This window comes from Colias eurytheme, chromosome 12 (genome assembly GCF_061535395.1).
Source record: "Colias eurytheme isolate Ceu_HAF_F1 chromosome 12, ilColEury1 Martin Lab GWU primary, whole genome shotgun sequence".
In the NCBI taxonomy this organism is placed as follows: domain Eukaryota; kingdom Metazoa; phylum Arthropoda; class Insecta; order Lepidoptera; family Pieridae; genus Colias; species Colias eurytheme.
Genome location: NC_142991.1, coordinates 1,552,891 through 1,624,979, shown reverse-complemented (window position 1 = coordinate 1,624,979; position 72,089 = coordinate 1,552,891). Strand labels below are relative to the sequence as shown.

Sequence of the window (72,089 nt, the reverse complement as noted above, 5' to 3'; positions counted from 1 at the left end):
GACATAAACCCTATTGAATTTTTTCCGTGGGGATACTACAAAGACGAGAGACTGCCACAATTGGGACGAAATAACCCGGAAATTCATAGTAGCAGAAGAAACCATTAAAAATGATAAAAGAGCATTCAGACATTAAAAAGACAACTTTTTACGGTGATGTCGCACTTGCATTGAGCAACAGCGGGGCTATTTTAAAAAAATTCATTTTTAAACACCTATTTATTGGTTTTAATAATCATCATGTTAATAAAAATTTTGCACTTACCACATTTAGATTTCAATTTTTCGATTGAAGCCTTCAGAATAATAAAATGAAATTTTTAGGGTAGCTACCTGATCGATAGAGCAAGTTTTTAAAAGCCAAATGGAAAACCTTTTTTATGTGATTTTATTTTTTTATGGGCCCTTGAAGTTATGAACATACTGGGTAATTTTATCTTTCTTGGCATTTAATTCTTTTTTTTATTCCATTCGAAGATCTAACGATAGTAAATGTTACCATACTGAATTGGCCTATCTTTCAGCTTAGCACACAAAAAAAATCAAGCATCTAGCGCAATAATTCACGTCACCATAAATAAAAATCTCATCGTACTCGGCGATAGATGAAAAATTGAAAAAAATGTAATAACTCCGAAAATACGAAAAATCGCATAACACACATGGGGGTGATTCGGATAGCCCTCTAAGTCCTCTACCTCCCAGCTTCAGTATATCACTACTTTTTGGGACACCCTGTATAAAGACTCCTAAACCACTTAACCGATTATAATAAAATTCGCACACCATATGCAGTTCGATCCAACTTGAGAGATAGGATAGTTTAAACATGTAGGTACCACGGGCGAAGCCGGGGCGGACCGCTAGTTGCTTTATAAAAATGGGTAGGTATTTCCTTGAAAATTTAATAATCATCTACATAAATATGCAGAAATGAGAATCAGAACCGAATAATGAGCAGAGCTTAGCATAAAGATTCGGATACTCGATTGATCAAAGCTTTGCACTTGAAATAATCTCTTAATCCTGAGTACCGTCTGCAAAAAAAACATTTCAAAATTACATTTATTTATATTCTTTGCTGCATAAATTACATAGCATTGATATTAAATCGAATGTATACTATATAAAGTGTATTTAAATTTTTGTTTTGCTGTCGGTACTTCAGTCTGGATAGATCAAGGGTCAACGCATAGAATCAAAGTGAAGCCAGCTCTATGATTAAATTCCGCTGGCATAGACCACCAAAGGTCATTTCAACTGTAAAATTGAGGTATGGTATGAGTTACAACTTACAAGCACCTAACTTTAGTTAAGTTTTTAATTTTTATTGTTTTTCTGACATGCCTCTGTCACCCGCGCTCTAATGCACTTATCGCAATGGCCTGTAGCCCACAAAACGTTGAAATTCAAAATTAACGATATAATTACTTATCACTGACCATAATATAGCCTCATGACAATTCGTATAACGAAAATTGTAGAAAATGTACGAGAAAACTTCACATAGAAACGAAGGTTGTTTTTCTTGAACGACGTGGATGAGAACTTACCAATTATTATTAGTTTTTTTTTTTGACGTGACAACGTCTTATAATTCGATAAAGCCGGCTGCACGCACGAAAAAACATGACTCATGCGGCGTTACCTCGCTCTGACTCATCTGAGGCGTTCCATGTAAGGCTTGAAGTGCGAGCGAGAGCGCGGAACGAGCGACAAAGAAGCACGTTGTCACGTTCAGCTATCGTCAGTAAACCGACATTATAGACAACCAATTTTTTCATAACTTTTCTATTAGCGAAAACACTGCATATAGGTTCAAGATAATATCAAAAAGTCCATAACTTGTACCAACAAAAGGTTAAAAGACAGAGAATAACCACTCCAAGCTCTTCCTTTGCTCTACGATTTATTATTGTCTCTGTTGCACGAAACAAACTTATTGCTTTGCACACTACTTTACCTACATTATTTAACTAGATATTCAATTTAAACTTTATTAATTTATACATTTATATATTTCAATTTAATGTAGGTATTTTATATTTCACTTCATCGTTTCATTTATTTATTTGGTGCCAAAACAAAAATACAATAACGAATAAAAATTAAAGGGGGATCAAATAAAAATTAAAGGGGGGAGGCTCGTCAGGCGTCCGCCCCGGATTGGTGTGAAAGAAGGTTTGAATCCCGCCTCATGATCGAATTTTGTCTATTCTTTTTAAATATATATTTATAAAGCTTTCCAATGCCATAAAACCAAAAATATCAAATTCCAAATTAAACAGTTAAAAATAATGATGCCATAAAGGTGAAAGTATTGACGTATGAAACTAGCAAGGCAAAATGTAATAGAAAAGCTTGCCTTTCACCCCTTTCACCTGAAATATCCTCCTTCAGAAGTGTCCAGTATTTGCTGTCATTTCAACAACAGCGCTGATTTTCAGCAGTCAAATGGCGTGTGTGCCACAAACTTTGCTTATACATATATATTGAAAGCATATCTTAATATATTATACAGGGTGAAAGGTAAGACGTTTGACGAATTTAGACAGGAGCTTCTACTCATGAAACTGAACAACTTTTGTTCTACAACTTTGCTGAATTCGTAAAAAAATTGGACATTGTAAGGAAACTTCGCTAATCAGCTGACCGCTTTCCATACAAAGTCCAATTTTTTTTCTACGAATTCAGCAAAGTTGTAAAACAAAAGTTGTTCAGTTTCATGAGTAGAAGCTCCTGTCTAAATTCGTCTGACGTCTTACCTTTCACCTGGTATAAATCTCGTGTCACAATGTTTGACCTCAATGGACTCCTAAACCACTTAACCGATTATAATAAAATTCGCACACAATGTGCAGTTCGATCCAACTTGAGAGATAGGATAGTTTAAACATGTAGGTACCACGGGCAAAGCCGGGGCGGACCGCCTAGTAATTTATAAATATAAAGAACAATATTTTTACATCGTTAGACACTTGTTCAAACAATGTCTTAAATAAATTGAATAAAATAACTATATTTCGTCAACTGAAATATCGGTTCCATGGTGTAATGGTTAGCACTCTGGACTTTGAATCCAGCGATCCGAGTTCAAATCTCAGTGGAACCTGATTTTTGAGTCGGTTTTTACTAAAAAAATATAAAAAAGATATTAATTTTCAGCTTTATGCGATTTTTATTCCAGCATTAAATTAATATTGACCATTTGTTAAGAGTTAAATATAATATATTATATTATAGGTATATCTACAGCCTATTTAATATTTTGTAGAACTAAAAAGTACCTATATTAATTCACGCGCCAATTGTAGGTAGACGTCAGTTGCATAATATCTAAGGGAATAGAGATAGCGAGATAATTAAAAAAATCTGAATATTTAAACCAATAAATTAAACCAATATTATAACCACTCATTAAGCGCATGATGGGTTGACACACAGACATACATTTTGACAATACTTGATGGGTAGATAATATTGATAATCCCGCCAAATATAAATGTAGCTCAAAGACACCCCTACAACCCGTTCATATACAAAACGCCATACCTTTTAATTATCGACAAGGATCGACCGAAAACATCGTAAATAAACTCACATTTTAATTGGTCCTCGAACCAACGAATCGCTTGAGTAACTCGCATCGAGTTAATCCTTTTTTGATTTAAAACTGATACGTGTACCAGTTTAATTAAAGCCGTGGTAAAAAATTGTTGACTTCCGTTTGTATTTTCAATTTGTGCGGATTATACCCTTTTGTTTTCGTTCAAGTTTAATGAAATATGTTTATTTTTTGTAAAATTTAACTGAAACGAAGATACGACGAAAGCTTGATTATTAAATTAATTATTGCGAAAACGAACGGCTGAGTTTTATAACCCTTAACTACAGATCATCAAGTTAAATTTTCCTACGCAAAATAACCAATTTGCGAGTTAGAATAATTATTAATCCCAAGTGACACGTATTAAATCACGCGAAGTAGTCGTTAGCGTTCAAGTGATTTATTCGATAAAGTGTGTACTTACGTCCTACATGATTAGTTTTACATGAATATATAAGCAGTGTTGTAGCTCTACCCAGGGCCTTCGAACCTGGGGGGGGGGACTTGTGACCTAGCAGAAAGTCTCAATCGAACTGAACTTTCATAAATGTCCACCATTTTCAAAATAAATATGACAAATTGCGAATTTAGCTAGTTTTTTGTTCGTTGATTCCCGGTACTTCTAAAGCTTGTAACTCTGTTCAAATTAAGTTAATAATATGTATGTAGGTAATCATGTCGCAGGTAGTAGGTAAGTGAAGAAGAAGGTTTGGTCCATGACTGCGATAAAAATAAAAAGACGCCACCTCCCATACTGAATCTGTAATAATTGTCCTTTTGATTTTGTTTAAAATATGCAAATATGAACAAATCATTCCCAAGGAAAAAATATATTTCATTTTAATGAGGGTTGTTCTGAAAGTTTAATATTTCAGTTTAGAATTGCAAGTTTGGATTAGCAAAAAGAAAATGAAGACGGTCAAAGCAATCTCAGCAATATCAGAAAGCAAAGGTTAGCTTCCCTACTGAGGAAAGAGGAATATTTATTTTAAGAAATACAGAGCATAAAGCTTTTTATTTTCTGAAAAGCATAGAAGAGATTTGAATTCAAACATATAATGAACTAGCTCTTCGCCCGCGGCTTCGCCCACGTAGTCAAAGCAAAACCCGCATAGTTCCTAAAACCTATCCTATGTCCTTTCAAGCAGTCTCAAATAGATTTTATCTAAATCAGTTTAGTTGTATAGGCGTAAAGAAGAAAATAATATGAAAATTTTGTTGTTTAGATTTAAATTTCAAACATTTTCTTCACGGAAATATTTGGTAGGGGAAAGGGGCCTAAAGTGGGCATAGAGCCTAAAGCGGGCACTCAGTATAGAATTTTAAATAATGGCGCGCGCGCGACTTGTGAGTACGATCCCCGCACCCCTCCCACCTCGCGGCAGTCGTTGGATTCGCTTGCGAGCACGCATTTACAAGCTGCAACAAATAAATGTTTTTCGACGATTTTTGAAAAATATTGCAAGGTATGTAATATGTGTTCTTTTTATTATGGTGTTTACAATCCTTTAACCAAAATTTTTTAGTTATTAAGTGGCTATCTGGCCATATTTTGGTTCCATAAAAATCCACGTGTCTAAAAATTTTGAGGTAGAATTTCGTCTGAACCTTTCAAATGTCGAAAAAGGCAAAGCGGGCAGGGTAAAGCGGGCACGCGCCCGCTTTGCCCCGTCCGCTAAAATGTTACATTCTTTTGTTAATTTGCTTTTTCCTTTCAGATGACCGCTTATAACCGGCGTCAATATAAGCGTAATAAAACTTCACAAGCCTCATGGCAACGCTCAACTATGCAGCAAGCAAAACGAGAAGTGCAAGAGTTAGGAAAACCTGTCAAAAAAGTAACAACTAAATATGGGATTCCAAGAACGACATTGCAGACATCTTAAATCGGGTTCGTGTAATGTAAAGCTTGGTAGGTTTACTACTGTCTTTTCTAGGGAACAAGAAATGGAGCTTTTGGAATACGTATTCCACATGGACTCTTTATTTTACGGGCTGTCTAAACAAGAATTTTTGGAACTTGTATATCGGTAGGTATACAAGTTCCAAAATTTTTGGAATAATTTCCAGAATTACACTATTTTAGGATTTATAAATATATAAAATAATTGTATCGCTTATTAGAGACTAAATAATGATAGACTGTAAACAGGGCGTTATTTTTTTAAATATTATTTCAGATATATCTGGAAATATTGTACCTAAAAGTTTAAAGCTCCTAAGAAGTTCCTTTGTTTCATATATTCATTTAAAAATAATTGTATGACTGTTTGAAATACATAACTTATAAAATATTTTTGTTCTTTTACTCTATTTATTATTGTATATATCGGCGGCGGCTGGATTTTAAAACTATGTGGGCTGGTTATATCCTCTACATTGGGCATCTTGGGTAACTTCGAGCATCAAAAGACATAAACGGAATCTAACACTCACAATCACTAATGAACTGAAATGAATACTTTGTATAGCGAACCTAAACTCAAACTAATATAGAGACTGATATAGACTCGAACAGACAAGTCCGCTCGGTACGAGCTCCAACACTAGAATGCCCGTCCGCTACCACGGCCATGTCCAAGTGCACTTCGTGAGTCATGCGCTTGCGTTCGATAATATCAGGGGGGGGGATCTCCGACACGGCCATCTCTGACGATCACACGTCCTCGTGTGAAGTCTCTGCAAAGATTACATACTCACAGTATCCTGCTCGGCCATACTGATTCTTGTCAACCATTTTAGGTTTTCACATTAATCATTATTGATCAATCAGCGCCGCACCAACAGCTCTCCTCGATTTCGCACCTACGAAACGAACACAACACTGAATAATGTTAATACAATGACTCGCCGCAATTTCGCACCAACGAAATAAATAAAGCACGGAACATCGTCGCTACAACGACACACCACAATTTCGCACCAACGAAATGAGGCTTAACATCGAATAACGTCGCTACAACGACTCATCTCGCGTTCGCAACAACGAAAACAAGGATATCTCAAGAAGGTCGTCGCTTCAACGACTCATCTTGTCAACGCACCAACGTAAACAAGGACAACTCAAAATGTCGTCGCTACAACGACTCATGTTGCTTATGCACCAGCGAAAGCAAGGATAGCCCGTCGCTACAACGACATTACTCGTTAACGCACCAACGTAACGAAGAATCTACTACCACTCAACAAACGGCACTACAATGCATTACAAAATCCAGATAAAACATTTTACATCTCCCCTTTTTTACACATTACACAAAGTTCTTACGTCATTTTATTTACTACCACTACTAGCTACTACTAATAACCTCATGGTCGGATATTTTCCTGACTCTGTTGTGAGGATTTTGGAATTGAATGATTTGAAATGGTAACTATCATTATACCTCAACAATTTTAAGCGTACCCTTGAACTTCAATTCAAGCTTGCTTTGATTTATTTCCTCAATTTCGAAAAGAAGATCATCACCAATATTAAATTTCCATTAAGAGAAGCTTTACTTTTATCATAACTTGATCGACTTCATTATCAATTACAGACATTAACCCCAAAGTCTCCTTTAACAAATAATAGCTCCTTCAGCTATCTAGCTTTTGTAACACGGTTTATAGTGAAGTTCATTGCCAGTCATACGTCACCTAACGTATCTTGACAATATCGATGTTTGCTAGACTCTACTGCTGTGTCTAGCAGTGAACAACCAAAGGCTCATGATGTTGATGATGATGACGATGACGACTTCCATGTTCAGCAGTGACTACGAAAGGCAGATGATGTTGACGATGACGATGATGATGACTTCCATGTCCAGCAGTGTACTGCAAAAGGCTGATTATGTTGACGATGACGATGACTTCCATGTCCATTAGTGGACTATATCGATGACGATGATGAATGATGACTGCCATGAGCACACCTTTTCAGCGTACTCGTCACTATCTACCTGATCATTAACACCACTACCCTCGGTGGAGACTACATCTTAATGTAACTTTATTATTTTTTTACAAAATAACTAAGAAGACATTTACTTTCTAAGCACCTGCCCGATCATCAATAATGCTGGCTAGTTATCCAAACAAATTAACACTGGCCTCTAGTGCCGTTATACTACTTCTAGTACTACTAAACCACTCTACACATTTTTAAAGTAATAGAGCAAAACATATCGGGTGAAAGAATCAATTAGAATTAAACATACTCCTTAACATCATTCTTCCCACTAAGTTTCCCCTGTAGCATCAATGTGCACGGAATACTAACTTAAGAGTTTTGCTTGAATTCTGCCCGAGCTAGGCTTAGAGATTTAGCAAGTGATAAAGTTCACAACGAACTTACGCACGAACTTAGACATGTAACCCAGATGCATGACTAAATCGTGGATATTATGTACCACTGATCTTTTACCATTTTATCTGCACCTTGACATATAATTTGCAACCTTACTGCATATGTCTTCCAGGCAACAGTAATAACTCAACATGTAACAACTCATTCTGCATGTCCAAAAGCCTCTCATGGTCCTGGCAGCCAGTCAACGGAAAGCTCAGCTATGTTGACACGTTCTACCCCACATAATTTGCAATAATCGAAATACATACTGCGATAGCGATTGTGCATTGCGCGAAACTCGAAAGGCAACTAACATCCTATAGACTAGCTCCCTTTATCTCTGTCATGAATGATATTAGAGTCGATAGACTGGAGACAGACCCTCTCTACCTGTGAACACGTGAAGACACTACTCTGCTTTTTACTAAACGGCTCCCACCGAATTGCAATCAGTCACCACTGCAAACTTGCATTCCTGCAAAATAATACCTGAATTGCATAACTGCATTAACCACTGCTATGCTGCTGCAACTTAAACTGCGGTCTCGTGTGCATGGGAGGAAAACCTGGTCTCTAAGGCAGTAGTTCTACGTCTGTAGCAAGCAACTGGATGTTATTAACCGTCATGTTTGTGTATCAGTTCAGTACTACATCCATCCGCGCTTGGATCTGTGTGAACCGGGATCATACACCATAAGAATAGGCTTTGATGTTAAAAGACTAATAAAAGTTCAACTGATTTGCTCATGTGATGATGAGTAATCGCTGATTAATTTTACTTCCAATTGTAACTTGTAAGCATAAACAATAGTGCTATAATTTAAGGAGACTGTTAATAAACTAACAGAAATAAGAAGCTGTATAAGCTATGTGACTGTACTTTACCATCCTTAATAACAAAGCCTAAGTATTCAACACTACGCTTTCAAAACTTACATTTGGATAGGTTTAAAGAAGATACTACCTTCCATAAAGCACTTACTCCACTCCTTACTACAATCTGGATACGCACTGTACCTTGTTCCACGTCAGAAGCTAACCAGATAGCTACTTGGTTTCACTAATCCAGCTGTTAAAAACTCATTGACACTTTGTTACGCAATCTGCTGCTCGTTCAACGCACAAAACTCCTTAGAACAGACACATTTCAACAGCTGTAATTCAGATGGTAAATAAGTGCTAATAATACACTAAAACACAACACATTGAAATTCTCTAATTGAAATTCACGTCTCTGCATGTTGGACTTATGTCCCTACATAAGCCTACCAAACCGCTAGGTATCTTCCTTCTATCGGTACCAGTGTATAATAGAGAGAAACGTAATTAACCAAGCAACACGCTTAAATAAGATGGAATTATTGTATTGTCACTATTCCTTAGCAAGTGTACACAGTTTTGAACCTAATCTGCTCATTTAAAGTAGGTCAAATCGGGTTCGTTACATACGGTTCGTTACATAAAGGTAGCCAAATGTAAGAGTGTTAAAAATCAAAACAATTTCTCGTATCAGACTTGCTACAAACAAGAACATTATTACGCAATAATGTAACACATTAGAATATCACACATGTAAACTTTGTGTTTAATTTCTCAACCTAATAAGCTAGCATCGCTATCATAATAATCATTAGGCACAATACAAATTAAAATTACTAAAAAGTAATCGCCTATTGTAACTTGCCATAAACATTGTTATGAACTGTCTACAATATGTTAACAGATTATTTTGAAATTAATTTTATTATTAAAAACGCTTACTAGTCAATTTGCTACTAGCAATTATATCTCTGATAAGGATACACTCAGTACCTACCAAGAAACAAAACTAAACATGACTCACAGTTGTCCATAAGTTTGCCACACGGCACGTGTTGACTTAATGATTGCGCCCATGCAACGTGGATGTACCTGACCTGCTGGTTTTCGGTGATTCTATGCCTAGTGCAATCATTAGCACCTTATCCACTCGTTCACTCCGATGCAAAGTGGCCAGACACGCCACACATGAAACAAATGACTCGCGATGGTTAAACCCTGCACTAAGAGGACTGCTGATCCATCGCGCGCCCTCCATCTGCTGTCTGCGAATGGCATTCACACGCAGGTCTCCTACAAACTTATTGATAGCACACAGTCAGCGAAGCAGCCCTTTTACGCCTCGCACTTGTCCTGTAAATGTCACTAATTTGCGAAGCCCTTCACCGCATAAAGACGGCTGCCCTGAGCTCTCGCTGCAGCAATCCCCGGCAACAATCTCAGTAGTAGCAAGGGCCACACGCGCAAACGCTTGTCAAACCGTGAAACACGCGACAACACGGTTGAAGTGGAAACTTCCTTCACGCTCACATATCGCCAAGAAGCCACTGACGCACACAACCCGACGACACACACCTACAGGCACTCACGTCGCTTGGCTCGCCACCCTGCAAGTTAACACAAGTAGCCGCAGCGGGCTCAACATAGTCAAATTACGCTACACAATACGGTAACAATTCTCCTTACTGTGTCCCCTGCTACCAGAAAATAAATTAAGAGACATGAACTGCAAAGCACTCTAACGCATCATAAATAGCAAATAGTAACAAATAATAACTTTAACGGCTTTTTTCAAAACACAGATCAACGGACAATGGCATTACATCACGCACGTTATTTTTCCACTTGTTGTATGTTGTAAGCACTCACCGGTTTTCTTATGGCTACGATTAAACGTCGCATGATACTATTTGCACCTCCAAAATAATTTTATAACACGTCTACATTACCACATGACGATTGCAAAAATCACGTTTATTCTTTGTGCTCAAAGCAATCCCGCTTCTGATATCGGCGGCGGCTGGATTTTAAAACTATGTGGGCTGGTTATATCCTCTACATTGGGCATCTTGGGTAACTTCGAGCATCAAAAGACATAAACGGAATCTAACACTCACAATCACTAATGAACTGAAATGAATACTTTGTATAGCGAACCTAAACTCAAACTAATATAGAGACTGATATAGACTCGAACAGACAAGTCCGCTCGGTACGAGCTCCAACACTAGAATGCCCGTCCGCTACCACGGCCATGTCCAAGTGCACTTCGTGAGTCATGCGCTTGCGTTCGATAATATCAGGGGGGGGGATCTCCGACATATATATTATTTGTGGCTGTATATTTTGAAATCTACTGTTTAAATCCAGGCCTGCCCGCTTTACCCAACTACTGCCCGTTTTGCCCTAAACGAAAGCCCGCTTTAGGCCTCCCCTTCGGGCAAAGCGGGCAATCGTAGGCTTTTAGTAATCTGTTAATAATTATTTTAAACTTTAACTTTTGACAAATTTAACCACTTAGCATTCAAAAGTATTAATGGAACTTTTGGCAAAAAAATAAATGGATTAACTTCTTTTCAAACTTCATTTTTTTTAATTTTCCCGTAAGGCCCTTTGGGCCCATCTCCCCTACCTATATAATATATATAATATGTATGTTGAGAATAAAATTACTTACAAACAGAGTATAAAAAACCTCATTATACCTTAATCAATACGATAACCATTACTTTTGGTCCATGCCATTTCAAACTTCATCGCGTAGGAATCATTTCCAATATCCAATCCACGCACACACTAAAAAGTGACCCTTTGACATCGTTAAAAGGTTAAAAAGATGAACCACTTGTAAACGTGACCAGTTCAAAGGGTATTAGTTCTTGACATGTGGGTCGGTTGAAGGCCTCTACACGACTGAAGAGTTCTTAAACATTCTTGTATGACAATTGCATATTGCAATTTGCGACTTCGATTAGCAAGTCTAAAATTGATGTGATGAATAAGCTCAGAGTATATATTACAGTAGGTAGTATATTATATACTCTAAGGGAATAAGGATATGTTTTGAAGCGTTTATGAAAAATCATCGTAAGAAAATGGCCTGGAAAGGACGTATAGTCTGTGCGTATATAATTAATGTACCTACTTAACGTGTAATTTTTTAAATTTGCTTGAAGTTGTGTCGTTAGACTAAAGTAAAGTAAAATTTAAAAATGAACGAAGTAGCAATAATAAGTCCAGATAGATAACAATTATGTACTTAAAACTCAAAAAGCTTTACAGTACCTTCCATACAAAGATAAAATTATATCTACAAAATAAATACTATTAAGCATAAGCATAAAGACAGATACTTCAGGATAATAGATAATAGATATTAATAATTTTATAAAGATAGTAACTAGTAACTACCTACCTGTGTACGTTGAAATTAAATATTAAAATTTTGCATATCGTTATTTTCAACTAAAAATTTCAAACGAATATGAAACAAAATTGAACCAGAAGCGAACTTGTTAAGGATAAAATTAAATTAATTAGAAGCGAGAAACTGCGCAAAGTTGGCTTGCAAAAGGAATGTCGCGGCGGAAAATTGCATTCTGAAATTGTTGTAAAGTTCACTGCAAATAAGTTCCATACGTTCCGTATGCAGTTGAACATAGAGTTCAAAATATCTATCGTTATTAAAAATTACGAGTGTGGAATGTTATTTTGAAGTTACCCTTTTGAAAGTTTTCGTTAAACATTTCTAGGCTTGCCTGTATACGAAATTCAACCATCTCTGCTAATGATTACTGCGTTCCACTGCACGTATTACGATGAAGTAATTATTAAGCTATTGCATAGCTTCTATCGCGGGCCTTGAGCGCGGGGACCGAATCCAGAAATTCCGTAACGAAAAACCTCACGCTCCCCACTCCGACGGGCACGGAGGTGTGGCTTGAAGGCATAGCATGCAATAGCTTTACCGCGGCAGTCCCCGAGTGCCACACGTCTTTTATTATTATACAAGCAAACTGAATTGCAATGCGAGAATAATGATCTATGTACATTTAGTTACTTATACTATTCACACACAGCACGACAGTTGGTATCGGAGATATCTAATACTTACATTAAAGAAAACATGTTGTGTGGTTTTATGAAACCACGGTAAAAGTGAAACTGTTCGAACGGTTCCGAACACTGCTTTATACCTACCCGGCAGCCGACCGTCACGCGACATGCGCTACACAGACCAAAAAGTTTGAGACGATGTAATAAAAGTTTCACTTTAATAAAACATTTTTAATAGATACCTATGTAGGTATATAAAATGTTAACACAACGAAAGACATTGCTTTAATTTTCTTATTTAACCCTTAGTTAGAACACCTTCGATGCATAAAAAAGACTCAAACGAAACAAGAGATGCAGAGGCTAAAATATTCGATAAGTACATTACAAATTCATTTACTATCAGTTCTCTTAGCAATATTAAACTGTAGAAATATCAAGGCCAATTCGAATCAAGAGCATATCCACTGAAACGAATTTCCGAGATCAGGTGCTCTTAGCAAATTAGTGAATTAGAATTTCAATTCAATAGAATATTCTAGACTTCGTAAGAACGTTTCAATATATTTGTTAAATTACGCATGTTGTTATGTAATTTTTCTAATTATAATTCCTATATTTACTCAGCGCCATGCATTCGAAAACCAAGAAAAGATTTTTTAATCGTGATACCGTTTTGCATGACCAATTTTATCAATTTTAAACACTAGCACCTAATGTACATGGCTCTTAAAGCAAAAAATGTAACCCTTATACAGTGTTACGTAATTTGGGAACCCCATTCGTAGCCTCTTTAGCTCAGTGGTAGAGCACTGGTCTCGTAAACCAGGGGTCGTGAGTTCAAACCTCACAGGAGGCATTGCGTGTAACGTTTTTCATTCTTTTTGTAGTATAAAAGAAAAAAGGTAGTTTGTATCTAGTGTCTTTAAAAATACGAAAGTCTGCAACAATAACTTGATAAATAATTGTTGACATACAAATATTATTTTATTCATGGCGTCATATAATAAATTACCTGGACGTATTGACTCAATCTCGTAAAACAATTGAAGGATAAAATTAAGATAATCCATACCAATATTATAAATGCGAAAGTAACTCTGTCTGTCTGTCTGTTACTCAATCACGCCTAAACTACTGAACCAATTTGCATGAAATTTGGTATAGAGATATTTTGATACCCGAGAAAGCACATAGGATAGGTTTTATCCCGGTAATCCCACGGGAACGGGAACTATGTGGGTTTTTCTTTGACTGCGCGGGCGATGCCGCGGGTGGAAAGCTAGTAATACATAGATTGACATATTCCTAATAATCTTATTTGCGTTTCATAATGAAATCAACCTGAAGCGTTTTAAAAGCCTTTTGAATATATCAATCTACGCACAGCTTCAGTTTCTATATCCAAGCTGTAATAGTTAATTGAAGTGAGGCTTCTAGCAATTTCAGTGGCATCGTTTTAATGGACTGGTAAATGATTTACAAGCCACTGAGGGCATTTCAGAGCTATCTGTGAAAGGATCATCAAAGGTACGAATTAAAATCAAATTTTGTGACTACAGTACAGTACTCCAGTGGTATTTTCACTAGTAATAGGTAATCTCTTATTTTTGTACGCAGTTATAGTTACTACGTTATAGTTTATACTATACTATACTATATACCTTCATCAAGGTTTCTACGATTTAGCAATATTATTAATCAATTTGCACGCGTAATTTCAAAGTGCTGGTATTTAATCCTGTTATAATGATTAAGTTTTGCAGTTGTTTTGACAGTATTTTTTCTGGAAAATTACAAATTTTCCATTTCCAGTTTTATTAATAAATTGTATAATGTATTAATTCTCATAATAATGAACAAATGAAAGTGAAAATAGGGTCAGGTATCTAGGGATATAATATGAAGGAATTATCAAGGGTCAGATGTCACCAATAAAACAACCACATAAATTACTTTAAACACATTTATTAAACTACTTAAATAAACTACACAATAATCTACTAATTATTTCTTCAAAAATTTGCCCTTTGGTTTCAATCTGTTTCTTATAATATTGTCCCTTTCTTCTTGTTCCAATCTAATGTTATCTTGATATCTAGTTTTGGCAAAATTTAACTCAGATGTGAGTTGAACAATTTTTGTTGCATAGTCCTGTTGTTTGAGCATTCTAAGTTTTTGCTTTTGCTGAAAAATGAAAATTAATACGTAATTTATTTTAATTCACTTTTATAACATTTAAATGACAAGTATGTTTGTGTTTATGTTAATTTAATTATGTATTACATTATTTTAATTATAATTTATTGAACTGGACTGAATTGTATAACAAGGTACTGAAATTTTTGGTAAGTATAGCAAGGACACAATTATAAGTTTATAAGGAATAGAAAAAATTATATTCTTCTAGGCCTAATTGGTCAAGCGTCTGCCCCGGATTGGTGTGAAGGATGCGGGTTCAAATTTTTATTATTCTTGATAAACATAATATATTTATAAAGCACTAGCAGTGCCCTGCGGTTTTACCCGCAGTGCTCCACTCTTGTTGGTCTTAGCATATTGATATAATAGAGCCTATAGCCTTCCTTGATAAATGGGCTATCTAACACCGAAAGCACTTTTCAAATCAGACCAGTCGTTCCTGAGATTAGTGCGTTCAAACAAACAAACAAGCAAACTCATCATAATATTAGTATAGTTTTGAATTTTAAAGATTTTATGTTTAAGTATATCTTTTGCATTTACAGTAGCACCTCGTTAAGTCGAACCTCGATAAGTCAAAAACCTCCACATCTCGAAAAAATGTCTTGTTCCCTTCCCTTCAAACCCGAAAACCTCTGTTACTTGAAATCTTGACCCTCTGTTAGTCGAAATTATCACCGAGTCCCTCCAAGCCATTTTGGTACATATTTTCACTCTATAACTCGAAAAATTAAATTTGACCTCTGTATCTCGAACATAGCAACGTTTTATTTTACAACCTTTATAACTCGATCATTTGGAATTTATAACCTCTATTTTCGAACAATAATAAGTTACCGACTTTAACAACTTGCCGACAGTGCAAGTACTTACACTATTGTTTCTTAGAAAACATGCCATATTTTTTATTTTAAAATGATTTGAAATAATGTTGATTTGTCATAAATAAAAACATGTTTGTCACCTCTGCAAGTTGAATTTTAATTTATTTTACCTCTCTAATTCAAAATTTATAAGAATAGACCTCACTCTATAAGTCGAATCAAAATCCGCCTGAGTCGAAATCCTCCATAAGTTGAAAACTCTATAACTCGAATTTTTTGGCGTCTCCCTTGATATTCGACTTATAGAGGTGCTACTGTATATGTAATTTTTATACTATCTTTGCTTCTCACTAATGTTTTATATGCTTTTTGTCTATCTTTCATGTCGAATGAAGTGATTTTATAATATGTTTGTACTTTGTAGTGACTAAAGATAGTTGGCCGTAGATAAGCAAAAAGGATCCAACCCACAACATGACCGAAAATGAGTTAAGTATACCAAACTGCTCGTCAAGGTCTATATTTTCGTTTAGCAAAAACAATCCTAGTAAAATATGAATATTTTGACGTTAAATTGACACTGGTTACCAACCCACATGTATGGAGAACCCCTTTTTTAGTTTCGTAAAAACAATCCATTCTTCTTGGATCATATTGTAAAACGGTCAGTCTATGAAAATGACACAACACTAAAATGTTTCAAAAAATCCAAAGCATGTGGATCCTTTTCGATTATTGTATATTAAATCAAACCTATGCAAAAGATAAATCGCTAAAGAGATTCAGAAAGCATGGATTTCTTTTGTTAAACTAAATTTATATTTAAAAAATAAAAATTGTATACAGGTTTAATAACAAAAACGATTCAGAACATTTGGATAGACCGAATATTATGTATTTACAGCTTTAGGCGTTAGGCATGCATTAAGTTCACACCTAACTATCTAACATTAAAAACGATTACACTCAAGTATCTTGAATCCGGTCACACATTTTTGCCGTTTTTATACCGATTTTTCTAAAATAGAGACACTGTTAAAATACCATGAAAAAATTTACACAGCTGACGAATATGTCAGAGGAACAAAAAAATAAGTAAAAATCTCGGACAACTATCGATCACGCGCTCATATGATCTTTATCACATTGAGTTGCCTATAGAAGACTTTTAGATTTGTTTAGGATATAAACTAAGTCTGAAATCGATTGTATGTGCACGTCCAAAGACTAAACAGTCTAGTCGTGTGGAATTCAAGAGGAGAACACAACTCGACTGAACAGTTTAGTCGATGCAAATGTTGTATGTATCCGCGGACTCGAAAGGAAAATCTTTGGAGGTATCTGACGATTTCCAATTACTATGGCCAAATGGTAAAGAAAAGCCAAATTAGACGATTTGGAGTCAATCTTTGACTATATACCTAAATACTGCCTGGATTTCTATAAATCTTTAAGGGACAATCCAAGACTTCATGACGATATGGCGATGAACCAGACTTCGCACACGAAGAAGAATAGTAAATCGGATAGAATAAATATGTTTTTATATAAATAATGAAAAAAAATTTGAAATTTAGTTGTTTTATTAATGAAATTTAAAAAAAATAAGGATTTTAATAGCAATTAGATGCTTTGAATCGTTTTTGCGAAACGAAAATTCACTTAACAAAAATAGGAGATTAGAAAATAGGTTTTATCAAAAAGGATCCTAACACACATTTAGCTGAATATTTCAAGAAATAAAAATAAAGTAAAAAAATTTTCTATGTAAGAATAAAATATGCATTGACACACACATATTTTCTTAAGAAGCAATAAACGCAAACAAGTCTTTATATGAACAATCACATGTTAAACTTCAATCTTCAATAACTCAAAAGTAACATTTTGTGCGTTGGATCCTTTTTGTTTATCTACGGCCAGTTACGAGACTAGAGAGTTTATACTTTTTAGTGAGGTGAAACATCTACCTCTTTTACTAATTAAGGTTTATACACTACTTGATTTGATAACAGAATAACATTTTCAAGTTGCTGATTATACAGTTTACATACCAGTAAAGGTGTTGGTCTTCCGTCCAAGAATGTGTAATCTGGTCCATCGGTTAGAATACCTTCGGCTGTGCGATTTGCAGAGAGCCCTTGCGATATACGCCACTGTTTTGATTGCAGAGCCGCTGAGCAGCACAAGGAACGTGAAACCACTGGAATTTGATATATACTTTTATAAGTGACTGTTATATATAGAAGTTTGATTGAAAGGTACAATATTAATGATTGCTTCTTGATTTAAACTAAGAGAAACTGCCAAAAGGGGCAACTTATAATGATGTCAAAAGTAATTTATTAAGTTTTCAATTTCTACAAATAAAATATGCAAATTGTAAATTTTAGCATTCAGAATATGTACTTAAGTGTATTTTATAAAAAAAAATACATACCATTCATTTGGGTGTTACGCAGTATTTGTAATAAAGCCATAATTTCCTATTTCAATTACACCAGGACTTAGGTCATAAGTTTAATTTCGAAACATAAATAATTGTTGACTGTTGTATTTTTAGGTTAGAAATTGATTTTTTTTTATCTTGACAATGACATCTGACACTGACAGATTGTGGCTTTTTTTATAATGGTAGATTCACACAATCAAGCCTAAAATGAAGAAGAAGCATTTTTAAAGAAATTATTAAATTTATGAATGACAATGATTATAATCACATTATAATATTATATTAGGAATCTATTACAAACTACAAATAAATTTATTTATAAAGTAAGTACAACTTATCAAAATATTGTTAGAAAAAAATGGTCAATCAATAAATTTGCGTTTCGGGACTTCCCTATTTGTAGACAATTGTGGTGTAAACAATATAAGAAACAAGACAATTTGGAAAGTATCTACCTGTAAGTACCTTGTTTTGTAATCTTAATTGGCTCATCAATATATTATGAAATGTTATTTACTGTAATGCTGTATGCTGTAGCTGTATGATTACGAATAAATAAATAAATTAAATTAAATTATTGAACTTCATTAATTTTCATTTTGAAACATGTCTCAAGTGTTCTTAAAATTGCATTTAACCGCAGCATTTAATTATTTAGTTTTATTAGTTCATCGTTTCATTAATATAGCTCACATAACATAAAAATATATTATAAAAAAAAATGTGTGCGTGTAGATGTCGCGGTACGTAAGTCTAGCGGTGACCTTCAATGTTTTACGGCAAGTTCGCCTTTATTTCGTTCAAATAGATCCCCTCCACTTCAAGGTCAGCGCTAAACTTACACGCCGTAAGTTATAATATTGTACACACGTAAGAAGTGAAACTTCTTTATGACCTTATTTTTAAAAAAATAGGTAATTTACTATATGAAAAATGTCACGCGTCACGAAAAAATGTTACACTAAATTTTTTTCCAACCCCGATAAAGAAGTTTCACTTCAAAAATATTACTATAATATTATAGGAATTATTATATACTATCACCACACCACAGACTAATAATAATATACTACGTATACAAACCACACTCCCCGTTTTCCAATTACAGAGCATAATGTGACTCAGTGCCGCACAATGCCGAATTATGCTGATGCTTAATTGGAACGTGAAACGCACCAGCAGGTTGCGCTAAGTTCAGTGTTGAAAAAAAAAATATTCATAGAGTTAGCAATAACCTCAATAATGTGTAAATAAAGTGGTACCCATGGACGTATAAAAAAAGACGGACGGTATATCGCCTAAACATTGAGTGAAGCCTAGTAATGGCGGCGAAACATCCATGTGTGTGTGCCATGTTGCCATGGCAACAGCTGTCCTGTTGACAATGGCGGCTGTATTTTTTTCTATAAATTTTGCCGTAATAATTTTGTCATTAAAACATAAAAGAAATAACTTGCTTCCCTGTGGAATGTAATCCCTTGTGTTTTGTTATTTAAAATTGTACTGTTGCGACACCATTTAACCACGCAAGACGGCATTTTCAATATTTTTTGTGAAACAGTGACGCAGTTAATCAGTCGGTAGTTCACGACGTAATGGCGGCCGACTAGCTTACTATGGTGAGAGTGTGTGCATGTTTATTGTCTTTACACGATCGCTAGCTTACTATGGTGGCTTCACGTTGTTTGTTCGTAATACGGCGTCCGTCTTTTTTTATACGTCCATGGTGGTACCTATTAGCTAGTTCAATAAAGAAACGAATCTTCAATGGCGGCCAAAGCTGACTTTGACAGATGGTAGGAACAGCAAAAAAGAAAATAAAAATAACGTAAATTGATAATTATTTTATTTATTATTTTGTTAATTATTTTAATTTGTTTGTTGACAACTGTTTTGTTGAAGTGAAACTTCTTTATCGGGGGTGGACAAAAATTTTAGTGTAACATTTTTGCGTTACGCCGCGCGCGTGACATTTTTGCGTTACGCCGTACTCGTGACATTTTTGCGTTACGCCGTACTCGTGACTATATACATTATACATGTTATATTAAAGTGATCAGCAAAATCAAAGGGTTTGTTTTAATTCTAATTCCAGTGAATTTCTAAAAAAAGTAAATAAGTAATTACATCTATTTTTCTAATACTTAGGTGTAATAATGGTATTTATTTTTCTAAGTTATTTATGATTAACCTCACTTTTTGATTGTATTTTTCAATACACTAACACGTGGGTGGAATTATGGTATCAATTTTTTCTAATACTTGAATGTTGATTGTGGTATTTATTTTTCTAAAATTGTATTTAAAGTTAACCTCAGTTTTTGATTGAATTTTTTAAAACACCAACACGTGGGCGAGATCATGTTATTTATTTTTCAAGTTATTTAAGCTTAACCTCTGTCATAATATGTATATATACTATGTGCGTCATTAATTTCTGACTGTTTCGAGATTTCGACATTAGGAATTTATATTTATTACCTCTATTGTTCGAACAAAAATAAGTTACCGCCTTTAAGAACTTGCCGACAATGTAAGTACAGTATTGTTTCTTAGAAAACATTTTAGGAGTATACGATAATAAATCTATGACTCACGTTAACACGTGTTTGCTTGATTGGTGTTCAATTATGATTTTGTGAATTCAATATAATTTATAAGAATAAACCTCAAACTCTTTATGTCCAATCAAAATCCGCCTAAGTCGAAATCCTTTATAAGTTGAAAACTCTATATAACTCGAATTTTTTGGCGTCTCCCTTGGTCTTTTGAACTACCGCACGAGCTGAGCGAGCGAAGCGAGCGAGTCGCGGCAGTGGCCGGCGTAAATATTCAAATAGGTAGCGAGGAGCGAAGCGACGAGCATCTTAGGTTAACTTTTGAACTACCGCACGAGCCGAGCGAGCGAAGCGAGCGAGTTGCAGTAGCGGCCGGTGTAAATATTTAAATAGGTAGCGAGGAGCAAAGCGACGAGCATCTTAGGTTAACTTTTGATTTTTGAACTACCGCACGAGCCGAGCGAGCGAAGCGAGCGAGTTGCAGCAGCGGCTGGTGTAAATATTTAAATAGGTAGCAAGGAGCGAAACGACGAGCGTGTTAGACTAACGTATTTCTGTAATATTGTATACAAGCTGTGCCGCGCGGTTTCACCCGCGTGGCTATGCTCCTGTTGGTCTTAGCGTGATAATATATAGCCTATATTACTCGTGGATAATGTAGCTTTCGAATGGTGAAAGAATTTTTAAAATCGGTCCAGTAGTTTATGAGCCTATTCATTACAATCAATCAAACAAACAAACAAACAAAGTTTTCCTCTTTATAATATTATTACTGTAGATAGTAAATTATTTTTTGAAAAATAAGGTCATAAAGAAGATTCACTTCTTACGTGTGTACTCTAGTACACGCACACATTTTTTTTTTATTATGATATTTGTGTATTTATATGAACTATCAAATGACATATACAGAACGCAACAAAATCCCCATTAATACTCGTAGTCTCGTAATTAGCCCATAAACTGAACAACTTTCCCCGAAGAATATATTATTAATGAAAATATTATTTACTATAGCAAATACATAATTGTCATTCTAAATTTATGATCGGGTTTCGCATAGGGGTCGACAGGTAGTCAAATTCAGGTAGTCAAATTTGAAAATTATAATTTTGAGCAATACATTTCTTTAAATATTTCTTTATTTCTTTGTTTGAGATTCATCATCATCAAGTTCTGTGCTGCGCTTGCCACAGGTCACTTCAGCTCCGCGTAATAAATAAATTAAAAATATAAAGTACAAAAAAGACAACAGTTTTTATGGTGAATCTTGATTTATATTGTGTGACTTACGTGTATAAGTGTTTGCAAAACACCAGTGCTCTAAAAATAATAGTAATATCGTTGAAATATGTGCTGTGAATAAGTGACAAAAACTAATATCTTTAATAAAAGTTACACTAAAAATTTAATTAAAACTATATAGTAACAAGAACTTATACCCCAGAAGCTAAGTATTAAGTGTAAATAAGTGTAATCAAAACTTAAATCACGCGTATGTACAATTCCTTTGTTCAAATATCCGTTGACAATCATAAAATATCAAGTACAGTGAATCAACAGTTAACGCATTGTGATTGGCTAATTACAGCAACGGTTCATTAACCCGTTTCTAACATCAGCTGTTTCTATAGTAAACAAAACGTTACACTATTTCGAAGCTTCAATTAACAGCGCCGATAGCACCGAGCATACCACCTCCGTCTGAAGACCGACGGAACCAAGTTCGATCCCGCACCATCCAGCATATTATTTTTAAATTTATTTCTTTAAGAAGATTTAAAAAAAATAGTCATTCATTTAAATTATAATTTGCATCTACGAAATATGGCTTCAAATAATATTTATTGTAAAACATGCAATAAGTTGACCGACATGCGAGAATCTATTAAATGTTTGAGTTGTAACAAACTTTTCGACTTGGATTGTGCTTCAATTTCTGTAAAAAGATTCTATTTAATGACTTCAGAGGACAAGCAAAACTGGAAATGTAAAATATGCAGAGAAACAAACGCATCGAATATAGATAGTACAACGCCAAAAATAAACCCCTGTATGAATGTAACTATCAGAAGAAAGTTGCCAGTAATCGAAAATGAATTATTACCTGATTTAGAAAATTCTTTTGTATCTTTAGAATCCGAGCCTAGAACCAGTTTGATGGATTGTTCAACTGTACAAATAAGCGAATTTAACGAACTTAAACAACAATTTATTGAAATGAAAACTAAACTCGATCTAGCACTCATAGAAATAAAAGAACTTAAAGCTAAATTACAAACAAATAATCATTTACAAGCAGTTACTACATCAACTATATCCTCAAATAATAATAAAAGTGGTACAAAAACTATACAAGATTATGAATCACCGTCAAACACTTTAAATTATAAGAATGGATTCATGGATAAACCTAAAATAAATATATTTGGAACCCAATGCTGTTCCGGTATGGCGTCCCAGCTTAGACAACGGTTAACCACGTCCGAGAACTATTTAATAAGAGGCAACATTAAACCACACGCACCGTGCGATGAAATTCTAAAAGACTGTTATCGACTTAATACAAATGATTCCGATATTGTAATAATATGCATAGGTGAGAATGACGAGAGCCCGGAAAAAATCATGTCAGAACTCAATACAACTATAAACAGACTAAATAACGGTAGCGTCATTGTAACCAGCGTGCCTAGAAATAAATATAACTTAAATATCAATTACTTAAATAGATGTATATCCCGCGTCTGTTCACGTTTTAAAAATTGTCATTTTGTTAATGTTTTTCACAGCTTTAGATCAATGTATGAATTTTATAGAAAAATAATTTTTAACATTAATTGTATAGAATATGAACGTACTTACTTAAATTGTAAAGCGTTAAAAAATCTCATAAATAGGCACAGCAAAGTTGAAACGGGTATTAAAAATATAATTACAACAAATACTTCATGCGATTCCCCATGTTTGAATAAAAATGTCGAAAGTGCTGTCTTAACACTCAACACACCAAACATTCAAACAAAGAAACACTCAAAATTTTTTCGTACCTAAATTAAACAAAAAGTTTTTTACAGTATTGCATCAAAATATTGCTGGCATCTTATCTAAACTAGAATTAATTGAAATAACATTACTGGAATTGCGCGATAATAATATTCACCCGGATGTATTATGCTTTTCAGAGACATTTATCAAGGAGGGCCATGAACAATACTTAAAACTTAATAACTATTATATGGCAGTGAGTTATAGCCGTGACATATCAAGAGGGGGAGTGTGTATTTTTCTTAAAAATGATCTTAAGGCTGCAGTCTAGCAAAATTGCGCTTTCAACAAGTTATTTGACAATTTTTTCCCGGCTAATGAAATGATAAACTGAATTTTTTTTTCTTGTTTATCAATTAGTGTTATATACGCAATGCGCGTGAATTTTTTCACATCTATAAAGTTACTTTATGTTACCTTAATCAGGCCTTCAAGATAAGTCTATTTCCCCCAAAGACATTTCGAGCTAAGTTTGTGCACTCACTACGTTGCAACCGATTACAATTTACACAATCTGATCAGCGCATTATTATCCTTATATAGTCGTTATTAAAAACTGCTGAACACAATTGCCGAAAAACTTATGATTTTCTTAATTAGAACGTTATAAATTCATTAAATTTCCCATTTTTTGCCTTACAAAATCTATTGATAAATACTGCTAAAAGTTATTTTTTCCATTAATTTATTCGAGTTGGTTGAAGACCAATGAGTATTAATCCTTTAAAAATTTTTTTTTTTGAATTTTGATAATTCCTTAAATATTAAAAAAATATTTAAAATAATTAGGAAAAATCCTAGCGAATTTCTTTAGTCGCGCTCCTTGGGCCGGAGCGTTCTGACGTGTCCTCTACGCTCGATTTTCCTTCATACCGAAGTGAAAGTTGCTCTACTTCATTAAATTTAATATTTTTGTTAATTGATTATTTTTATCTTAGTTTTGTGCAAATATTCGTATTTTTAAACATTTGATTTCGATATGGAAAATAAACGAAAAAAATACGCGTGTAACTACTAGAAAAAAAATTATCTTCGAACATAAAGTTAATGAAACCAAATAGATTGCAAAGGTGATTGGCAACAATTTCTTTATTTTACGGGGTGTCAGTAAAGGGATGTATATTTCTTTAAAACTAAAGTAAGCTCATAAATTTTCTTATAGGTAATATAATTTTTTTGAAGTTCCAAAAATGTTTATTTTTCGTTTGAGAAATACGAAATATAATATAAACTTGTATTGAGAACTTGAACTTCCCAAGTTCATCCGGGGAAATCCCCATACGGGGAAAATGATTTGTTTACTCCAAAATTGATCCGAGGTGTTTTAATTTTTTCTTCTAGTCATTTTCAACGTAGCGGCATGTTGTTTGATTATTAATTTTGTAACTTAAATACAGGATGTTGGTTTTATATTCTGATCTTACAGACGCGCTGACAAATTTAGTCCGCCATTTCTAGTTTAGTCTACCAACTCTTAAGTACCAATATTAAAACGAATGGATTATCATCACATCATCAAAACTCAGATGTAATGGAAGATCACAATAACATAGAAAATTCAGTGGGTGTTGAGAACTAAACAAACAGAAGTAACAGAGACGCGAAGAATATAAAAAGAGGACGAAAACGATAATTCGTTGATGCTTTCCCTTTTCGACGTATTGTTAGGGTACATCACCAATCTGCAAAAAACAAAACTGATGATTCCCAATTGCTGATTAAAAATGAAAAACAAATAATCGACAACAGTGGTGAAAATTTGCTGATCACAATGAAACATCCTTCAGTGGTAGCAGATTTACTCATTTAAAATGTATCGGTGAACAGCGTAAAGGAGAGGAGGACAGGAAAACATTATGAATGTGGATGGTGGATTGTATACAGGGTGTGTAACTGATATCGAAATTACTTTACTTAATGAGCAAAATGACAATAATAACTTTTTAAAAGTATAACGAGAAATATCTAAAAAATTTACTTTATACACTCCCATATCAAAAAGGGAAAATGGGACTAGTAGAAGTTAAATGTCTAATTCCGGCAAAAGACATGAATGCGGAAGATGCGGTTAAAAAAAATTAAATATTTGAAATACAATGCAAAAAATAACACTTTTGTCATAGATAAGAATCATGACTATTTATTCTAAATTCAGGGACAACTAAACGTTGCAGAAGCAGAAGTCTGCTTATTTGCTGTTTGGACTGGAGTGAATCATTCGTTAAAAATAGAATATATAAAAAAGTATGTAACGTTTAGGCAAAATAAAATGATGGACCATTATCAAGATTTTACATAAATTGCCTACTGTCAGAATTGATTGATTCGAGACTTCAGCATTCGATGCCCATCAAGGACCCATCCTATATCATTCAAGCGATTGAAAAAAAAGAGATAAATCCAGTGCAACCGATAAAGCATCAGAATGCTAGCAAAAGATTTATTAGGTTTATCAATATAAATCTATATATTACACATAATATAATAAATCTGTAGAAGACGCGAAGACTGACATCCGCGCGGACGGAGTCGCGGGCAGAAGCTAGTCAGAAATAAATATCTTTTGTTTTCATTTAACACAAACATTACATTTTTTTTATTATATACAAAATTTGTTTATCCGTTTTATTAGTTAAACTGAACAACTTTCACTAAGAAACTTAGGTCGAAAAAAATGTATAGAGTTCTGCATTTTGTATGGAAAGCTTATTTTTTTTTTATATTTCGTCCAAATTTCTTTGTAAAAGTTGATCAGTTATATAAACATGAAGTTGAAGATATCAATAGAAAGTATTCGCAAGTTTTGTGTACTGATAAAAAAAAATCACCCGGTGTAATTTTCACGAAAATTGTTTCAAATTGTCATTTTTGGTACTTATTACGAATATTAAATTATGCATACGAATGATTTAATTTTTAAAAATTAAGTGGAGCAACTTTCCCTTAGTACATTTGTATTATTTACATATAGGATGACAGGATGCATTTGTTTGCACTACTAGACCAAGCCCTTAAATTTAAGGATGTCATTTTCATTAAAAGCTTTAGTACTGATAAAAAATTTGAATGTTGTGGCTTAGAAGTATTAGATAAAGACATAATAATTATATGTATTTACCGTACACCAGACTCCGATGTAAATTTCTTTTTAACCCAATTAAATCTACTGCTATTTAAAGTAACTGAAAAATACGATAAAAAGAAAATTATTATTGTCGGAGACTTCAACATTAATATACTTAAAATAAATAAAAATTGTTCTGACTACAAGAATTTAATTAACACATATAATTTTAAGCTACACATAAATCAACCTACAAGGGGAAATTCTTGTATTGATCACATTCTAAGTAATATTTACAAAGCGAATGCAAATATTATTCCCCTATATCTATCTGACCACAACACTGCTCAATTGCTGAAATTTCAAGTTAATTATAATCACAGGCAACAGCACAAATCTAGATTGACCATCTATAAAAGAGACTTTAGCACAGAATACATTAGCAAATTTAAAAATTACCTTAATAGTTTAACATTTTATGATATTTATAAAGAAAATGATCTAAATACAGCCTTTCAAAGTTTTCATGACCTTTTTTGTCTTTTATATAAATTGTGTTTTCCTCTTATAAAAATTAATTTGGGTAAGATTAATAATACAAAATGGATTAGTGAAGGATTAAAGATCAGCTGTAGAAATAAGAGAAATCTAAGATATTGCTATTATAATAATAAATCAAATATAAATTATAAATCTAAATACTTAACTTATTCTAAAATTTTACGCAAGTGCATATATAAAGCTCAAAAGCTTTCTAATATTGCTTATATTTCTAACAGCCAAAACAAATGCAAATCATCATGGAAACTTATAAAGAATGAACTAAATTCCCATAATAAGTCATCTGATATAGATAAAATAGATATAGGATCCGAAACATTATCTGACCCAGCCAAAATATCGACACAATTTAATAGTTTTTTTGTTAATATTGGTAAGCCCACACCAAATTCTTGTTATGGTTCCAAAATAAAAAACACACACAAAAATCCATCCTCAATGTTTCTTAGACCCATGAATGAAAATGAAGTTATGAAACAAATATTAGCCTTAAATAATACAAACTCTGTAGGTTACGATGAGGTTTGTACGAAAATTATAAAAAAATGCGCTGTAGAAATAGTTCATATATTAACGCATTTGATAAACATGTCTTTTTTAAGTGGATGTTATCCAAATGCCCTCAAAATCTCCATAGTTCGACCCTTATTTAAGAAGGGAGATAAACGTGTGATGGAAAATTACAGACCAATCACACTTATATCAATATTCGCAAAAATTTTTGAGAAATGCATGAGTCTTCGCCTTAATGAATTTTTAAATAAACATAATATAATTAATAGTGATCAATACGCATTTCAGAAAAATAAATCTACGAACAATGCATTATATTCTCTGACTCATTGTATTATTAAAAATATTGACTTAAAATTTATGACAACTGCTATATTTTTTGACATGTCCAAAGCTTTTGACAGAGTGTGTCACAACATATTATTAGAAAAGCTGGAAATATATGGTATACGTGGTATTGTGTTAGAGTGGTTTCGTACTTACCTAGAAAATAGAAAACAATGTGTTGTAATCACAAAAACAAATAAAAATAAAGAACAACAGTCGTACCAATCTAATCTCATTTGCAACGAATATGGAGTACCGCAAGGTTCTGTACTAGGGCCAATTCTATTTCTTGTTTATATAAATGACTTAATCGATGTTTCGGACGACAAGATAATCTTATTTGCTGACGATATATCCATAATCTTTAAAACAGACATTAAAAATTTTGACCATATAAATTACCAACGTGACATAAATTATAATATTGACTATTTAATTAATTGGCTGACCTTGAACAATCTCAATTTTAACCTAAATAAAACAAATTTTATTCAATTCTTAAATAAACCTAGATCTGACTTAAAACTAGAACATAACAATATAATAATAAATAAAACTCATGAAACACAATTCTTAGGCATAACAATAGACATGAATTTAAATTGGACATCTCATATTGAAAAAGTATGTAATAGAATAAATAAGTATATATATGTACTCAGACGTCTTCGTAAAATAACTGACATAAAGACAGCAATATCGGCATACCACGCATACGTAGTATCAATTTTAAGATATGGACTTATAGTATGGGGAAATGGAGTAAATATAAAGAAAGCTTTTGTATCACAAAAAAAATGCATCCGAGCTATATGTGGTGTAGGGCCTTTCGAATCATGCAAACCCCTTTTTATAAAACTTAAATTATTAACTTTGCCGTGCCTTTACATATTTGAAATTTGCAAATTTGTTAAAAATAATCAAAGATTGTTTACGACGGCTCAAGAAATGTACGGGAATTTACGTCATCCCGATAGATTGATACTTGACCATAAACCTAGAACATCTTTGTACTCAAAAAACTGTCATGCTATGTGTGTTAAAATATATAATAATATTCCAGACGATTTAAAGAAATTTGACGCAAAACAGTTTAAGACAAAACTTTATATGTGGCTATTAAGCAAAAATTTTTATAATGTAAGGGACCTTTTGGATTGTAAACATAAATATTGACATGTATGTTATTCTTTGTTGTTCGTGTGTGTAATCGTTCGTTTGTGTGTAATAAATAAGTGTATTTTGAACTTAATTATAATAAGTATGTAATGTTTATGTAATAATTTTTTTTCTGATTATGCGGAGCTGTGAAATTATGTTTGCATGCCAGTATAACTGGCGAATGTGCTGTACTTTTACATAAATAATAACTTGTGAACCACATTTGAGCAAATAAAGATTTATTTATTTATTTATTTATTTATTTATTTATCAGCCCATATAAGTACCCACTGCTGGGACTATACAAGTGGGAATGGAAGGAAGAAAAGTTCATATTATTTCTTGTCCATATTTTTTTTTGCAATTTCAAGGCAATTCTCAAAGCTTTAAACTCCAATATCTCAGAAACTAAGTGACTCCTCACCCCCCCCCCCTTTGGAGGAGGGATTCCCACCACTCCCCCCTCCCCTCCCCCCCCACAAAAACCTTAAATTCGAGGGTTGTATTTGTACACTTCTTCCAAAAATTATAACAGGGAAAATTAAATACATTTTACTTTACCCTATTTTTTTTTGCATACCGTACGGCCGTGTGTGAGCGAGAGGGAATGATAAGCGCCGCCATTGAAGATTCGTTTCTTTAAAGAACTGACTAATATACATAATAATTTGTTGAAAAATATTTACGGTTATTTTAAGTAATTTGGATTTTGATTTTTTCATTAACATTTTTTTCAATGTTTGTACCTTCATCCATACTTATATTTATTTTTTTAACACAATTTGAATTAACTTTGATTATTTCGAAAAAACTACAATGAAACGAAAGCTTTAAATTTTTTTCCAACAATTAATAATTACTAACGATAAATCGATTGCACGCATCAATTCACGCGCATTACTTTTTCTAGTGCTCGATTGTGCGAAGCGTTGCTGTAGTTGGAACATTCAACGTAAGCATTATGCCGCATAATGCGCTCTAGTGCTGTAATTGGAAAACGGGGACTATCACTATACTATATTAAATAACTAGCGACCCGCCCCGGCTTCGCACGCCCGTGCAATGCTGATACTAAATACACTACAGAAAAACTGTGAATGTTGTATATAAAAACATAGCGGCCCGTTCCGGCTTCGCACGGGTATAAAATACCTATTAATAGCCGGGCGGCCGGGCGGCCGGTAAACGCTACGTCCCGCAATTTTTAAATCTGTAATATCTTCGAAAATATTATTCACTTAAATCATACGGTGTAAAGGGCCATATAGATCTATATTAAATGAACAATGTATTCAAGGTATTTAATTGGTTAAGGATTAATGCTGTATTGGTTAAAATCGCTTCGAAAATTAGCCATTATTTGTCGTAAAAAGTAAATGACAAAAAAAAGTTATTGTGGGTTATCCATAAGAGATAGACATATACCACCACGGATTTTTCTGTAGACCTTTTCAATGTGTACAATACTTAGTACATTATTTTGATAAAACTCGTAGGGTTCAGCCTGCGTTTGCAATGTAAGCGGAAAGAATGTAATTATTTACGACATCACATTAGAAACCTCAAAAATAACAGTACTTCTCCACTATTTAATGGATGTTATTATACTCCTTCCTCTTGAATCACTCTATCTATTAAAAAAAACCGCATCAAAATCCGTTGCGTAGTTTCAAAGATTTAAGCGTACAAAGGGACATAGGGACATAGGGACAGGGAAAGCGACTTTGTTTTATACTATGTAGTGATTATAAATTCAAAGAATTATTAAGACCCAGCAGTGTAAAGTCGATTATAGTCGTGCCATTTTAATAGGCAACATTTGACGTCTATGGGCGTATTCAGAAAGAAAGCTTGAAACTTATAAGCGCTTATAAGCGCTTATCGGCGCTTATAAGCGCTGGTAACCCGCGCAGGAAAATATATGAACATGCGCTTATAAGCGCTGATCGGCGCCGACAAGTTTGTTGAAACTTGTTGGAACTTGTCGGCGCCGATCAGCGCTTATAAGCGCATGTTCATATATTTTCCTGCGCGGGTTACCAGCGCTTATAAGCGCCGATAAGCGCTTATAAGCGCTTATAAGTTTCAAGCTTTCTTTCTGAATACGCCCTATCAATTTTATCTTCGAAGGGAGGTAACCTGCTTAAAAACATCGATTAAAGTGAATTAATCGATACGGACTTGAAACATTTTGTCAATCGAACTTGAAACACATTTATAAATTTATGATGATTTTTATTCACAAGTAATCAATGCATTCGATTCTAGATGTCAGTATTCGATTTTTAGAGTAACGTCTCTGGTATTTAAAAAGAAAAAAAGTTTACTGACACAAAATTGTAGCGACGTCAGTTCTTTAATTCAGAAATTGTTTATTATGTTTAGAATGGTTTATCAGTAAAATTAATTCTTAAAATTACTTGTATCGGTCATTATTATTATAAATATGTAATCGTAATTGAAATAAAGTTAAGCAAATGTGCAGTTCTAACAAAACGAAATATCATGTTATTCTATGTCGTCGTTACTAGGTTACATTGTTGAATTTTGTTGAACTGTCAAATGTTGCCTATATGGAATGGTTGCCTTGTCGGTTCCGATATGGTTGGCACCAACCAAATCGGAGCGTCTGTAGATACATAAATGGCTTAGATCATTAAGTAATGGATGGAGCACGCTGGCAAATGTTCTAACTAAACTTTCTGCCGGTTTTGGTGCGGGGAGGGTAACTCACACTTTGAAACACAATCACACATTCACAAAAATAATTTGTGTCTTTACAAACTCAAACTATTACAAAATGGACAGACTAGCATGTTTTTGCACACATACATCGATTACACAGAAAAATCTCTATACATATACGTATAATACAATCGCTCTAAAGGGATGTAACCATATCGATATTACAAAAATAATAATTTTGTTGAAATTAGAAATAACATTAATATTATATTCATAAAAAATACTACACAGGTCATTTGTAACGTTTTCATCATTATTATATGCATATGAAAAACCCTAAAACGCCATTTTATTTGTATTTGAATATGTATTTATTCAACACATCACATATTATATTCAATAAAATAAATATCGGTCCAGAAATTTTTACTATTTCTGTACCGAGGTGTCCATTCTGATTTTCTCCCACAGCATTCAATCCACCTTACCCTTAAAGCAGGATTTTTTGTAAATCTGAAATATACGCAATATTCGTACATACATATAAATAAAGTAGCTGCTCCGCGCGGTTTCACCCCCGTGGCTCCACTCCTGTTGGTCGTAGCGTGATGATATATACCTTCCTCGATAAATGGGCTATCTAACACCGAAAGAATTTTTCAAATCGGACCAGTAGTTCCCGAGAATAGCGCGTTCAAACAAACAAACAAACTCTTCAGCTTTATAATATTAGTATATATAAAAATGAATCGCAAAATGTGTTGGTAAGCGCATAACTCGAGAACGGGTGGACCGATTTCGATAATTCTTTTTTTATTATATTCCTTGAAGTACGAGGATGGTTCTTATATAGAGAAAACGTAAACATGTGCCACGGGCGAAGCCGGGGCGGACCGCTAGTATTAGTATAGATTACATAATAGAAAGGTTACAAGATTAACATTACAAAAAAAACGGCTAAGTGCGAGTCGGACTCGCGCACGAAGGGTTCCGTACCATTAAAATGTTCTGCCAGTTAAAAGTAACCGAGCGTAAATTTTAATAAATATATACAAGACTTACAAAATAAACATTATACTCCTTTTTATGCAGTTGTGTAAAATTTTAATATAATAAAGATTAATTCTCATCTCATTTCAAATTATACTTAGAAAAATATTTTTTTATCGACGTTCAAGTTAAAAGCAGTCCTTAGTGACCTAAGAAAGTCGTAAAAATTAACGACCTTTTAAGCGACAAGTTTTTAAATTCAACTCTATCACTGAGTTCATAAAGATTAAATTTGAATTTCTCTTCAAGATAGTCTCGCTACATCACTTTATAGTCTCGTGGGGAGTGCGGTTCAATATCGCGTTCTAAATTCAACTTTATCGCTTAGTTCATAAAGATTAAATTTGTATATTTTCTCTTCAAGATAGTCTCGCTACATCACTTTATAGTCTCGTGGGGAGTGCGGTTCAATATCGCGTTCTAAATTCAACTTTATCGCTTAGTTCATAAAGATTAAATTTGTATATTTTCTTTCCATGATAGTCTCGTGAGGCCGCATCAATGATCGAGTACACACATGACTCGATTATTTGTCTTGATCATATCGCTAAACGATACATCGACGATTATTAGAAATTGCATTTAATTAGAAATGAACGTTAAAAAAATAAAAAAATAAACACAAATGAAAGGTTATTCCATCTTTTTTAATATTCGACATGTTTGAATTGCTTCTGCAAGACTTGACAGTGCAAAACGGCATTTTTAGCGGAGCACTCGCAGACGTCCTTTCGATGTTTTACGAATACGCAGAGTGTTCGTAATCGATTACGCAAGTAGTTTTTATGAAAGCATAAGATTTTTCGATTCGAATAATCTTATACCTCGGCAAAAGGGGAAACGCCTGCGTGTGTTATCCATTACTTAATGATCTAAGATAAATGGCTCTACTATAATCTAATATAACCACAACAATTTTAGACCCAACTATAAAATATCTGTGGCCAAGCGGTGAGTGGCAACATCATGTATGATTCATAGACAATTTCATACTACTGTATTGTTATGTTTTCACTTTTCAGTGCAGTGAAAATCCTGTTCAGAAAGTGTTGTGCTAAGTGTATTTCCGCGTCGAATAAAATTTTTGGTGCTATTTTAGGAGCATCCGTTCAGTGATTACTGATTTGTAAAGCGTTTTAGATTATCGGAAGTGTGGTAGTGCAAGGCGTCAAGGTAAATATTATAAACATTTTAATAGTCAAATATGTTTCAAAAATTGTAAGTTGTAACGCGGCAAGGTAGGTCTAGCACATTCTAGAGTGTTTAAGGAGTATTTCAGAAACATTACTGAATTAAATATAGATATAATCGTTCTATTGTTCTTATTGCTTTCATCTTTAAATCCAACGTGTGACACTTCTATTTATGGGCAATTTTCTGTATTGCATCACTATTTAATTCGTCATACACAATGGCGTACTAATCGATACAAAAAATAAATTCACAGGTGTATTGTTTGCAAATGTACACACAAAGTTTTATGTTTCCTATCTGTATAATTTTACGTGTTTTGGGTTTTTTTTCTCGGCTCGGTACTTTATTACGCATTATTCACCCGTATTACTTTCTCTTAAACCAGTGAAATTTTTTATATAATTACCGTAACCGTTTCAAGATATTTTTTATTCTTCCAGCCAAACAAATCACTTCGTAAGTGGTGTGAAATTTATTCAAAACGGCATCCGAAAAGATAAACCCGTCTGAGCAGCCGAACTACAACACAATGTGTATGTATGATATTTCGTATTATTTTTATTAATGCATTTCTTTTCTTTTGTGCAGCAAAAATCTGTGGACAATGTTCCAGAACCCAGGGGTGTATCCAGGAGGTTTTTATTTTCCCTTCTAAGTTTGTTTGCACAACAGTGTTTTCTACATTAACATTGAAATTATTAGACTACACCAGTGTTGTTAAACTTAATGTGTTTTATGCTTATACCATTGGCCATTGCACAACAGTTCAGAAACATCTTAGTGATTAATAGATATTAAGTGTAAAAATGTGTACATTATAATGTCTCGCTCATACTACATTCTGCAAGAAGACAAATGTTCATAAATTCACTAGGTATATCATATTATACAAAATTTGCTAAATAGAAAACACTGTTGTTATTTGATTGTTGTCTGTATATTGTGTAGCTTTTTGTATAAAAACCAGCATAAATGTTACACACATTTGCACATTACAAGGCCTTGAAAACTGTTCAATAATTAACACAAAGCAAATTCCATTAAAATGTTTCTATGGGATATACATTTTTATGATTGTCTACATGTATTGCCTAATTAAGTTAATATTTCTGACTAATTGAATTAGTAATCACATTTGTGAGTATAATTAAATCTCTCGTGTATCTCTATTATGTGGCAAGCTGAACAATTTATAATTGAATAATTTTATTTTATATGAAAGTAGTTTTTACTCTCAAATCCTGCATTCGTTATGAATAACTAACTAAGGTCTAATAAGAAATGAAACAAACAAACATTAAAATAAATTTACACAATTATTCTACTTAGTCCTGGATATTGGAAGCAATATAAATTAAAATAACAATGTTGGAAGCCAAAGCATCTAATCCAATTAGATTTTTCTAGTAACTTACTTATTATCTACCTATTAACATAATAAGAAAACAAAGATAATGTCATACTTTATCAATGAAACATCTGTTTTGATAGAATATTCTTAAATTATCTATGCAATATACTTTTGATTTGGAACACAAAGTAGTCTTTGCTTTTAGCTTATCAGATAAGAGATGAAAGGATTGTGTGTAAAGTACCTTATACATTGATGTGAGATTTTCAACATTAGTTTCTAAGAAAATGAATTCTAATGTACAATTTGCAAGCATTGCTCTGAAAAAAGGTTTTCACACAGAGTTTGTTAACACTGTCCAGTTAAATAACCCTGAAGAAAGTTATATAATTCTCAACAAATACTTCCAATATTTGTATTATAACCTGACAGACCTTTTAGTTATTGACTAAACGTCTCCCCTTCTATTAAATAAGCTGCCGTTTCCATATATACTTCTGGAATAATGTGATGTCCATCAGTTTTTTTTTCTATTTTCATCATACACTTTCTTTATAAAAGGTAATATGATAATCACTACATAGTATAAGACAAAGTCGCTTTCTCTGTCCCTATGTCCCTTTGTATGCTTAAATCTTTAAAACTACGCAACGCATTTTGATGCGGTTTTTTTTAATAGATTCAAGAGGAAGGTTTTAGTATATAATTTATTAGGTTTTAGACAAAGCGGGCGAAGCAGCGGGCGGTAAGCTAGTTAAGTATATTCCTTGAAGTATGAGGATGGTTCTTATGTAGAGTAAACGTAAATATGTACCACGGGCGAAGCCGGGTTGGACTGCTAGTATAGCATATGGCATATCCAGAAACCTTTGATATAAATGTAATTACCACCTTTTTACCTTATATTTAAAGTATCATTGAGAAACTAATGTAGTTCAGCACATTATTCAATTACATGCAAGTCGTACATTATATCCTCATAATGTGAATATAATACTCGTCATATTGTGACTAATTCACTGATGTTCACATTCTCTAGACTATTTTTATTTTCCTGTCTGATAAAGATATGTACATGAACTTATGTGCAATGTTTGATAAAAAAGTATTTGTGTGTAGATATTACACTAATAAAAATACATATGGTAACTGAACAATCATGCTGTATTTTTATATGGCTGCCTTAAAGAGGATTTTATGGTTGTTTCGGTAGTTTAACCTGACCTTATTTGATCTTTTCGTCATTGTTATTTGCAAGTACATAATATATTAATGGCATAAGCTGGCGAAAAAGTAATATTATATTGTTTGAGCCTGTAGGCTGCCTCTTTCTGTATAGACCGGACTCTCAGTGGAGTTTCGTTTGCAAAAATCGCGGACCTAAATCTGACTTCTGATATATATTGTATAGATCCCAGACATCCTATAGACAGATGTTGCCAACCAGTTTTGTGGTCCCCCTGCCCGCACCCCGGTAATTAAATATGGCATACAAAGAAAAAAATAAAAATTTCCAAAACATGCCGTGTGGGGTATCAAATGAAAGAGCTTATTGAGTAGATCACGAAAATATAGCATACTATATACATTTCTTACACTTTCTCTAAGATTTTTTAGAAAATTTACGAAAATGGTCCATTTTTGAGTTAACTTTAAACCACTATAGATTGAAAACTCATGAATATATTTTTTAAATTATTATTTTAAATAATTAACAATAGTCCATTGTTTACGATTCAATATTTCGTACAGTGAAAAAGTTGCATGGGGGAGTGGGGGGAGCATTCAAAGATGGCGAGTATATTTTCAAGTTCATATAGTATATAGTTATTTTCATCAAATCCACCACATAGCTCACTTATATTATATTACGAACTATTGAATCATAAACAATGGACTATTGTTAATTATTTAAAATAATAATTTAAAAAATATATTCATGAGTTTTCAATCTATAGTGGTTTAAAGTTAACTCAAAAATGGACCATTTTCGTAAATTTTCTAAAAAATCTTAGAGAAAGTGTATGAAATGTATATAGTATGCTACATATTCGTGATCTACTCAATAAGCTCTTTCATTAGATACCCCACACGGCATGTTTTGGAAATTTTTATTTTTTTCTTTGTATGCCATATTTAATTACCGGGGTGCGGGCAGGGGGACCACAAAACTGGTTGGCAACATCTGTCTATAGGATGTCTGGGACCTATACAATATATATCAGAAGTCAGATTTAGGTCCGCTATTTTTGTAAACGAACATCTCCTTGGAGCCTGCTCTAGTAGGACTTCTTGCTATATTGATCTACACTGGATACAAGTTCTTTTTTCAAAATTCCAATCTCTCTTTGCCATGAACCCTGTATGAAAACATGGACTCAATTTGATACTTATTTGGATGATTATTTTGTATCATGAAGTCTTATCCAAGTCATTTATACATTCTTACGATTCGGTTTTAAACAGCTATTACATCACATTCAGGTTTTTCATGTCTCAGGGCAATGAAATGTTACATCACTAAGGAGTAATAGCCTAGGTTATATTTACAATTTTAATATTTTCTATTACAACACGACAAGGCTAAATAATACGTAATTTATAAATAGCCTTGAAGAATGCACAAACGTACAATATTGTGTGAGTTTTGATTGAGTCGCGTGTAGGCGAAAGCGGACGTCATGCAATAATTATCGTTTTTATTGTAAAGGATTTTCTATTTTATTTGATGTCGATGTGATTGCTTTGCTATGGTTAAAACCTGGTTCTGTCATACGCTTGTAACTATGCTGAAGTAATTAAAAATAATTCACATGCTTTTTCCGTTCTTATTGTTTAAAATCCTTGTGGGCTAAGTGGCCTTCTGATGTCTTCATCTTTTAGCTTGTGTGTATCTGCCCCTGTACCATGGAAAAATTTCAGCGCTATAACTATATTATGTAGGTCCTCAAGCGCCATCACATTTCCACCCTGGAATTAATACAGCTACATATAAGATATCAGGGTATCCCTCCTTGTGAGTCTAATCTAATTTTTAATCTGTTTTAGATTTTTTTTTTATTCGTCAGAAAGTTCAGGTGCTTACCCTTCCATCTGACTCGTATTATAATTATTTTTTCAATATTCTCTTCTAAATCGTATATCAACTTAAAAAAAATTCAAATATCTTGCTTGAACACTCTTATAATTTATAATACGATTATATTTACCGTGTCGTGTTTTAAAATGTCGTCCAATTAGGAGTGCTAATTTATTACGAATATAATTTATTATTGAAATTTGTAACACAATTGTATGTTGATCGATACATATCAAACTTTCTCTTGACGCATGGCTTGCTTCAATTCATTCATAACTTTAATAAAAACTTTATACATTTCATGATTTCATATATTAGTAATTATAAAATGCAACTAAGTTACAGATATCGTTAAAACTCAATTAGTTTATTTATTTAATGACAATAATTTGAAAGCGTTTTTCAATCTAATTCTTACCGAAGGTTTCGTAATGGTCTCATCTACCTACATACTTGCATATAAAAAGCTTTACTCATATAAAAATAAATGTATTCTAGTAGATGTCTCAGTGCATATTATCTCAAAATTATAAAACCGGCACCATCAAAACCGGCTGCGTTATAAGATGGCATCTTGTTAGTGGTTCAAATATTGTGATCGTAAGCAGGAAGTAGTTTAATAGAACTTGATGGGTGATATCGAATTTGAAACTTAATTCTCGCTTGAATTTAAAAGGCTTTTCCGTAGGGCTTAGGTTACTCGGTCACGGAGGAATTCTACCAATACCCGTGGCCCTCTCGTTGATGCGGCTTGACGGAACACAGTGGGGTTTCGGTCGGTAGGAATCCGACATAACCCACGGCCCCTCCCCCGTGGGTATCTATGCAAGATTTCTCCACTAAAAATAAAAAAGGGGCTTAGGTCACTCAAGTGTAGATAATGTGTATACTTACAAAGTTATAGACTACAGGCCCGTGTTGAAAAAATTATGGGTCATTTGACCCACCAGGTGACCTATCTAGAACGATATAAGAGCATAAAATAATTAGATTCAGCACTACGACTTCACTTGTAAGCTGTCCACCTGAGTGCAGATGAGAATTCGAAGGTTCAGGTAGAGATTTTCTCCCCTTGTCTCCATGATTTTTGTACGGCGTTGCGGAATAATTGATTAAAAGTAGTATCGAAATAGTATGACACAGATGCCGTACAAAATCAAATGACCCAATTTACCCCGGCAACTGTCGAAAAATAAAAATAAATTCCGACTTTGTGGACCACCATTTTTGTACGGCATCTGTGTCATACTATTTCTATACTGCTTTTAAGCCATTATTCCGCAACGCCGTACAAAAATCATGGAGACAAGGGGAGAAAATCTCTACCTGAACTTTCGAATTCTCATCTGCACTCAGGTGGACAGCTTACGAGTGTCGTCATAGTGCTGAATCTTATTATTTTATGCTCTTATATCATTCTAGATAGGTCAGGTGGTGGGTCAAATGACCCATAATTTTTTCAACATGGGCCTGTAGTCTATTACATTGTATAGTAAAACAAAGTTCAACGTTGGATATAACATTTTTCTCAGAATATTGTTACAATACAATGCACTTACGTAAATTAATTTATCCAACTATCGACTAGATATGTTTTCCAGAAGTTTGAAGTTTGGTTTATCTTCCCTTTTTTCTTTTATCTCTGGAAGTTTATTTTTCGTTTAAAACCATTTACCTAAATTGTAATTAAATTAAGAAACGCATCAATGTACAACTCATTTTGAATGAAAATTATTAATTAAATTAATAGATATTAGAAAGAAAAGAAAGAAGAAAGAAAATACATTTAATCACAAATACTTAATTACAATTTTTCACTTATAACTAAATACACTTTTGAGAACAACACACATTAATAAATTTTAAACCTTAAAATACAACAAATATATTCAAATATTAGTCGGTATTCGTGATTAGGTGGACTACTCAGCATTTGCCTCTCCGTGTTAGAGGAGAGGCGCCGGTTTTCAGTAGTCCCCTCGACTTGCTACGCTTGGAGCACCAGAACGGTCTTTTGTGATGTAAAGTAAAAAGCTAATAAAATAAATATTTCAAATTTAAAAAAATAGGAGAATATAAATATATTGAAGTGTTTAAATAAAATTGTCAATACATAATATAAACTTACTTGTACATACTTGATATTTAAATATAAAGGGTTAAGGAATAGATGTAATGAAGTAATTTATACGTATAGATAAGTATAAGAGTGAATATATACATAATAAAATAAAATAGATACGGCTATACATTCAACGCTACTAGGGCTGGTTAAGAAATTCAGCAAGTATAACTTTTTTGTACTGATGTTTAAAACTGTGCAGTGTTTTGCAATTTCTTATTGGCGGAGGTAAGTTATTCCAGCACCTAGTAGCGCTGTACGTAAAGCTTCCCCTGAAAGCCGCTGTATAGTTTCTGGGGGTTGAAAGCTTATACATGGACGCCCGTGTATCATACATGCGATTGCCATCATCCATCCATGTGAGTTTACTGTAGAGGTAGGCGGGTGCCTTGGTCATGACCACGTTGAATAGTAGGGAGGCTAGGTGCAGTCGCCTACGACTCTCCATATTTAAAACTTTGTTGGACTTTAGGATGGGTGATATATGGGTCCGAGCTGGTATGTCCCAACAAAAACGAGCGCAGGCGTTTTGTATTCGCTGTATGGAGTTTTTAGTGCGTACCAGCAATCTAGGACCATACATCACATCGGCATAGTTGAATTTTGATAGTATGAGTGATTCACAAAGCTTTAAACGTAGGTCTGTGTTCAAATATGACCTAATATTATACAACACTTTCAGGCGGTAAAAGCAGTTTGAAATTATTGAATTAATATGTTTTTCGAATCTAAGTTGTTCGTCGAATATGACCCCTAAGTTACGAGCCTCACGTACACGCTCGATGACAGTGCCTTGAATGTTAAGTACAGGATTTTGCTGCTCGACACTTTTTACCTGTTTTGGTGTACCTAGTATCATGAATTTCGTTTTGTCAGCGTTTAGCTGCAAGGTATTATTTGCTGACCACGTAGAAATTCGATCTAGGTCACCATTTAGTTTTACTAAGCTATTCTGTGTATCATCGGGCTTGAAAGATAGATAAAGTTGTATATCATCAGCGTAGGAATGAAATTTACAACATTGAATATTATCAATAATGTCTGCAGTGTATAAGATAAATAATAGCGGCCCCAGAATTGAGCCTTGGGGAATACCTCGTTCAATAGATCTGCACTGTGAAAACAACCCCGCGCCGTTTTCCCCAGTTATCATAACAGTTTGAGTTCGATTGCTAAGATAACTGCCGAACCATGAAACTGCATTTTGTGTAAAACCATAATAGGATAGTTTAGCCAGCAATAGAGGTATGTTCAGCGTATCGAATGCGCGCGAATAATCGAGGTATACAAGGATTGTGCTCATACCTCTATCCTGTGCTCTAATAATGTTATCCACTACATCCGTTAGCGCTGTAGCAGTTCCACGTTGCCGTCGAAAGCCCGATTGTAAATCCGGTAAGATTCGATTCATCTCAAGGTATTCAACGACTTGTTTGTATACAATTTTTTCCAGTATTTTTGACATGCACGGGAGAATGCTGATTGGCCTTAGATCTTTATATGAATCAGGATGATCTTTTTTTGGTATCGGCTGTACTAGAGCATTCCGCCATAACGCAGGAAAGGTGTTCGAGGATATTGATATGTTAATTATATGTGTTATTATTTTTAAAGTTGTTGGTGTGGTTAATTTTAGCATATCAAGCGAGATATCATCGCTGCCTACAGCTTGGGATGTTAGTTCTCGAATAGCCTTCCATACGTCTTGGTCAGTAACTGGCTTCAAACCAAGGACAGTATCATTATTGTATCGATGTGATTTGTAATACGATATGTATGACGCTGGTGAGTATCTAGGACCTGGAGTGTTCAGAAAATGCATATTAATACTATCAGGATCACGCAAATGGGGCGGTAAGAGCGGTTCTCTTTGCGGCTTTATCCGTATATGTTTTTTTAAATGCTTCCAAAGGACCTTAGGGTTGCTTGTGTTAGCATTAATATAAATATCAAAATAGGCTTTTTTTTCTCGGTTGAGAGCACCTTTAACATAATTTCTGAGCTCGTTGTAATAGCGTATATGGGACATTTTTTTGGTTAATCTCGCCCGAATTTGTGCCTCGTCCCTATTCTTCATGATTAGTTTAATATTGTGCGTTATCCACGGATATTGTTCTGACTTAACTTTGAATGTTTTTTTCGGTGCGTGAATATCATACAGAGCTAGAACACTGGCAGTGAAGGTAGTTAAAGCTTCGTCCACATTATCAATTGAAAGTATCGCGTCCCAGTCATAGGAGATTAAAGATTGGTTGAAATCAGTTATATTAATATTTTTGAGAGAGCGCCTTGACATCCATTTAGGTTTAGGTTTTTCCTTTATAATATTTAAAATACAAGTTACAAACGCATGATTGCTTAAGTCACTTATGTAATCTACTTCTACCCTAGATACTGAACAGTCTGAACATATTAGATCTAACAAGGTCTCACTATCGCTTTTAAAATGTGTGGGCTTAGTCACATGTTGTTTCAAGTTTGTAGTTATTAAGAAATTGTTAAATTTTATAAAACCAGTAGTTTTTTCACTTAGTATATTAATATTAAAATCGCCTACCAATATCATATAATCACTCCATACAAAAGAGCTGATAGATTCTGTGAGGGCCGCGAAGAAGGTATCAATATCTAGCCAGGGCGGTCTATAAGCGGTTCCGATAACGATTTTTTTACCCCGGGAAATTAATTTGAGCCACATCTGTTCAACCGTGTTTACCTCAGGATGTTTTAAAACATGAATCGTCAGACCATCTCGGACATAAAACCCTACTCCACCACCTCGTGAGCGGACATCAGGCGGGCGTGGGCGGTGGCGCAAGCGGTAACCAGGCACCGCTGGCGCACGTCCCTCTTCGCCGGCGCGGAGCCAGGTCTCATTAATGGCCATAATATCTACAGCGTGGCGCATGATTGCGGCTAGAAACTCGTCATGTTTATTTCCCAGCGATCCGGGGTTTAGAAAACCAATTTTTAACTTGCTAACTACACCAAAAATAATAAATAGTGATAATTATTTGTAATACAAGACTTTGATACCTTATAAATGTATACGCTATTGTAAGTATGAGAGATTTTTGAAATGTATTTATTTTCTATATATATTAGTAGGTACTTCAAAAAGTTGATAATAATTAAATAAATTGTATATGTTTTTTTCGGTTTTATTACGTGTATATAATATAATGTAGATGTAGATAGATAATATTGTGTCTTTTGAATTTGAAATATAGTATATATTTGACAAGAAATAATTTTATAGAATAAAAGTGTTAGTAAATAGCATATTATTATATCATACACACCAAGTTCAGTTATTGTACACAAAAGACGCTTATCAAACCATATAATATTCCTTGTTAAGGTCGTATAAAGATGACAAATAACAAAACCATTACAAAATTGTTTAGTTACATTATTTAAAGATAACTTAACGGTTACTTCAGATAAACAGTATATTTTTCTTTTATTTTTATACGTATAAATGATAACTATAAAATAAGTCAGTAATATTTTTAACAGACTGATTGACCATTCCAGATAGCATATGATTGTCGATTTTATAAACAGTAATGTGATGAATTTAGTAAAAATAATTAACAAACAGTCTCCGAACCAAAAACCGATTTCAGATCATCGTCTGAATGAATACGGTAAGCTTTAGATTGAGGTTCTTTTCTAGCGTATATATACCCTCCGCGGGTCCATACATATCTCCATTTTTTCGCACTACCCTCTTGACGAGCTAAGTAAAATAGCCTACGATTTATACTCGTTAGGCGTTCATTGATATAGAATCGGTGGGGCGCGCCGGCGATGCCAGTACCTGCAGTGTCAGTCGCCCGCCGTACGCGCGCAGCACGTAACATCTCGTCGCGCAGGTGTCTCCGCGTAAAACGTACTACCATCGCGCGCGCACGCACACGGTCTTGAGATTCATTCTGTGGTACACGCGTAGATCCGCTTCTCTCCGCGCTCACTATATCACTTTCTTCTAAGCATATGCCTATTTTTTTAGCTAACGAAATGACTATATGTGTGGGATTTTCGCCATTGCTTTCGGGCAAACCCGTTATCTCCACATCGTTAATAAGATTTCGTTGCTCGGATTCATTCAAGCGTTTTTGGAGAAGGTTGATACTACTATTTAATTCCACTATTTGCTTATTTTGTGACTCCAATTTTAACACTTTATCCTCGATAATATCAAGTCTACTAGTAAATTCTGAGACAATATTTGCTAGCTTGGACATCTCATTTCGAAAACCCGAAAGTTCTGTGCGTAATAGTTTTATCTCGTCCGCTAAGATGGATTGCCCCGGCTGAATGGAACCTGCATCCTCATAGACATCACCCGGGCTGTTATCGGGCATCGGCTTGTTTACTTTTTCAGGTTTGTTTTTGCATACTTTACACAGCCAACTTGGACCAATTCGTGATTTAGGGCTTACACATGTTTTGTGATAAAGGTCCTTGCACTTAGTGCACCTGGCATCATCTGTGGACGCAAATTTACCACATTTGCCACATTTGTTACTCATGATTGCAGTTTAATCAGCTGTAGCTTCGTACAGAGTACCAATAGATGGCAGTGTTTTGAGTGGTGCAGCGAGACAATGAATTTGCAGTTTTTTGCTCAATATATAATTATTTGTTATTGTTTTTATTTGTAACATAAACTTATCGATGGAAAGTAATCAAGAATACTTGCGTAGGATGTAATAGTAACCCTTTTGTGTTAACTAAAATTGAAGTTGTATTTCACGAACAGCTGACGGTCAGCTGTTTTTCTTGGACACTTTTATACACTTATTATAGTTTTTTATTCACTTATCCACGATTGTCTACTGGTAACTGTATATACGTCCACTGAAAATACTTCTTTTAATTGCGTTTTTGAGCTTTAATTATATTTTTAATTATTTAAAATACAGAGAAACGAACTGTCACTCCAAACGTCAACAAGATACCTATATTATATTATGATTTCAAAAGTATAACGAGTATTGCGACATCGTTCCACTTCCGAGTAGGTGTTGTATATCACAGCTTATGTAACATGCAGATAATATTCTCTTCTTGTAATTTAATTTCGTAGTTTCTGGTCTTTGGATACGTTAAAACTGTATTCGTTAAAGTAGTTTTTAACCTGGAGTGCATTCTTGTGTCAATATTTTTAGTGCTAATAATATTTTATTTATTTTAAATGAGAAGGACAGAACGATCATCTTTCCTGAATGTGAATTATATTTCGTGTAGATATCTACAGTTGAAAAAAAGACTTTCTTTACATTATGAAACAACGAATTGATTTCTATATGGTTCATTTTGTGACTCAGTTACATTAATTATAATTCACATTAATTGGTTTATAATTACTTATTGATTGAATACTTAACGTCTATTATCGCTTCTGATATGGCCTCTGATTTATTAAATTTGTGACTGATTGTCTCTGGGTTTATCAAATTGTTAATCATCCTCTATATGTTTTATATTTGTTAGCGGGGATTCCCTGGTATCGCAGGGTATGTATAGAGGTATGTGTGATCTCATTTTGGCGAATATCCAACTGTTCCAACAATGAGTCAACGTTTTTACTTTTTATAGATTTCTAGCTAAATGCGCATTGTGGGTCTGTGGGTCGTCAATAATCGCCTTAACTATAGCGATAGGTTGGTTAGTGCGGACTGCGGAAATACATGTATGAATGAACTATTCTCATACAAATAAATATAATATAGACATGTAATTTAATTTAACCGTTTTAAATACTTATTTAGTAGCCAGTGATAAACTTGATGCTTATCTAAGAATGTACCAACATTAAAATCAATAAGTATCTACGATTAAATTTAAATTAAACATTATCACACGTATTTGATTCATCAAAATTAAAAACCGGTTCGGACGGATTCCACGTTCGTTTTAAAGACCTTTAAAAACATGTGTATTTTATCAAGTCGTTCATAACTGATGTAAAATGAATAAAAATAAATACAGTTTGTTGTTTCCCGTTCATTCAATGCATAAATTTCTAACCATACTAAAATCAGGGATTGCATCTAATTTATAATTACTGTCCAAAACATCAGAGTATTAATGACTAAATATATAAAGTTATAATAACTTAGTAACCATAGCGTATTTAACATTTATCTATATGTTGGAGAAGCACAAAGATAAACACGGTTGCAAGGATATGACGTATCAATGTATCATGTTACGTATTAAAATATTTCTCACAGTACAAATATTATGTAATAAAATAATATGATATGAGGCATTCCGCATTTGAAGTTTGAACCCTATAATACCATCTAGTGATAAGGCCTTAGGGTGTTCGCTTTAATTTTTAATTATAATTTAAGGAAAAACCGTCCATATTTTAATATTTCGTATTATTAAATAATTAATGAAAAATACCATGTAAATTATATTGGTGATAGAATTACGTGACTTTGTAGTTTATTCCTTTTGTTTTATTATATTATTTTTTTACATGTAATTGATGTTATGGCACTGGCTACTTATGATTGTATCTATTTTATTGCGTATGTTTTAATATCGCTAATTACTAGTACTATTTTATATGCAATTACTATTTTTTAGGAAAAAAAGGTCATATTTAAACTCCCCACGTGTCACAATGTCTTAAAATTTTTCCAATGACTACATAAATATTAAATACATTTAATATAATATGAACAATGTTGTATCTTTTGTCGCTATTTGAAGCAAAAAATGGCCACTGAATTAGCTCCATTTCAGCCATAATGATGCGCCAATTGAACTAATACGTATTACATGATGGTAACCCTAATTAGGTTGTGAATTGCATTCACGTCTCGCACAACCATGACACTGTATCCCTTGGTATCTAGTACGCATGTGCATGATGCTGGGCGAGGCAATATAACCCTTATTGACGGAGAACAACGTTCGGAGAAACCTCTGAATCTATCTAGAATGAGTCAGTCAGGATTCGAGAGCCTTTGACTTAGGTGTTCTGTGTCTGTAATTTTGAGAATAGTGAACAAATGATGAATATGCAAGAGAAAGGTATTTGTTATGGAATTAGTTATTTGTGTAGTAGCTCTGTGTTTGTGTGTTTTTATGGATGTGAAGAAAATGTGGTTTTGCTTAGCTCCCTCTTTGTTTTGACGCGAATTATATGTCTCCAGTTTTTTCTAGAATAAATAACAACATGCTAGAGAAGCTGCATTGTTTCATAAATGTTTGATTTCATGTTGATATCAGTGCAATTCTCAGAAGAATGCCACGCCGTATACAACGTCTTGTGCAATAACGAAAAGTTAGCATATTATAGCACTTCTATTTTCAAATATGTACTCAATTAAAAAAGTAATTGTTGCTTGAAATCTTCAAGTATTTTGATGTATTAAATTTAGGCTGGTATCCCAACATTGAGATTCCAGAATTTAAAACAAAACAAAAAATGTTACACGAAAATAGATAATCGCGCAGCTGCGAACAATAAATTTTCTTATTACATGTACCTACTTATGTATGTAAAGTTTAAATGTCTCGAGGTCAAGTAAATTTGCACTAAGGTATTTCACAAAAATATGCTTCTCTATCTCTCTGGAGCTAATAATATTTTCATGTTTACATTGGTTAGTCTTCGTAGTAAGATTTAAAAGTAAGGGAGGTTGTAGTTTTTGATAGATTTGCTTTTAAGGGTGGTTTATCGTCGATCCGTGATATGGAAGGGAAACAGCGAACTATGTACTCCTTTCTGTTTAATTCTGATCTTCTTATTATGAGCATATTCATTTTATTTCAAAGATTTCGTTCATGGACAGTGGACACACGGCACACATGAATTAAATACATTATTGTTAAGATAGGGCGTATTCAGAAAGAAAGCTTGAAACTTATAAGCGCTTATCGGCGCTTGTCATGTTCATATATTTTCCTGCGCTGACAAGCAAGACAAAGGAAAATATATATGAACATGACAAGCGCCGACAAGCGCTTATAAGTTTCAAGCTTTCTTTCTGAATACACCCTTACATGCTATTTCTGACTTTAGATTCTGATTACAGTCGATTTCCCTGAAGCCCATAATTCAATACAGGTTGTTTTGACTATTTATTCCTAGAAAAGTCAATGTTTACATTGTCAGCTAACATAAACAGTGACGTCATACCGGCGACACGGTGTCTCACTCGTCCCGATCGAAGTAGTGACCTTAATATTTATACCATCAAGACTATGGAGGGTGGCGTTTTATTACTTCGATAGCTTTTATATGGTATTTTGTGAAGAGAAATTTATAACTGATTTATTTATTCCAATCATTTATGTATAGTACCTAGTACCTACTTACTAGGGTTTGGGTCCCGGGACGTCTCGTGTCTCGAAGTCCCGGGACTTTTTGTAAATTTCGTTGTCTCGTGTCCCGGGACTTTTGGGTCGAAGACTCGAGACGAGACACGATAGTCGTATGTATTGTATTAATTTTTATTTTCAACCGACTTCTGTTGAAAATGAGAGAGTGTTTTCCTTGTCCGGTGGCGTTATTACAAAAATCAGAAGCAGATTGTCGGACAAAGCTGTTAATGCTCTGATTTTTTTAAAAGCCTATTTATTAAAATCAAAGTAATTTTATTTTTTTAACTGATTAATAATTTGAAAGACTGATTCAAAAGTCTGTTTTACAGATAAGGAAACAAATCTGTGATTATAAAAATTACCAAATTATGATTAATATGATTATGACATGATATTAAAGTTAGTATGATTGTTACTAAGTTTCTTTTATTATAATAATATTTAATAATTGTTTTGAATTAAAAGTTAATCTGTGATTATAGGAATAAACATACCAATTATTTGACATATTAAAGTTAAAACTATTGTGATTATATCAGTGGCGTAGCTATCATAGGGCCAGGTGGTGCAGTGCACCAGGGCCCCGGAGCTCAGGGGGCCAACAAAATTATTCTTTTTTTTTTTCAAAAATTGATTCCGACAAGATGGTCCAGCAGGGTTAACTCAATAACTGCAGTCAAACTTCGTTTTTTCGATATCATTAAAGCATTGTCCGAAATAACGCTGAAGAGTTCCAGTAAGACGAACGTAGTGAAGCAGAGATTATAAAATCAAAAATGCTGAATTTTGAGTTTGTATTTCTTCGTGAATTCATGCACAGCGTATTGAACAACATCAATTATGTTTCCAAAGTTTTGCAAAAACGTGATATCGTTTTGGATGAAGCGAGTAAGTCTTTGGACGAAACAAAGGATAAATTGAAAAAGTATAGAAATGACTTCGAGTCCTTCAAATCCAAGGCCACCGAAACCGCGAGAAAATACGATATCGATCCTACCTTTCCAGAAAAGCGACGAAGAAAAACTAAAAAGCATTTCGATGAATTGGCTTCTGATCACCGATTCGAAAACCAGGAAGAAGTCTTTAGAGTAACTATTTTCAACAATGTACTCGACATAATAATCAATCAGTTAGATGCGCGTTTTATTGGTATGAGTGCAGTTTGTAAATCGTTCTACTTCTGATGTCAAAAAACTTGCTTAGCTGGAATGAAACGATTTTACTCGAGAAATGTGGTCAGTTTCAGAAGAAATATTGCGATATAATTGGACCCAATTTTTCGCTCCAATTTCTTAATGTATATCATCTGATTCTCCCTCAATTGATGGAGACGTGGTCTATTCGCCAGCTTTGCAAAGAAATTATAACAAAATTTGGCGTGCTCGATGTGACCTTACGGAAGTGTATACAGCGATGCTACTGTTTCATACAATTCCTGTTACTTCCGCAGCAGCAGAAAGATCTTTCAGTAAACTGAAGATAAGAAAAAATATTTAAAAAACAGCATTCGACAAGATCGCCTCCGACATTTATCGTTAATTGCAATAGAAAATGAGGCGGCATCAAACTTGGATTTGAGTGAAATTATAGACGAATTCGCAAAAATTAAAGCGCGTAAGAGATTGTGAATTGGGCGGGGAATTCTGTTAAAAAAGTTTTTTCCATTAATTAATCTCATCTAAATAATAAATATTCTATATTGTCATGTGCGTCGTTGTTTATTAATTCCCTTTTTCATGGAGATTCTAATAGAGACGACGTATGGATTTAGCCTACTAGGGATAAGTTCACGTACTGTTTTCTATTCTTATTCTTATCAATAATTTTGAAGGCAAATATAAGTTCAAACTACGCGGAAAGAGGGGAGGAGGAGGGCCCGATTCTTTCCCTATGCACCAGGGCCCTTGTACCCCTAGGCTACGCCACTGGATTATATTTTATGTTTAATAAATGTTGATTTAACCGATAATTAATGTTGATTTAAAAAAAAATCCCTTTTTATTAATACGTTTCACCAGAAATCAAAGTTCAAATTTTATAATTAAAAAAAGTCTCGAAGTCCCGGGAAGTCCCGGGACTTTGATCGTAGCCTGTCTCGTGTCCCGGGACGTTGAAATTGTCGAGAATTCCCAAACCCTACTACTTACTGTCCTTACAACTTTAGAGGGTGTAAGCACAGAATGAAAAGAATTATAATTATTAATTATTTATAACTAATGTAACGATAATCCATCCTCATTTATACAGAGATACAGAAATATTGATTTACAAATAATACCTAGGTACTTCACCGCAAAGTATATTCACAAAACACCGCTTAATAATAATAGATTCAAGGCTATTACCACATAAATGTAAATATTAACGAATGGAAATAAAACCACCAATGCACATATTCACACCAATACATTACAGCTACACATAGTTACTTACCATTTACCAACCCCCTATGTTAATAAATAAATTCATATTTATTGATTACTATTTTTAGATGCCATCACTTCACGTCAAGTCAAGCAATTATTGTTATTGTTAAAGCGAAAACATTATTATTGAATGAATTATTTACATACATACATCAAATACACAACACATCACAAAAATTATCTATATATTATGACGCAAGCTAAAAATACACAATTATTGCACTAGCGCACGATAACACACAACGCACCACATAAGTCAAAGAAAAATCATCTAACGCTTTGTATACGATTTCAGATCAACAAGGGGGTTACCCGCAGGGCGGTTATCCACAGGGCGGTTATCCGCAGGGCGGTTACCCGCCGCCGGGCGGTTATCCACCCGCGGGTGGTTATCCGCCAGCTGGCGGTTATCCTCCTCCGGGCGGTTATCCACCACCTCCTCAACCGGGATTTCAACCTGCGGGCTATGGCGGCGCGGGTTATGGCGAGGTATATTTCAAACGAGTACAGTTCGATTCAAACTTAACCTTTCAGCGGTCGCACCCTTGCGCCGAACACAAGCAGTCGCGCGCGGTCTGTGATTCCGCAAATTTAAGTGTCTCGTTTGGGAAAACAAATAAATATTTAGACTTATTGTATAGCACATGATTAAGAAGAGGTCTTAAACATGTGAAATAAAATAAAAACAACTTAATTACTCATTACTTCTTTTATTTGTACTTAATAGAACAAAGGTCTATAAAAACTCAAAATTTTTGACTCTGGGTGGAAATGACCGTTATAAATCAACATTAAACAAAACAAAATGGAATTTTCTTTTTTACAATTAACAACTTATAAACTTGACTATAATTATCTTAGAAATAAATCTCATTCATCATCAATTGGCACTGTGTAATAGGAACTCAAAAATGACATCTATTTTTGAGATTATTTTACGTAAATTTCTAGAATAATCTAAATTATAATAAAATGAAATAAAGAAAACATACCTAAAACTACTAATTTTTGTTTAGAATAACTATAATAAACTATTCGTCGTTAGTGTCCATAATATCTACTGGAAATGAACATTCTCGGCATATAACAATCACATGTTCTAGACACATGTGTATTCCACATTTGAAACAACTATACTTTGTTTTGCGGTTCTTTTTCCTATCGCAATAGTAATAACGACCTGCGACACGTAAAACTTGGTTTGAAGACGATCCTCCTTGGTCATTTTCAGAAATATTTATATCGGTTTCGGTTTAATTGTACTGGATTGTTCTGGAACACAATCGGTCGCGCGCGGAATCTGAGACCGCAAACACAAATAAGAAAGCACGTGTACATACGACGAATGTCACAGGGCTACTGAGAGGTGCTACCTCACCCCCTCGAAGGTATCACGGAAGCGCAAGCGTCTATTGTTTACAGTTTCAGTATATTGACTAAAACAAGTTCGTTGCGGACTCAGAGACCGCGCGCGACCGCTGGAAGGTTAATGGCGGTTCGAAAATTGGGTGCAGGTGTGAGTGCGGATGCGCACAGGTCCCTTAACGTCCCGCTAATACCTAAAATTGATTTCTGTGCATCGGATCGTACGATGTTCGGAGCCGCCATTAAGTTTGAATCGTACTGTACTAAACTTCTGCGAATGTAGGGTAGTTTTGTTTGACTCAGAAAAATAAGGCCAAAAGTTCGATTATAGACAATACATGCTACCTATATAAAAAAAGTGATTAGAGAATACATATGTAATAAAAAAAAATGCTCATGCTTTTGCAATTAATGAGACGTAAGGAGAATCAAGAAAATACGTAGATTAATTTGAAAATATGATAATTTTAAACTGTATGTTTACACTAAAATTTTCACTCATCCACATCTTTTGAAAGTGCAACATTCATTGTCAGTTTCGCATAAAAAATCGAGTATGCCATGTTTTTTAAGTAGTGAATAACTAAAATATTAATTATAATATGAATATTTGCGACTATGGATGACTGGCTTGGTGGAAGTTCAAATGTAAGTTACACCCCACGCTTAAAATTTGCTTGGTTTAATAAAAAAAATCATTATTAAATCATCTAAGGTGAACATGAAAACTTTACTCACAGACCTAACTAGTAATAGTGTTATTTGGCCTTTATAATTTTAATTTGTTTCTAAATGGAAAACAAGTTCGGACACCCAGTACTTTATTCTATGGGCTATTATCTGTTAATGTAATTTACTTAATTGTTTAATAGCAAAACATTTGTGACTCAGCTTTGTAGGAAGGCGGGCCCAATAAAATTAAAATACATAAAAGCTTATTAATTTTTAATTTTATAGAATTCAAATCCATACTAATATTATAAATGCGAAAGTAACTCTGTCTGTCTGTCTGTCTGTTACTCAATCACGCCTGAACTACTGAACCAATTTGTATGAAATTTTGTATAGAGATATTTTGATACCCGAGAAAGGACATGGATAGGTTTTATCCCGGAAATCCTACGGGAACGGGTTTTTCTTTGAAAACGCAGGCGAAGCCGCGGGCGGAAAGCTAGTAGTTTATAAATAAGAAAGTTTAATAGAAAAGAATAAAATAGCTATTCACAATAAGTTTTTCAAATTCCAAATGAAACAATATATAGACCATGATTTATAAAACATTCATACTAAACACCGCTTATAAATAAAATAACATGCAAATGAAGCGCAAAGAAAAGCTCGAAAAATTATACCAAAAAATGCATATCTGTCGCTATAGTAATTGAAGCAACAAATAATCCATTTAACTGGTAACTACCTAATGTCGTGATCGATCAATAGCGGTTATTTTAAACACATTTCATGTTAATGGGTATTTGATAGTATCTAACCGTTCTAGAAGGTCACATGATAAGGTAAAATAGAAACATGTGTCGTGCGGTGTCCCACAGGGGTCGGTCCTCGGGCCTCTTCTGTGGAACATTGGGTACGACTGGGTCCTGCGCGCCACTAACCTCCCAGGTGTTGGCGTAACTTGTTACGCCGACGATACTCTGGTGACTGCGCGTGGGACCACATACGAGGAGGCAGCTTTATTAGCTACCACGGGAGTTGAGCAGGTGGTGTGCCGCATCCGGCGGTTGGGACTACGGGTGGCGCTGGAGAAATCCGAAGCCATCTTCTTTCCCGGTCGCCGGAGGCTACATAGCGCCGGCTCAGAGATCCGGGTGGATGGGGTAGCGATCAGGGTCACCACCACCATGAGATACCTAGGCATCGTGTTGGATAGCCGATGGAGATTCACGGAGCACTTCCGTCGCCTCGCCCCCCGTCTTGTAGGGGCGGCCGGAGCACTGGGAAGTTTGCTGCCAAACCTTAGAGGTGCTGGGGGTGGGTGTCGCCGGCTATACACTGGCGTAATCCGCTCCATGGCCCTCTACGGGGCCCCCATCTGGGCAGACACCCTGAGCGCCCGTACCAGACCCCTCTTGCGGAGGCCGCAGCGGGTCATGGCGCTCAGGGTAGTTAGGGCATACCGCACGGTGTCTTTTGAGGCTGCCTGCGTAATGGCCGGAACGCCGCCATGGGATCTGGACGCCGAGATGCTAGCGGACGTGTATCGCCGCGTCTCGGCGTCTAGGTCACATGGGGTGAATCCTTCCTACGAGGAAGTAAAGGAGTGGAGGGCCGAGGCTGCCGAGCGGCGGTTCCGAGAGTGGGAACGCCGGCTCGAGGAGCCCAGCGCGGGTGAGAGGACAGTTGCGGCCATACGTCCAGTCCTCCAAGAGTGGTGCGACAGGCGGCACGGGGCCATAACCTTCCGCCTTACGCAGATACTGTCCGGGCACGGCTGCTTCGGGCGGTACCTGTGTAAAGTCGCGAGGAGGGAGCCCAGCATGGTCTGCCACTGGTGTGCCTGCCCGGAGGACACGGCAGATCACACTCTTGCCGTGTGCCCCGCGTGGGCCGAGCCCCGTGCTCGCTTAGTCGCGAAAATCGGGCCGGATCTCTCTCTACCCTCTGTTGTTCGTGCAATGGTGGGTGGCGACAGATCCTGGCGTGCGGTGATCGCGTTCTCGGAGAGCGTGATCTCGCAGAAAGAGGAGGCAGAGCGGGTGCGCGAGAGGGATCCTCACGCGGACCCGATCCGGCGCAGACGTCTTAATGGGCGTCGTCGCCGTGTTGCGGCCGCTTTACACGGTCGCAACGTGCCTCCTTGACGAAGGGCGCCGGGCGGTGGAACGGGGAATGTAATCCATCGTCCGGTGCGGTGAGGCGACTTGAGACGTGTTCCGCTCATGCCGCCAACGGGAGGGAAGAGCAGGCAAACCACCTTTCCTGTTCTTGGCTTGCGCCTGGCCTGGAGATGGGCTGCCGCCGAGGGGGTCGCGGAAGAATTCCAACAAATACCCGCGGCCCCATCATTAAAGCGGCTCGACGGAACACAGTGGGGTTTTAGTCGGTAAGAATCCGACATAACCCACGGCTCCTTCCCCGGGGGCCGTGGGTATCTTTGGAAGATTTCCCCACTATAAAAAAAAAAAAAAAAAAAAAAAAAAAAGGTAAAATAGAAACATAAAAAATGTGGGATATCCTGTCAATTAGCATATGGGAAAATATATTTCATGTTTCATGGACCATTATATGGACAAGTAGGTAATTATTCTGTACCATATTGCACAGGAGACAGATTTTTCCAATTTTTCCGACACGTCGTGGGCTCTTGCTCTGTTATAAAGAAACTTAATTGATTTTTCTACTGAAAAATGAATTCCGAAATATTGTAATTGTTCTTGCTTTTCATAGGACTAGAGTTATATCGTTTAGAACACGATTACACGATTATTATCGTATTACACAACCCAAGTTTTTTATCAGGATTTTTCAACAGTCTTTTTTTAATTCCTACTGCAGGGAAAACATACAGTATACACATTAGGTTTTAGGGCATAATGCCACAATACGCTGCAATGACTACTAGTACAGGATGAAGGCACCGTGTTGTCTGTGGTGCTGTTGATTTTTTTCTAGACCATTATCATCAAGTTTTAGGTTTTGCATACTTGTCCTTTCTATTCAGTCAATTATTTATATATTTTATATGTTTTTTTTATATTATTTACGATTTTGAATGTTTTTTTTTTCGCATTACAGCCGGGGTATGGCGGTCCCGCAGGCCTGGGTGACGATGCGGACGTCAAAGGGTTCGACTTCAACGAGCAGAGCATCAGGAAATCATTTATACGAAAGGTGAGTGGCTATAGAAGCAGAATAAATTAAAAAATAACTTCATAAAATTAACTAAAACCTCTCTCATACTAAATGTATGGGAGTGTCTCATTTAAGATTTTTGGATATTTCTCGTTTTATTTAAGTATTTTAAAAGTTACTATTGTTGTTTCACTCGTTGGGTATTTTATCTCAATATTGCTAAATTTTTCATGTAATTGTCATTTTTTCTAACCTACTTAATATTTACTATCTTTAATACTTTGCTTCTGTTGTGCTTAATCTTTATGTTTCAATTGGGTAAAATTTTCCAGATCTCTTCCATTGTTAATTAATATTAATACCCTCTAGTGACAGTCACTACATAGTATAAAACAAAGTCACTTTCTCTGTCCCTATGTATGCTTAAATCTTTAAAACTACGCAACGGATTTTGATGCGGTTTTTTTTAATAGAGTGATTCAAGAGGAAGGTATTACTTTATTATTTATTATGTATATAATTTATTATGTTTTAGACAAAGCGGGCGAAGCCGCGGGCGGAAAGCTAGTTAACTATAAAATGCCAATAATGAGGAGTCATTGTAATCACTATAAAATACCAATAATAAATTCAGTTACTTCTCAACAGATGGTTCTTTTATCAGTTTAGGCTTCATTTTGATAATGCCGTTTTTAATTTATTTAGGTTACTTTTAATCCAGATTCACAAGGTTTTGCTTATAATTGCACTTGTAATAAGCGCAGACTGACCTCCTGAGTCCACTGTTTTATGATTAAACTCCAAACAATGTATACTTAAGATTATTTTGTATTGATCACTGTGATATTTCGGCAAATTTCCCTTTTAGATTCGTGGATTTTGGGTTCAATATCAGTCCTATTCAATAAAAAAGACGTGTGGCACTCGGGGACTGCCGCGGTAAAGCTATTGCATGCTATGCCTTCAAGCCACACCTCCGTGCCCGTCGGAGTGGGGAGCGTGAGGTTTTTTTCGTTACGGAATTTCTGGATTCGGTCCCCGCGCTCAAGGCCCGCGATAGAAGCTATGCAATAGCTTAACAAAACTTGACAATACTAAATAACTAGTGATACAACGAAAACAAACTATTTTTCTATTTTCAATTATAAATTTACGCAAGAGTCGACAGTTGATCAAATATACAAAATATGTACACATATTCATGGATACATTATAAATTATTATACTTAAATTAAAGAGATTTTACAGTTAGTCTCGTTACTTTGCAACGCTGTTGTGGCTAAAATATAAAATAAAAAAAGCAGGAATAACGTTTACTTACACGGGAAATATATAATTTTTGTTGAACTATCTATTCCTGCTAACCTCTGAAATGGCTACTTTGTTGGGGCAAAAAGGCGATGTAATTAGGAGCTGTTTTAGTAAAAAAAAAGCGTGTGTGCCGAGCACACGTGTAAGAAGTGGAACTTCTTTGGCAAGACTCAAAGACACCAAAATCGTCGCCTTACTCCATGACGTTACGGTATTGCCATGACGCGACCTTGAAATTTTACTTACAACGCGTCTAAAGAAGTTTCACTTCAATAATGTAAGATTTTAAGGATTATTGTTATATATTAAATGTTGATTTATATTTCTTAGGTATACTCAATCCTGATGTGCCAACTGCTGGTGACGATGTCGTTCATAACACTGTTCACGTTCCACGAGCCGACCAAACTGTGGGTGCAAAGGAATACATACACTTTGTGAGTATTAAGTATTAACTCGAAAATAAATTTTAACTGGAAGTCTTACTTTTCTAGAGTTATATTATTTTTATTTGTCTCATTAACCTATGTAAATTGTAAACTGACTCGCTTATTAATTTTTAATAGTGTAAAGTTTTCTCATTTATCAATTATCTTAAGTGGCAGTTGGATAATGCTATCCAACGCGGTGATATTACCCATAAAACTTGTGTTGTACTCTTTAACAGCGCTTATGCTCCCTTGCCTTCCTACACATCTACAAAAAAAAATTATGTATTCTTATCTATACTAATATTATAAAGCTGAAGAGTTTGTTTATTTGAACGCGCTAATCTTGGGAACTACTAGTCCGATTTGAAAAATTCTTTCGGTGATAGATACCCTATTTATCGATGAAGGCTATAGGCTATATATCATCTCGCAGAGACAAACAGGAGCGAAGCAATGCTGGTAAAACCACGGAGCACAGCTAGCATATTATAATTATTCCATTCTAGTTCGATAGCATTCGCAGCTATGTCTGTCTGTCTCAATTGCCCACAAACTTATGTTATGTGGCTTAAATTTATATTCCATTTAGAGGCAAATAATTCTGTTGTGTTACAATTGGGTAATCTACATTGCCTCTAGCATGTTTTTTTAAATAAGGGCCGATTTTTCAATGCTTGGATAAAACTTATTCGTCGAATAATATATAAAACTACCATTTTAAAAACGTATTCTACTTGCCCATATTTGACAGTTTACGTGACATTTCAATATTATCGTGTAATACTTTATTGGACGGATAAGTTTTATCCAAGCATTTAAAAATCGGCCCTTAGCAGCAAATAATTCTGTTGTGTTACAATCGGGTAATCTTTATTGCCTCTAGCATATTTTTGAAGTGAAAACTTCTTTAGCGGTGTTGAGCAGTTTTTCTGTAATGGGTATAAAATCTTAAACTCGCGTCAGGACACGTGACCTGATCGAAAAAGCGTAAGACGGATACCATTCCAAAATATCAAACATGCTCAACGTTAATAATCAAGTTTTCACTTCTGCCGGCACTCCCGGAGTGCAACCCGTCTTTTTTTTAAATAAATCATGTATTTCCATTTCAGTTGGATAGCGTTCGTGGTGATGTTCGTCTGCTTGATAGCGATGTCGTGTTGTGGAAACGTGCGTCGTCAATCGCCCACAAACTTTATATTCTTGGGCCTTTTCACCTTGGCCGAGAGTTTCCTGCTGGGCGTCACCGCTTCGGTTTATCAGAGTGATGCGGTATGTTTATAATATTTCATTGACGTGACAACGTCTTATAATTCGATAGAGCCGGCTGCACGCACGAAAAAACATGACTCATGCGGCGTTACCTCGCTCTGAGGCGTTCCATGTAAGGCTTGAAGTGCAAGCGAGAGCGCGGAACGAGCGACAAAGAAACACAATCGGACGTTGTCACGTTCAACTATCGTCAGTAAACCGACTTTACAGACAACCATTTTTTTTATTTTTTATAGTATTCAAATGCTTTAGAATTGGTGTTTTTTTTAATTCAACCCGCGTCTTTTCGCCGAACCGGGGTAACGTCTAGCTTCTTGGTACTGGAAAAGAACGCAGGTTCGAATCCCACGACTTTTTCCACTCCTTAAAAGTATATCATGTTTATAAGCATATTGGTGGTTCTAAAGCCATAATTTTTCGTACATAATATGACAATATTAAAGCACCATGAATCCATGAATATTCTATTATTTGTTGATTCTTCATTCATTTTTAATCTAACTGAAAACTGGTTGTGTATTCATCATTAAGTCAAAAAAGTTTAACATCAATATTAGTTTAGCAAATTATAAAACCAATCATACATTGTTTTCATTGAAAGCATGGTAACGGTTAGTTTATAATATATGTGTGTTGTTTTAATTTTAATTTGATTTATTGTATTCTGTGTTAATTGTGTTTGTGGAGTCAAATAAACCACCTTTCTTTCTTTCTTCTTAATATATCTATATTATTATTTATTATGCATCTTATTTGCAGGTAATGATGGCGGTGGGTATAACAGCGGCGATCTGTCTCACGCTCACACTGTTTGCGATGCAAACTAAATGGGACTTTACGGCTATGGGTGGCATTCTGCTTTGCGCTACTGTAGTCCTGCTGTTGTTTGGTAAGTGGCCTTGTTACAATTAATATTAGGTATCTATATATTATACTAGCTTTCCGCCCGCGGCTTCGCACGCGTTTTCAATGAAAAACCCGCATAGTTCCCGTTCCCGTGGGATTTCCGGGATAAAACTTATCATATGTGTTAATCCAAGTTACCCTCTATATGTGTGCTAAATTTCATTGTAATCGGTTCAGTAGTATTTGCGTGAAAGAGTAACAAACATCCATACATCCATACTTACAAACTTTCGCCTTTATAATAGTAGTAGGAAGTAGAATAAAACTCAAAGGTATATAAAGATATAGTGATCTATCAACGCACAGCCCAAACCACTGGACGTATCGGGCTGAAATTTTGCATGCAGGTAGATGTTAGAACGTAGGCATCCCCTAAGAAAGGATTTCCCGAAATTCTTGCGGGAACGGGGATGCACGTACAAAGTCGTGGGCGGAAGCTAGTTGGTATATATGGGGGTTTTATTTAGGGTAAATTTCTTTATATATTTTGTGTGATCTTTGTAATTAAAGTCAAGACAAATTTTTAGTGTTTATTTGGCTAAAAAAGTAGTACTTCGCGTAGATTTTTGTACTGGTCCCTCTTTCGAGCGTAATCTAATTACAATTAAGATATTTTAAAATTAAAATTCTTTATTATTTTTTTATTGTTATAAACAGTTCTAAACTAGCTCAACTAATTTAAAAAATAAATTTCCAGGTCTGATCGCGATTTTCATACCGAAAAACCAAGTGGTCACCCTAGTGTACGCTTCTCTCGGCGCCATGCTGTTTTCAGTATATCTGATTTACGACACACAACTCATGATGGGAGGAAAACACAAATACAGCATTTCACCCGAAGAATATGTCTTTGCAGCTCTAAATTTGTATCTCGACATTATCAACATCTTCATCTACATTCTAACAATTATTGGCGCGGCCAGAGATTAAATGATTTGACATTTGAGTTGTTTTTTTTTTCGGTTGGTGAGCTAACGTAGTGACCAAGAAGCTTATATCTAATACACTGGAGATTGCACTATGAACATTAACTTGTAGAGATTGTCTAATCTAAAAATGAACGCCCTTCCACTAAACTTAATTGTTTCAATGTGTGAGGACAAATAATTATTGAACCACTTTTATATGTGTGCGCGCGGCGATTCTTCTGCAAACTTTGACTTTCGCGCACTGATTTGTCAACTAATCGGGCGATCAGTTCAGGTGCCTAGCATTGTATGGCGGGGAGAGTGCGCTATGTACGGAATGACACGTCCGTTCTGTCGTGCATCGCGTCATTTATGCACTAGTTGGCCAACTGGTCCTGTCGTTCGGGCATGGACGGGACTGGAGGACTGAACGACCAATGAGGCAGACCAATTTGTGTGTATTGCGTCTATACACGTACTTTGAATGTGAGCGTAAACACAGTGGAGGGGCGTTCATTTTTAGATTAGACAATCTCTAACAAGGAAATATGACATGGAATGACGCCTGTATGTTTTTTTTATTCCTTTCACACCAACTTGCCAAATTAGGTGTGAAAGGGATAAAAAAACATACAGGCGTCATTCAACGTCATATTTCCTTGTTACAAGTTAATGGTCATAGTGCAATCTCCAGTGTATTTGATATAAGCTTCTTGGTAGTGACAGATGGAGGGCTAACCTGCCAGTATGTAATGAATATTGAGTATTCGTTATCTGTAATTTTTTTTAAAGCGATTAGTATTAATGGCCAGTTTCGCTCTGCATTTGTTTTAGTAATGAATTCAAATTCAAATTTGTGTTTTTTTTTCTTCGTTTTTTTGCTACATTCCATAGATTAGCGTTAGCCCCCTCAACCAGACAATAAAGTAATTTTAAGAGTTTTTTTTTTGTAGTCTGTGGACTGATGTTTTGTTATGTTTCTACTTATTCGAATAAATGTACAGAGTAGTGCAGTTGGTACGAATCTTGTCTAATCTCTGTAGGTTATAATGGGTATTGCATTTATACGGATAATGCTTATGCTACTTTTAGGCTCAACATCACATTGGTTTTATTTATAGGTTTATAGTCTAAGATGAATGTCGATATTCTCACTTATGATATTAAAATTAATGTATAATTAACAAAAAAGTCGGTTTTCAAAAAGTATTAATAAGGACTATAGACCGTTGCAAAAATTATTTATTTCTGTTTTAAATTTGTACAAATTTCTTATAGCTTTCTGTATGATAGACGTCTCTACTTATTTATGAAAGTGGATTTTTAATATAATAGAATAGATTTATATAAAGAAATAAAAAGTTTATTCAATAGATATATATTTTCATTCATCAAATGTAATTTAATCAGAGTACATTGTTAGTCATTAAATTTTATAACTTGTGGTTGTGAAGGATTTCTTCGGATTTGAGAAAATACGACAATAGATTTTCTTATATAAGATTTCTTTGAGCTAACAGTGTACTCAGAATTCTATAGTATAAGATAAACATGTTACTAAAATTGCATCTTCAAATAAATATATTACGACCGTTATCTTGTTGTTTTTTTTATTTTTTTTTATTTAACTGCTTTTCAATAGTTTCTATCTTAACACTATCTTTCACTAGAATTTAAATTTCCAATGATCCTCTTAAAGATATGCATTCATAATAACAAAGAAAAATATTTTTAAACAAAAAGAGATTTTTTCGTCTGAAAGTTCGGAAAATGCAATTTTAGTCATAGACTTGTATATTTTCGTATTTCACAATAACATTTCCTTCCATTAATCGTACAATAAATACAATAAACAATAGCGATGGTATCTAAGAACATTTTTATTATTTTCTTTCCATTATTTTCATAGAAATAGAAAACCCTAAATAAGTAAATTTTAATGATAAACATGACTGCAAATATTCAAAACAAAATAACATTACAAATTTCTTTGTCGTCTGAATTGTCTGAATTCGTTCTGCTTCGGATACACAGACCTCAAAAGAAAATTGTACAAATATTTTGCATCATGCATACGACACATTTTAGATAAATTACGCCTTATATGTAGTATGTAAACCTGCTTCGCGTGACTTACTCCTGTAAAATCATCCATTCACTGAACTATCAATGATAGTCATTTAAAATTTATTAGGGCTTAAAAATAGAAATTAGTGTCAGTAAAAGTTGAAATTGATGTAATTTGGTTTTCTTTATAATTGTTTTTAATGAACACGTTCTGAAACAAACATGCTAGTAGGTATTTATTTTTTGTTTTCTTTTTAGTTTTTATTTATTAGGTATAATACTTAAGTGTCGTTAATAATGTGTTAATACTTGATGCTACCTATATTGCATATAATAATAACCGTCATCATTATGATTCTAATAAATTGTGTGATAGATGTCCACTACGATGTTGTTTTATTTTTAAACCCTTAAAAACAGAGCATATTATTAGATTTTAGATATATTTAAAGACTAATTAATTAATTATCTAGTTCATGTAGAATCTTTCATCCAATCCTGATGCATTCGTTGGCACGCTTTGCCTAGTTTTTATTAAAATACGATCATTATATTTATTTTAAATTATTTTTACTTGCCTATAAAAAATTTTGAAATTTCAAAATAAACCAGTTGTATGCCTACGACTGGTTTCTAAAAGAGTTAACGAACCTATTTCTTTGAATTACTGAACAAGATCAATCTAACGCTAGCTTTAGGTGATAGCGAGCCTGCCCTGCCTTCCAAGCCAGAGGTCGTGGGTTCGATTGCCACCCAGAGCAATTATTTGCGTGATGAACATCGATGTTTGCTCTGTGTCTGGGTGTTAATTTATCTATATAAGTATTTAAAATGATATGTGTATGTTTATCAGCCATTTGGTTTCCATAACACAAACTAAAGCATAATATGGGATCAGATCGTGCCGTATGTGAAAAATTTCCTGAAATATGTATTTATTTAAACAAATGTCTGTTTCCGCTCTTTTTCATTTCACGCCGACAGCCACGCTTCCTCGAAGTCGATAGTTCAATGCCTCAATGGCATTGAAAACGCATGCTGGTAGTATTTTTTAAATGTCTATGAAGATCCTAAATATCGAGGTCGAGGTAAAATGTTTAAATGAAACTCATTTTTATCGGTCTATTTAATGAAGATATAATTCTACAGCGAACGGTGAAGGTGAATATATCAAGATACTACATATTAAAAAAGAAAAATATAAAGCAATGTTTTAACTAAAACAGATAGCTGACTAATTAAACTTTTCAAATAAACATCCAAAATGCTCTAACTAACTACGTAGATTATTTTGACTTCCAAATGTTCTGAGTGAAGCTAATAGCTATGATTCATCACTATTATTTAAGCTTTTATTGATAAAACAATTACTGATTAATAAAACAATATCAATCACCTAATTTTTGTCTCACGACTGTGATTCAACTTAAAACGGAGCTATATTTAATTTTTTACATATTTTACCTTATCATTTCCACGAATTTCCAATAAACTGCGAAAAGAACGCAGGTAAGGTTGGCCGTTGGTATCAACGTTCTTTTATCGAAGAAACGAACACCTTATCACCAGCCTATCAGTATCAAAACGATAAACTGACACAACACTCGCGTCTACATGGCCCAGGTAAAACTGTATTTTAATTAATAGTGTCCTTATTATTCACGAAAACTCTTCATGTGATATATAGGCAGATAATACATTTTACCTGTAGTTAACAATCAGTTTTCGTAATCGTCGGTTGTGTTTCAGTGTTCTAGAAGTATGTGACATAGATATTGATAAACTTTAAAAATTGAAATAACAATATGCACTTGTGATTTCATAGTTTATCATTAGTCGAGGAAACTATTGTCTATGCTGTATGGTTCTTCAATAATAATATAGGAAGTAACAGTGTTATTGCAAACGTATTTTTACCGTTTCAGCAAGTAGTCTACATGGATCCATCAAGGTTTGAAGATGGCGGCATGGAACAATTCGACTTTAGCGAGCAATCAATACGAAAGGCATTCATTCGAAAGGTAGGTACGTCCATGGGTAGGTACTACTTAGGTATATACAAATGACACCTGAAAAATATAGATAATGCCTAATAATAGATATAGGCTAACCTAACTATAATAGTAATAGTTCAAAGTCTAAACTATCTGTGATTAAAATTACATTGAAATAAGTTTAGCCGTTTTACGAGATTCTATATACAAAAATACAAATTTTGAACTGACATCATTTCATTCCATTCAAAACATTCTTGAGGAAAAATAAATATAAAGTAGGTAATAAAACCTGCGCACTATTCTTATAGTCTGTGTCTGTAACTTTGCAGATACCTTCTAATAAGCCTTCTAGGTAAGAATAAATGTTATTGTTTGTAATACTTATGAAACACATACATATTATCATTATGTGCATATAAGTGATATACTTTGAACTAGAGAATGTATTAATTATTGCTGTACTCTACACGATTCAAATGTAGAGAAAAATCGTTTCATAAAATCGCTCCGTTGCGATGTGAAAGAAACACAAACAAATATACTTTCTCAATTTACAATATGGCCATGACATATACATTTTGAGTAGGTACTTGTAATGTATACGGTATACGAAAGTAATTTGAACATATTTTTTATCTTTCCGTTATACGCAAAAATCTAGATAAAAATACAACTATGCGCGCCTAAATAGGTACTTATATGAAATATGATTCATAACTTTATCGTCAAAATATGCATATGTTTGGTTGGTTCTAGGAAATTTACTTACGTATTTACCTGTGTAATTTATCATATTTCGAGTATGCAAATATGGGGTATTACCAGATGTCGCTCTCCATAATACACGGGTACCACGAGCAGGAAGATACCCGGTCCTTTGGAAGGCTTACGTGAGGACACAGGTCCAACACGCAGAGGCCCTTTAGAGAATTTTAATGTGTTGTGGGACACCAGCCGCAGCCTGCCCATGACTGCACTATAGAGATACAGCCCTGGGCCGTCCGCGGCCGATGTTGGACTATTGCAATGTGTGGGAATTACAAATCTTTACCAGATGTTGTATTATTATCATTTCAAAAAACAAAATGATGAGAACACCTATCATTTAAAAATTAAACAAAAATTTAAATAAGGATATTGAAAACATTTTGCACAAAAAGAATTGTTTATGTAGGTATTCAAATACCTACCTACTTTATATTTTAGAAGTTCATGGCCTTTATCATGGCCGTTCATGCCGAAATCTTTTGTCCAGATACATACCTAATAGGCTAATATTATTATATCACTAGATTTCCGCCCGCGGCTTCGCCCGCGTTTTCAAAGGAAAACCCGCATAGTTCCCGTTCCCGTGGCATTTCCGGGATAAAACCTATCCTATGTGTTAATCCAAGTTACCCTCTATATGTGTGCTAAATTTCATTGTAATCGGTTGAGTAGTTTTTACGTGAAAGAGTAACAAACATCCATACAAACTTTCGCCTTTATAATAGTATTAAGATTATATCGAATCTCCTTCATAATATCAAAAAGTATTATTTCAAAAGTCTATATTAAAAAAATACCATATAAAATGGAGATATGGCTAAACAATTTTCCATGAAAACCCAAATTTTCTCAGTGAATTTGAAGAAATAAGGAATACACAAACGTAAAATATATAAGAGTTTAATATACCTCTAGTATCAATATGTATGTCTTTTTAACACGTTTTTATTAGCTTCACCTGTATGTAACCGACTCCTTTAGGCCGCGTTTCCAACAAAACTTCCGCGAGAAATGTCCGACAGTCTGTCTGACAGCAACTTGCAAGTCTACTTGCAGTTGGAAACGCGGAATTAGACTTGCAAGCTACTGTCAGACAGACTGTCGGACATTTCTTGCGGAAGTTTTCTTTCAGATGGACAGGCGGCCTTAGACTCGATTTTGACCCGCTTTTTGTTCAAACTTTGTTCACTTTTCAAGGATCGGTGACAATACAATAATTTCTTATTTATTAGTTTTTTTTTTCAAACTAATTCAATTATTTTTATTATTACCACAGGTATACTCCATACTTATGTGTCAGCTGCTGGTTACAATGGGATTCATTGCTCTATTCGTTTTCCACGAGCCAACAAAAGTGTTCGTGAGAAGCAATCCTTATCTTTTGTAAGTACAGTTTATTGTTTACGAAAATACCTACTAGCTTTTATCCCGCGGCTTTGCTCATTTGCAATTTGTGAAATGAAATGAAATACGTTTATTATGGATACATAAAAAGATACAAATAACTTAAATGTAACTTAAATGCCACAATAGGCCTGCCACTCAGTGCAATACACTGATTTTCAAATTTCAGTGGTTGCCTAATGACGGCTTCTCAAATTCAAATTGATGTTGACCTTTTGCATAAAACATCATAGATACAAAGTCAGATAATTTTTTTATTGTAACAATTATAGCGAAAAAAATGTATGTATGTATAGCTCTATATTTTAGTCTCTATTTCTTTGCCATATTTAACAGACAGACAGCATTACCTATTTATGTAGGTATGTATTTCCAATAATAAGTACTGCATGTATGCAAATTTATTTCTTAGAATTACGAATCCCTTGTACTACTTGAAACTGCCTATTACGTAGAGACTTGCAAATTAAAATAGGCCTTCTCTGATTATATTTTCATTTTATTTACTGTTATAAATTAAATTATCTTAATACATAATAAACAATTGTTAAGTTATATACTAATATCCAATAATAAACTAATAGTATTATATAATTATTTTTTAATAAATTTCAGTTGGATAGCGCTAGTAGTGACGTTTGTCTGCATTATAGCAATGGCGTGCTGTGAAAACGTGCGAAGGACAACACCGATGAATTTTATCTTCTTATTCATTTTCACACTGGCCCAGAGTTTCCTATTGGGCGTCGCTTCTAGCACGTATGAAGCTACCGAGGTATGTGTTAAATGCACTAAATGAAGATAATAAAATTCATCACCTTCCTAACATGAACTAAAAATATTAAAGAATTGAAAAAATAAATGAGTTTGTCTATCCGCATATCCGCAATGCTGAAAAAATATGCATACACATGCAGTCGAAAAACATAAAATAACACAACAAGAAAGCCAGAAAAACGTTGCAACATAATGTTATCTTGTGTTCGCGAGTATTTAAGTTAGTAAATATTATTATAAACAGTACTAACATATAATGTAAACAATATTTATGCATTTTAACCGATTTTAAAAGCGATTTAATCATTACAATTATTATACATTAATACTCACCTCAACATTTCACACAACAGAATCACGTCAAACTATACATAAATAATAGGTATATAATATACTCGGTGTATTGTGTAATTTTCTTTCTTTCTTTTTTCTTAATTGTGATAAAATTGCTTAAAAAATTTGTGTGTCATCTGTAATAACTTTTTAATCATTTTCAGGTATTCATAGCTGTAGGTATAACAGCTGCAGTATGTCTGGGACTTACGTTATTTGCTTTCCAAACGAAATGGGACTTTACCATGATGGGCGGAGCGCTCGTCGCCGCGTCTATGGTACTTCTTATGTTTGGTACGCATTATTATTTATTATTGTTAACTTAAAAATATAAACTGCCTTAATTTAAAGATAAACTGCGTCCCTTAGTTAAAATTAAATGTCATACAGATTAGGCTTTTAGGCACAATTAAATTCGAAGTACGAATGACGTTGGAGGACCTCTCAGATTATCTAATCAGAGGACCTGATAGTTATGGCAGTAGTTCCTGAGATTAGCGCGTTCAAACAAACAAACAAACTCTTCAGCGTTATTATATTAGTATAGATTAAGTAATCTACTATCTGTGCTATAACAAAACTTCCTATTACAGGTTTGATATCAATTTTCATCCCTCGCAACGACATAGTTCGCCTAGTGTACGCGTCCTTGGGAGTACTGCTGTTCTCTATGTATCTAGTCTATGACACACAGCTAATGATGGGCGGGAAACACAAGTACAGCATCTCACCAGAGGAATATATTTTCGCAGCTCTTAATCTTTACTTAGATATTGTTAACATATTCTTGTATATTTTGACTATTTTGGGGGCATCGAAATAGTGAACAATTTTTTAATATTTTTTATAACTTAAAAGATAATTTCCAAGTAAGAAAATGGTTGTAAAAAAATATACCGGCTGAATTGAGAACCTCCTACTTTTTTTGAAGTCGGTTAAAAAAGGCTTTTCTCATTCTAAACGGTAAAAATATAGCTTTGGTTGTTATTTAGTCCAAATGTCTTTGATCATCTTATCTTTGAATTATATAAAACACAAATGATTCATTGTTTTGAAGAATCTTATCGATTTTATGATCATTTAATATCTACATGTCTTTTAAACTAAATAAATAGTTATCTAGACATATTGATGTGTTAAATTAAGTATGAGTTGCTTACTTGGAATGATAAACTTAGAGGATAAACTAAATGTCGAACTTCATAAAATAAATACTACAAATGTGTTCTTTTTAATATTGTATTAGATTCTATATTAGATATCTAGTATATAAAATAGCACACAAAGAAATATTGTTACTTATCACAACTCTATTTTACTTATGAGGTATTTATTTTCATAGCAAATAAGTATACAAACCAAAGTTCTTTGATGTGTGCGTAATGATAGGGTAATTTGTTATCTAATTTTACATAAATGGGGTTCGTTACGATGCTGCAATTTACGTATGTTTCCTGCTCTCTAATTTATGAGTTTATGAGGGTATATGCATAACTAGTCGTGCGCCGTGGTTTCACCCGCAGACAAAACCGAGGCACAACCGAGGACAAAATTTCATCCTTCATTATCAAAATTTCATCAAAATCGGTGATGCGATTTATCCTTGATATCATAAATCAGAGAGGCAGATTTTTGCATTTATAATAATTAGTGAGAGGAAATTATTTGATTGTGTTACGGTGCATAAATTACATCAACCGAACATAGAGCTAAGAACATAGAGCTTAGATAGAGTAAGAGCATTCTTTCGTGATTGAAGTGTAAACCAAAACTCGTATTCAGGGTTGTTCAGTATTAGAATATTGCATAGAATATTTTCGAACGCTATAAGAACAACGAAAGAATGCTCTACGCCTGTTTACACTAAAAGAATTTCACATAGTGGGGTTAGAATAAGCATTCGCTCGTTTGATGTGAATGCACCGTTAGACGATACACACAGTGATCCAGATAACTAATTACTAATTAATGATGTTTTACAAATTGTTTATCACAATTATTGTTTGATCGTGTGTATATTCGTATGTATACAAATGTTATACCTATTTCAAAATATATTATACAAATTTTAGTGTGATTCTCACTTAAATTTCTATTTTAATAAATATCTTTAAATATTATATTTATTTTTTTTATTTCTTCTCCTACCTAACAACTACTAGGTAATTACATGCCTACAAGATATTGTGCTAATTAATTAGGTATTGATTGAATAAATGTCGAATTTCTACAATCAATAATCTTGATAAAGATAAAATTATATAACACATTGTGCACTGATAATATACTGTTTATGTGCAAGTAAATTATATTTAAACTAGGGATGTAACGATACCGATACCGATACCGATATATCGGCCGATATATCGGCAAGCCGATATATCGGTATCGCCGATAATAAATCAACCGATACCGATATTTTTTTATTAAATTCTTTCTTTTCTTTTATATTTTTGCATTGTATGAATCATTCATATTGTTTTATTTCTGTTTCTGTAATAGTGTTAAGGAAGAGCGGAACCTCCTGACACAAGCATTTTATTTGCTTACTAGGAGTGTTCCAATCACAAATTTGTTTATGTAAAGGAAAGAAATAAATAATTTTGAATTTTTTTAATTTTTAACGTGATAACGTTTTTAAAGCGTTTTTAAAATCGTTTTAGTCGGGTGACATGTTCATAAACTTGTGTCACACCAAAACCTCACGAGCGCGATCGCAGGTATAACGAGAGAGAGACGGACCGATCTCCCGTTTCATCTCGAGCGCTGCCACTGCATTATGTTATCACGTAAACATCTTGATCGTAAACCTACTTTACAAACAACCAATTTTTTTGATATCAAATAATTCAAAAATCCGCGCCCAATGAACGATGCGGGAGGCCGCCCGCGCGTGCGCACTTTGTTTTCTGAAAAAACTCTACCAATTATAGTAAACTTTTATTAGGTACTG

The 72,089-nt window shown here is 34.3% G+C and overlaps 3 protein-coding genes and 2 non-coding genes across 7 annotated transcripts; 4 read left to right on the top strand and 1 right to left on the bottom strand.

The window, feature by feature from the left end:
- The first annotated feature begins 3,040 nt into the window (after positions 1 to 3,040).
- TRNAQ-UUG (transfer RNA glutamine (anticodon UUG)) lies at positions 3,041 to 3,112 on the top strand. The gene has a single exon. It is a non-coding gene; the product is annotated as a tRNA-Gln (tRNA).
- Positions 3,113 to 13,602: 10,490 nt separating this feature from the next.
- On the top strand, positions 13,603 to 13,674 carry TRNAT-CGU (transfer RNA threonine (anticodon CGU)). Its single transcript has one exon. It is a non-coding gene; the product is annotated as a tRNA-Thr (tRNA).
- Positions 13,675 to 14,763: 1,089 nt separating this feature from the next.
- On the bottom strand, positions 14,764 to 18,373 carry mRpL52 (mitochondrial ribosomal protein L52). Its single transcript, XM_090108170.1, has 3 exons — positions 18,282 to 18,373; positions 17,896 to 18,044; positions 14,764 to 15,002 (listed from the first exon to the last, which is right to left on the bottom strand). Exons 1-3 carry the CDS (start codon positions 18,319 to 18,321, stop codon positions 14,823 to 14,825), a joined length of 369 nt encoding a protein of 122 aa, XP_089964296.1. The 5' UTR covers positions 18,322 to 18,373; the 3' UTR covers positions 14,764 to 14,822.
- Positions 18,374 to 34,378: 16,005 nt separating this feature from the next.
- Positions 34,379 to 61,828, top strand: LOC149903803 (protein lifeguard 1-like). Of its 2 annotated transcripts, XM_090107852.1 has the most exons (8): positions 34,379 to 34,433; positions 34,895 to 34,987; positions 52,083 to 52,276; positions 56,906 to 57,001; positions 58,604 to 58,710; positions 59,817 to 59,976; positions 60,736 to 60,865; positions 61,580 to 61,828. In XM_090107852.1, exons 2-8 carry the CDS (start codon positions 34,984 to 34,986, stop codon positions 61,810 to 61,812), a joined length of 924 nt encoding a protein of 307 aa, XP_089963978.1. In that variant the 5' UTR covers positions 34,379 to 34,433; positions 34,895 to 34,983; the 3' UTR covers positions 61,813 to 61,828. The 2 variants fall into 2 exon arrangements, with proteins under 2 accessions (XP_089963978.1, XP_089963976.1); XM_090107850.1 differs by lacking the exons at positions 34,379 to 34,433; positions 34,895 to 34,987 and adding an exon at positions 35,000 to 35,089.
- Positions 61,829 to 65,439: 3,611 nt separating this feature from the next.
- Positions 65,440 to 70,842, top strand: Lfg (Glutamate NMDA receptor-associated protein 1 lifeguard). 2 transcript variants are annotated; one of them, XM_090107776.1, is made up of 6 exons: positions 65,440 to 65,480; positions 65,783 to 65,878; positions 67,899 to 68,005; positions 68,642 to 68,801; positions 69,301 to 69,430; positions 69,730 to 70,842. In XM_090107776.1, exons 1-6 carry the CDS (start codon positions 65,472 to 65,474, stop codon positions 69,957 to 69,959), a joined length of 732 nt encoding a protein of 243 aa, XP_089963902.1. In that variant the 5' UTR covers positions 65,440 to 65,471; the 3' UTR covers positions 69,960 to 70,842. The 2 variants fall into 2 exon arrangements, with proteins under 2 accessions (XP_089963902.1, XP_089963903.1); XM_090107777.1 differs by lacking the exon at positions 65,440 to 65,480 and adding an exon at positions 65,593 to 65,616.
- The last annotated feature ends 1,247 nt before the right edge of the window (positions 70,843 to 72,089 follow it).

Bases quoted from the DNA above. Each gene is read 5' to 3' on its own strand.
- LOC149903803 (XM_090107850.1), top strand. From the start codon at position 35,059: ATGTTCCAGAACCCAGGGGTGTATCCAGGAG. The intron at 57,002-58,603 runs GTGAGTGGCTAT...TATATTTCTTAG, and splicing joins GGAAATCATTTATACGAAAG to GTATACTCAATCCTGATGTG. The intron at 58,711-59,816 runs GTGAGTATTAAG...TTTCCATTTCAG, and splicing joins CAAAGGAATACATACACTTT to TTGGATAGCGTTCGTGGTGA.
- mRpL52 (XM_090108170.1), bottom strand. From the start codon at position 18,321: ATGGCTTTATTACAAATACTGCGTAACACCCAAATGAATG. The intron at 18,045-18,281 runs GTATGTATTTTT...ATCAAATTCCAG, and splicing joins GCGTAACACCCAAATGAATG to TGGTTTCACGTTCCTTGTGC. The intron at 15,003-17,895 runs GTATGTAAACTG...TTCATTTTTCAG, and splicing joins GAAGACCAACACCTTTACTG to CAAAAGCAAAAACTTAGAAT.
- Lfg (XM_090107776.1), top strand. The intron at 68,006-68,641 runs GTAAGTACAGTT...AATAAATTTCAG, and splicing joins AGAAGCAATCCTTATCTTTT to TTGGATAGCGCTAGTAGTGA. The intron at 69,431-69,729 runs GTACGCATTATT...TTCCTATTACAG, and splicing joins TATGGTACTTCTTATGTTTG to GTTTGATATCAATTTTCATC.